The 72,089-nt window shown below is 38.5% G+C and overlaps 1 long non-coding RNA gene across 8 annotated transcripts; it reads right to left on the bottom strand.

Moving 5' to 3' along the window:
* Positions 1-24,075: 24,075 nt before the first annotated feature.
* On the bottom strand, positions 24,076-44,796 carry LOC106048988 (uncharacterized). Of its 8 annotated transcripts, XR_007159802.2 has the most exons (10): positions 42,701-44,796; positions 41,731-41,770; positions 40,001-40,098; positions 37,173-37,277; positions 36,172-36,253; positions 35,323-35,364; positions 34,861-35,036; positions 29,910-30,011; positions 27,911-28,043; positions 24,076-24,403 (listed from the first exon to the last, which is right to left on the bottom strand). It is a non-coding gene; the product is annotated as an uncharacterized lncRNA (long non-coding RNA). The 8 variants fall into 8 exon arrangements; XR_010827711.1 differs by having other exon boundaries at positions 37,173-40,098; XR_010827713.1 differs by adding an exon at positions 35,151-35,237 and having other exon boundaries at positions 35,323-35,404; positions 37,173-44,796.
* Positions 44,797-72,089: the final 27,293 nt, after the last annotated feature.

Genomic DNA, 72,089 nt, shown 5'->3' with positions numbered 1-72,089 from the left:
CCTCAATGCAGTAAACCCTCTGCCCGCCTCAATCCCATGCTCTTCTGCGGAGTGCGTCTGCCACTGAGCAGATCACCTCAGCTAGAGTCCTGCATTACTTGGCTATTCCACGAATAGAAATGTTTAGTCATTCTTCTTGCCATGGATTTAAACTTTTCAGCTTCTTCCATCTAGCTTCTTCTTCAGGATGTCTGTCTCAAAAATACACAGAAGTCCACGTGTATCCAGGTTGTAGGCCAACCACAGATTTCTTTAATGTGCGACGATCTTGGTTTGTTCTGTTCCTTTCCTAATATATCTTAGCACTAGATTTGTCTTTCTCCTTGTTACCCAAGATTGCTGAAGTTTTCATGGAGCTATCTGTCATAATCTCAAGATAATACCACTGAATGATAATGGACATCTTTTTGTGTGTGAAACGAGGTGTGTTTTCACCATCCACATTACTTTGTATTTATCCACACTGAATTACCAGCCACTTTACTACAAATCATACTGTTTCATAAGGTCTTCCTACAGTGTTTCTCACTCTGCCTTTAAATAACTCAGTATCATCAGAAAACTTTTTTCCTCACTGCTGATCTTCTTTTGCAGCTAATTTATGAAAAGATTAAAAATCTTCCAGTGTGGAACCCTGCAGAACTCAGATAGTCTCTTCCAAAAGAAATGATTGTCTCCTACACTGTGTTACTTACCATTTTAGCATTTACCTACTGCTCAGGGACCTTCTTTCTAATGCTGATGCTGCTTAATTTACCTAAAAGTCTTTGATCAGGGACTTTGTGTAAAGTCTTTTGGAAGTCCAAATAGGCTGTATCAATCAGATAATTCTCATCATCATTTCACATTCTTTTGCTTTTACATTGATTGAATATACTCTATTGCTGTTTCGAATTTCAATTTTCTTTTTCAGTTCAGTTTCTACCTGTAGAACATCTACCCATGTCTAAACTAATATCTTTTTACCTGCTCTTATTTTCAAGGCCTTCCACACTTTATTTTGTACTGATATTGATTATTGCCTACAATCTACTCTTGATAACAGATTTCAAGGCCAAAGTGAGATTGTTTGTTTGAAAATCTCCTCTTCACTTTCCTCCTAAATGTCTCTCCTGTGTACTCTAGAAACATTCAAGCTCCTTTAAATTCACCTTAAAATTCTCCTTTTTTATGACTGCTGAAACACTGACAATGGTGAGGCTGCTGCTAAGGCTCTTGCCTCTCATTTTACCAGTGTTGTCTCATTGACTTTTTGTGGTTCTCATCCTGCCTGTTTATAGCTACTTGCTACAGCTTGTGTCCTCGAATAGGCTGAAAATTTGTTGAGACAAAGTTCGCTTATCACATCCTAGTAGTGTGCCTTTACAGACCCCTAGCATACTGTGAGCTTTTGATCCTTGACAAAGCAAATAATATTCATATTAATGCCTACAGGTCTCTAAAATCTGGGCAGTGAGGCTCAGGTAGGACCCCTAGATGCAATATTCAAATGTGGTTACATAGCACAGACCTCTTTTTGTGACTTGACAGAGGTACTATGGCCAGCATATCTTACTCTGTTCAGCTCCTGTCAGAGCAAAGTAAAGGTAACATATTCAATGCAGACTGAGGTAATTCTGGAGACACTACAGATGTCTTTGGGGTGGCTCTTGAGTTCACAAAATCCACAAACTCAAAAAATCCTTGACTCACTGTGTACTCACATGTTCCACATCCATCAGACTATCTGATCTCAGGTAACTGAGGGCTGATTGTAATAATATTTTATTTTTTATGTATTTATTGTAGATCCTGTCACCTCAGAACCATAGCTGACCATCAGGAAAGACAATTTACAGTTGGAAAAGCAAACTCCTGATTATCTCCATAACACAGAAAATGAACAACTTGTAGACAAAAGCAACTTCTTCCCACACCAAGCAGTTAAAATAAATAAATAAATAAATAAATAAATAAATAAAGTGCCTTGGGTAAACAGGGATGTGCAATATTTGAGGATCCAATAGAGTCAATAAACTCTATTGGAGTTTTAAGAGAGCTAACACTCTCCTTTCTTCTGTCTTCCATTTTTAATATGTCTGAGTCCAGCTGCTGGATTTTCAATACCAACTGCTGATGGTGTGCAGTAGAGCCATACACCAAGGTGCCTTATATGTCTTCATGTGTGAGAAGTGAAGGAGTACAGCATGAGGAAGAACTAATGTGTAATAAAGGATAAAAAGAAATTTTACAACAAGTTTACTATTCTGGATTAAAGCTAGATTATTGCTGGAATTGAAGCGCTTTTTTCTCTCACCTCAGCTGAAGCTGAAAGAAAGGAATCCAGTAGACACGCTGCTCTGTCACACGGCTAATCAATCTCCCCAGCTGTGCATATCTTCCTGGTGGCTGCACCGGCACAGGTAAAACTGCTGACCTGACAAAATATATATACATCTTATAATAAATATAATCTATCAAATACACATTCACCTGTTGGATAGTCTACTACAGAGGATGAATTTTGAACATGAATTGCGTTCAAGAAAGAAGGTTTTGGTATTCAGACACGCTGTTATCTTCCAGAGCTGGAGGATGGAGAGGAGGGATACAGAGGGAATATAATTCATTCTCTAGCTTATTGAGGAAACTTACTGTGCTCACATGCTAGTAAGTAATAACATTATTACTGCTGCAATTTCATATCCTGACTAATACTGTACAGAACCTGCTTGCCATTAGCCTGTCTTTGAATCATTTCCTTCCCTTGTAAATGGCTAAAGGGTTGTTCTTGATAATATGCATTTGACAGCACAACATTAGGCATGTAAGATATTGCACCTCTGTGCCTCCTACTCATGTATTTTTTCAGACTTAGCTATCATAAGGTAATTTTTAAGATCCAGAGAGCTTTCTTCAAATATAAATAATCAAAGGGAGATTTTGCTGACTTGACTGAAAGCTTAAGGCTGTTTTTTTTTTCGTTTTTTTTTTTTTTAAAGTTTATTGAATTGTCAAATAAAATTATAAAATATTTACAACATATAAGACCTAGGCTTAGGAGTAATGAAATTCTACTCAAATGACACTTGAGCCTTAGTTGCATCAGTGTTTCTATACTTGTTCTTGGCTCACTCTGTGGAAGCTCTGGGTGTGATACAACCAAGTTTTGAACACTTCCATCTTGCATACTCCCATCTCAGACACAGGCAGAGTTCAGGCTGTACCACACATGCTGAATGACAATGTCTGTATACCAAGACTCTTCACTGGGAAGGAAAGAATTTGTTAGGCAAATTTAAGCAAAATATCATCCAATTGTATGAATTATAAATCAGCATTTTTATGGAATTATATTATTTTATTAAATAAAAAGAGTTTGCACATGTGGTCCACTGAAGAGATAACAGAAAACAAAAATAAGCGTAGACTGTTTATATTAAATGAGCCAGCAGTGTGCCCTGGTGGCCAAGAGGGCCAATGGGATCCATGGCGTGCATTAAAAGGAGTGTGGCCAACAGGTCAAGGGAGGTGATCCCCCCTCTACTCTGCACTGGTCAGGCCTCACCCGGAGTACTGTGTCCAGTTCTGGGCTCCCCGGTATAAAAAAGACAGGGATCTCCTGGAGAGTCCAGCGGAGGGCCACAAAGATGGTACGGGGCCTGGAGCATCTTCCCTATGAAGAAAGGCTGAGAGACCTGGGTCTGTTCAGCCTGGAGAAAAGAAGACTGAGAGGGGATCTCATCAATGTGTATAAATACCTGAGGTGTGGGAGACAGAGGGATTTGGCCAACCTCTTTTCAGTGGTTTGTGGGGACAGGACAAGGGGTAATGGCCACAAGATGGAGCACAGGAAGTTCCGCACCAACCTGAGAAAGAACTTCTTCTCAGTGAGTGTGATGGAGCACTGGAACAGGCTGCCCAGGGAGGTTGTGGAGTCTCCTTCTCTGGAGATATTCAAGGCCCGTCTGGACGCCTACCTGGGCAACCTGCTCTAAGGAACCTGCTTTGGCAGGGGGGGTGGACTCGGTGACCACTCGAGGTCCCTTCCAACCCCTACAATTCTGTGATTCTGTAAATAATAATAATAGTAATAACAATAACAACAACAAACTGATAACAAAATTAAATTATACAGGGTCCAATTAGACCTTGACTTGTTTTACTTGTCTCACACTAAAATCCTTAAAAGTAAGATTTCCTTTAGCAAAAATCAAAAGATAACACCATTAGGTTTCTTTAAATTTGATTGTTCTTGTTCATTTAGTAATGTTGCACTGCTAATCAACCTAGCAGAACTGTGAAAGCAGATGTTTAGAAACATCATATCTAAGATAGCCCTCGTGAAACAAACAAACAAACAAAATTAAATTGTATCTAGTTTCTCTATTTACTTGCTAAGCAGTTCTTTGAAACATTAATTAGTACATTAAAATTTAATTCTTTTTAACTATTCAAAACAGTTAGTGAAACCTATCTCAACAAGTATTATCACATTATCATGTTATCTGTTAATAGATTTCTGTTTACGTTATATATAAAAATATATAACACTTATTATATAATTATGTTAATTACTCTATGTTATTGCAATTTAATATCATTGTTTACCAAGAACATTATCATGTAACAAAACACTATGAATTTATTTCCCTTCTTTCGCCAATAAGCAACGTCATCAAAATATTTTAGGGTAATAGGACAGCTATCACTGTATCGTAGATAGTTCCTTTTTGTCAATGAAGTATTTTAAGCACAGATGTACATTCCTGTACATCTGCTAAGCTAAAATGTTTCAGTAGGGCCAGCGTGGTCCAAACAAGCTTCCTGGTATCAAAGACCCTTTTGATGCTAGACAGACCAGCAAGGCTAGTAAGAAGTTAAGGATCTCCAGCTCCATGAAAGAGAGTGGTATAACTTAAGTAACACCAATTGCAGATCCCAGCCTTGCTGGATGAGGGGAAAGACTTAACCCTAGAGAAAGGGTGGAGCTCATACCCCTAAGACAAAATTCCTTACTTCTTGTTCCTTAACACATTATAACTTCTGGAAACGCATAGCTAGACTTTCTAAAACTTAAACATTTTGGAAAGACTTGTATTAGCCTTACTTTTAACAAAAGCTCTCTTGTTCTGAGTAATGCTTTCATATAATTCTTTTTCTTTTCTTTTTTTTTTTTCCTAATATCTCATTAGCATACATATCAGATTTCCTAAATGGCTTCACTAGATTCTAGATAGAGCACTGTGGCGATGAAGTAAGTGGCTTATCACAACATTTATTTAAAATCAGTCAAATGAGACTACAACAACTGTCAGTAATACAGGAAGAATACAATCAGAATGTGATAGAAATGTGTTTTTTTTTTATATTCCTGTAGACTTAATGAAGACTAGCAAATAAATGCAATACAAATTTTTTTTGTACTGACTTTAATTCATGAACTACCAGATATTAACAAAAGTTTAATTTAGTCATGATGTCTAATGACCATTTTAACAAAAAAAGTTTTCTCTAGTTTTCTCTCAAGTGCTTTGTCCTTGCAATCCACATAAAGGACAAAAGACATGAAAAGAATCAAAACTCTCTCCTCAAAGCTGAATTCTTATAAACATCTAAGTATCACAAAATTTTCCCTTATACCTGCAGTAAAGGGTTGTAAGTACTACTTCAGTGGATGCAAATGTTTAAGAAAATCACTGTAGGAGGAATGGATAAGTTTCTCTGACTTCTCAGGAGTTCTGAAGCAGACTACCTTTAAACAAAATTGACATATGTGGGGCACTTCTTTGCAGAAGCTGGAAAAAAGAATCTTGTCCTGTTCATGATGATCCTGTCAAGGGGTTCTTTCTAATCCCTCTCCGTTTCTTTTTTTGTTTTTGAAACCATTGTACAAATGAAATGAAGAAAAAGCAGAGATCTTGTAAAGGATTACAAGCATTCAGTGTAGAAATCACTCTTAAGATCATTAAACCTAATCATCATTATAAACAGTGTCCTGATAATTCAGAAAATGAAATGTTTGTTTAATGAAATCTATGTGCATTTCTTTAAAAACTAGTGGAGGTTAATAACTTCTTTGTGGTCATTAAAACTATTGATGAATAACTGGAGCAATAATTAATGGCCATTGGTTGCTATATTTGGTATCTCTTTTGTTTTGTTTTGTTTTGCCAGGGAGAAAAAGATTTGCATTACTGCTCCCTGGAATAAGTTTGTTGTTGTTGTTGTTGTTGTTGTTGTTGTTGTTGTTGTTGTTGTTTTTCCTTCTCCTTAAAGTGTAAAAAGATGTTGATTAAAACTATAAATGTAGTATTAGAAACTATTAACTTTATCATTCAGAAAGGGTTGTATTGTGATGTTATCAACTGAGGATATTTTGAGCATTAAAGATGAACAACATAAAAAGAAGCAGCAATGAAGTACATGAGAGAAGTAATTTGAACATGATCTGAAAAACACAACTGGATATTTAATATGGTAATTGTTGAATTGCTGTGACAGACACTAACAAGCACTTCTAATTTGTCTGTTTTTCTGAAGAAAAGAAGCAAACTTGAAATTTTGGAAAGAAAGGGCAGAAATTTGACTTTCTGATTTTATGAGCAAGTGACTGAATTAAGAAACAATATATATATTTTTATATATATTAATAAAAAACCTACTTATGAAGTGTATTCTTAAGCAACTATTAGGAATTATGATCACCTCTGTGGGTAGTCACTCCTTCAAGATCATCTCCAATTGTTTCATGCATAATTTAGTTCTTATATATTCACCAGCATGTTTCAGAATGGTCTGGAGCAATACCTGCTAACAGAGGTAAGATTTACTGCAGTATTTCACTACTGGGTAGAATTTGATCCCCCCTACTCCCCACCCAGTAAGGCTGTATGTCACTTTTGTATAAGATACCTTTTTCTTACATAACACTAAAAAATATGGAGCTCAAAACTCAGATATCATATCACTGTAGTACTGCTAATAGTAACAAGCACATAGCCACAGAACACAAATTTGGAACAGTATGTATCTGATAAAATAAATGCAGTTTTAAACAACTACCAAAGTCTTTTGTCTGTGATGAACACAAATACATTCAGTCTTCATATCCCATAAAAGAAATCCACAAGTGAAAAGTGTTCCAGGGCCCTGCAAATTGACATAGTCCTGCATGGAAGTGTTTCTCTTATTGGTAATGTTGAACATTTACTTAGCATCCAGTGATGTCTGTTCTGCAGCCAAAAGGTATGCAGAAGATTTTGAGCAAGAAGAGAGAATATCAAAATGAAAACTCTAGAGGACAAATTCTACTCTGAATATTTTATGTATAGTTTGCTTACAGTTGAACTTTGAATTTTTAGAAGTACATTAAAATGTGCATATGCACTACTTTGGTTTGCAGGAAAATGGAAAAGCTTTCTCAAACTTAAAAGCTGTAAGAGAGAGGATTCCTCTTGACTCTGTACCTACCTTATATCATGCAAAAAAGAGAGAAGGATGAAAGATTCTTCTGACAAAGGCACCAGAATTTGGATACTGCTATTAATCATATAGGAGCCATATATTTCTTCCTACAAGATTCCTTCACGTCGAGACAAATGAAGACTGTTTTCAGGCTGTAAAGAACACCTTGGCAAACCCATTAGAGTATTTGAATAGCCATTTACAGGTATCATATCTAATTTTATTCTATAGGAAATTAAAACTTGAATAGCTCTCAAACCATGTCTCATATGCCACTCTAAACTGATATTCTGAGCTTAAGTTTCTGAGTCCAGGCATAAAGTACATGTATGCTAATTATCTGTAATTTGTAAATACACAATCCTTTGTATTTCATTGCTCACAATGAGGTAATATTACCACACATAGCAAGCAAGTTTTGTTTCTTTTGTTGTTTTTATGTGTTTGTGGGGTTTTGTTTGTTTGTTTGTTTGTTTTTGTTTGTTTGGGGGAGGTGAGAGGGAGGTGTACAGGATAAACTTGTCAACCCAAATTCAGAAAAAAAAATATCTTCCTTTCCGGAAGTCTTCATGATTGAAAAGAATGGAAGATCATGTCACATATTGAAGCAGAAGGAGAACGTGATTCCACACCTCATTTCTTTACAAGGTTGGCTAATATGGTATGGAGTACCCGAAAATATTTTTTAATTGTTGATCTCTCTCTAGATACTATCCAGTAGATTGGCCACAGTTTTAACCATTTAGTGATACAAACTGTATCAGCTGAATTCTTCCTGAAATGTTGGATTCCTTGGGAAATTCTGGACTACTATAAATAAATAATCCTGTCCAAAGAGGAAGCAGATGAGCAGAATAGCAATAAGACATTCAATTGGATATCAGCCTCTATAAACACGACGGCAAAAGCTACGTGAGCCTTGAACAGAATGAAAATTTTAAAAGTAATTACAAAAGGGAAATAAAACTACAATTTGTGTGTTTCTATAAAGATTTTTCAGGATCTGGTGTTCAGTTTGTTACTAGGCATTGAATTCTGTCAGCAGGTCTCCTCATTAGGATGCCTTCAGTTCAAAATTTAATGCCTCTTCAGCGACTCAGTTTACACAAATGTATGATTTCCTGGGTCCAACACAAAGAAAACCAAGTGAGATGTAATGGGCTGTGATATAAAAATGACTTAAAAATGAGGAAGTAAGCATAATATACCGTCTAGAGGAAAAGTATCATAAGTTCTGTAATTTTTTAAACACATTAATATAATTCATTTCAGTAGCGTTCTCATATTTGATTGTTCATTTTGTATAAACATTCTAACAAATACATTTCCTACTGTACTGAATAGAGACAAAAATGACAAACAGTTCATTTTAAATACACGATATTCATATGAATGCATTTCAAATCCTGTCAAGATCACTGCCTCAATAGGAATTTGATTCTAACAGTTATATTTGTCTAGTGAGTTAATGAAAACAAATGATCTCTGCTGTGAGACGGATTCTCAAATGGGTTGAGTGTTGATCTAACTTGGAAATTACATACAGAAATTAACTACAGCAGCAAGCATATTCTCACTTGAATCTTTAATCAAAAACAGCCAACGCAACTTCAATTTTTATGAACAACTGCTGATAACTACTTACAGATATTCAACAGTGCAGAGATAGTTTGTAACTATTCTACAGTACATGATTTAAAATACTCAAAAGTGATAAAACATAACTGCTTATAGATGACTAAGGGACAGAAAAATCTTAATTTAATCTTTTAAAAATTATCTTCTCAATTTAGAAGTAAGTTAACAAATTAAAAAAGGGTTATTCCAAGCAGTAGCTCTAAATACAAACCTTTGTAGAAAACACATGAAGGTTTTCCTCCTTATTCTGTAACAGGCTTATATTACCTAGTACATTCTGAGCCAGCATGGATTAGTTTGGAGGTTTCAAGTTTTTTGAAAAAAAAACTTGGTTCAGAACCAAGACATTCAAAATAATGTATTGACCCTATTCACTTTCATATCCAATTTGCCAAAATAACTGTAAGAAAATACATTCAGATCTCCCTGAATTTGGTTGTTTATTCATTTTTCATGTAACTTTTTATGGGATAAACCACACCTGTTTTTTTTCTGAGGAAATCTCATTCCTCTTTCTCTCTCTGTAAAAATTTAAAAATTCATCAATTGAAGTTAATTAATGAAATAAAAAAAAAAAAAAATTTTTTTTCAATAGGAAAAAGTTCCAGGATCTGGAACAACTACCTTCTAAGTGGTCTACAAAATGGATTTTTATTAGTTTTATTTGATTAGTAAAAAGCTATCATAATTTCGATTATTTACTTTTTTAATCTTCTTTGTAGTATAAGAATTTCAAACCATTGAAAGCACTTCATTCAGTGAATTGAAAGCTATATGAATTGTGTGATAAATATCAGCCTAAGACTCAAGGGACACCAGATTATTAAGAACCCAATTTGTTGACTTGTTTTTTGAAAATCATTAATTTAGAAAAAGATATGTATTTAATTACACTTTCAGATAGGTGTGAAAATTAATTTCAAACAAAAGAAGAAAAAGAAGTTACACTGTTTTCCCCTTTGCTTTAATTATAAGTAACAAAAGAATAGTTTTTTTTACACTTTGTGATATCTTTACCCTGGTATCAAACGTATCACTAAAGTAACATATTTGAGTTCAAGGATACTTGTCTGAAAAGAAGTCTTTCAAACTATCAACTCTTCTCTAAAAGACAGTGAAAATCTATAAAACAAAAAAATGATTCCTCCTTACATTCAGTATTTCTGAGCCTGTATATACAGAAGATGGAGACCTAAATGGGTGAGATGATTAATTACCAATTTTCAAACAGTTACTCAGAGTAATGCTCCCTCATTGCAACACTGATGCAATTATAGCAGCAGGTCTTTTAGAGGTATTAAATTACTAAAATAAATCAATTATGTTTGACAAACCAAGTCAGTGCACGGAGGGCCATAATATAATGATATGTTCTATTTATGCCATCACCTAGTTCCATGATAGTAGAACAAACATACAACGTATACAATTTCAGTAAAGTCCATTGGCACTTATAATCAAAGTGCCATGTGTGTCATGCTTGCACACTTCCTCATTTTCCATCAATTTCCTTCTACATCTACAGGGAACTCAACTAAATATAACAGTTGGATTTGGCTAAGATTGGCTGAAAATTAGGAAGACGCAAAGAAAACACTCTTGAGTCTAAAGGGAAACATACAGTGAGCAGCAAACACCTGAAAGAACAACACTATTGAAAAGTTAGGCCAGAGTATAGTAATGACAATTATGCATACTGTAGGAGCATCAAGGATACAGTTCGGAGCACTTAGATTGACAAGCGTGCCTAATGCAAGGGGAAGTCCCTATATATTCAATTAATGAAGTCATTATCTAGACCTGCACATATGTTTTCACAGTCACGGCTAAGTCTCTGCATCATGGTTGGAGTCACCTGGTGGGTCGCCTGTTTGTTTCCTGCAGTACAGGTGCTGCTACTACTTTAGTGATCTATATTTTTCTGCTTTCTGTCTTTCACTTTCCTCTCTCTCAGCTAAGACACTTACTGTTACTTGGTTGCATTTCCTTGCTGTTTTCTACACCTCACAGGGCAGTCCCACTTATTTTTAGACTACCTACCTGTGCTTCCTTTCCTCCAGTTTTGACAGATATGTGTTAGGAAATTAAAGAATGCCAAGGAACATTTATGAGTGCTCTAGCACAGAGCCAACATCACTAGGTGCCTCCCCAAAGCACTCTCATGAGCACTCTGTAGACAAAGGTCAATCTACCTGGGAGACAGTTTATATAGGGTTGGCCTGTTTTAGGAACTAAAACAATTTACTAGCAATGATGTGAACAATTCCATGACCTTTGCCCTCAGAATCAGGACATTTCTGTGGGTACTTCCAATTTACTTCCATAGACACAGCATTCTTCATGCTTTGCCTTCATCTTCCTACCAAGATCTGCCTCACCATCTCTTTTCATAAAGCAACTCTTCCATAGTTGTCTCTTGTGTATGCACACACACTCACATAAGGTATTTATCATGTTCTTTTAAATTTCTTCCCACAGAATCCCAGCTTTTTCTCTCCTTACCTTTCCATGGAGACAGACTGGAAACTGGTGATAAGATACATCCAGTTCCACTTGGATCCTCATGAGGCTGTTAATCCCCAAATAGCTGCAGGAGCCTGCTTGAGGGCTTTCGGGAATACAGACTTCCTAAATTTCACAAAATTGCAGGTTTGTACCTTTGCTCTGTATCTGGACAATCCAGGTGTGGTGACTATGGTTACCCATTAGTACCCGTTAGAGGGGAGAGGAAACAACCAGACCGGAAAACAGAACACAGAAAAGTCAACCGCTAAAGGAAGTGTTAGGCAAAGAGCAAACAGATGAGCGTTTCAGTCATGAAGGTCAGCAGCACAATTCTGAACCTGGTTTTACATGTAGCCTTACTTCCCATGATTGAGTTTTCACAGTGCATTAGTGTTACACTAAGGACATCTTCCTTTCAGATTAAAGAAACCCAAAATATGACCTCCAGGAATACACTGAAGTTGCTTCACCTGCTAATGGGCATTCAGTCCAAGAGGTAAGGCTTGGCCTTATCTAAAGAAAGGCACCTGAAACACAATGTAAACGTTGACTCCTCACACCATCTCACCCTCTCTACAGATCTACTTATATTGTGCCATGCTTATGCTATATTACAATATCAACATAGCTTATATAGTAAATCACTTCAAATGGAAAGGGAAGGGAAGGGAAGGGAAGGGAAGGGAAGGGAAGGGAAGGGAAGGGAAGGGAAGGGAAGGGAAGGGAAGGGAAGGGAAGGGAAGGGAAGGGAAGGGAAGGGAAGGGAAGGGAAGGGAAGGGAAGGGAAGGGAAGGGAAGGGAAGGGAAGGGAAGGGAAGGGAAGGGAAGGGAAGGGAAGGGAAGGGAAGGGAAGGGAAGGGAAGGGAAGGGAAGGGAAGGGAAGGGAAGGGAAGGGAAGGGAAGGGAAGGGAAGGGAAGGGAAGGGAAGGGAAGGGAAGGGAAGGGAAGGGAAGGGAAGGGAAGGGAAGGGAAGGGAAGGGAAGGGAAGGGAAGGGAAGGGAAGGGAAGGGAAGGGAAGGGAAGGGAAGGGAAGGGAAGGGAAGGGAAGGGAAGGGAAGGGAAGGGAAGGGAAGGGAAGGGAAGGGAAGGGAAGGGAAGGGAAGGGAAGGGAAGGGAAGGGAAGGGAAGGGAAGGGAAGGGAAGGGAAGGGAAGGGAAGGGAAGGGAAGGGAAGGGAAGGGAAGGGAAGGGAAGGGAAGGGAAGGGAAGGGAAGGGAAGGGAAGGGAAGGGAAGGGAAGGGAAGGGAAGGGAAGGGAAGGGAAGGGAAGGGAAGGGAAGGGAAGGGAAGGGAAGGGAAGGGAAGGGAAGGGAAGGGAAGGGAAGGGAAGGGAAGGGAAGGGAAGGGAAGAAGGGAAGGGAAGGGAAGGGAAGGGAAGGGAAGGGAAGGGAAGGGAAGGGAAGGGAAGGGAAGGGAAGGGAAGGGAAGGGAAGGGAAGGGGGAAGGGAAGGGAAGGGAAGGGAAGGGAAGGGAAGGGAAGGGAAGGGAAGGGAAGGGAAGGGAAGGGAAGGGAAGGGAAGGGAAGGGAAGGGAAGGGAAGGGAAGGGAAGGGAAGGGAAGGGAAGGGAAGGGAAGGGAAGGGAAGGGAAGGGAAGGGAAGGAAGGAAAGGAAAGGAAAGGAAAGGAAAGGAAAGGAAAGGAAAGGAAAGGAAAGGAAAGGAAAGGAAAGGAAAGGAAAGGAAAGGAAAGGAAAGGAAAGGAAAGGAAAGGAAAGGAAAGGAAAGGAAAGGAAAGGAAAGGAAAGGAAAGGAAAAAAAGATTCAGGGAGATTCAAGCAACTAGAATTTATTTTAGCGAATTCCTTAGGACTGAAATTGTACTCTTTGCCTCCAACCTCCAGAAACCAAAGAAGTAACAATAAATAGACAAACGGCAATACACTTATGAAGAATTTGAAAGATAATTTTTTGGAGAATCACAGAACTGTTGAGACTGAAAGGGATTCTGGATATCATCTAGTCCAAACTGCCTGCTCGAAGCAGTTGCAACTACTTTTTGCTCATGACATTCTCCATGTAGATTCTGAATATGTCCGAGGATGGGAACTTCACATCCTCCCTAGTCAACTTGTCAGAGTGTTCAATTGCCCTCACAGTAACAAGTTTGAATTCCAGACTGGGAACTCATCTAAGTCTATTGCTTTATTTATATATATATTTATTTATATTTATTTATTTATTATTTATTACTTATTATTTATTTATTTATTATATATATTTTTATTTATAAAGGTCTTTGTAACCACTTTCTTGAACATCAGTCTTCAAATCATGCTCCCTATTTTTCTTAAAGTTGTGCAGTAGGCCCAGAAATCTGCACATCGTCACATTCAGCACATTCACATTCATTCTACAAATACTACATTTAACTACTTCAGCACTAGTGTTTTTCATAGTTAAGTAAAAAATTTTGTGGTACTTTTACTCAACAACAACAAAAATAAGAAATTGGTCTTTAAAGTTGATTCTTTGTATTTTGCCATATTTGCTTGTGGAAATTCACATTTTAAATACCAAAGGAAAATGTGATGCACAAAGGGAAAAAGGATACTCTTACATGCCTGTAGTATTCAAGCATAGAAGGTAAATGTAACTTTTGGATCTATCCCAGACAGAACTTCTTGATTTCAGAGTGGAGAACCCAACAACCACTAGTATACGATTTCAAAGCAATAACAAGTTTGACAGTTGTCTGCTATACACCTGTGCCAATACTTCAGGAAATGTTTCCCCTTCCCTCAAAATAGTTTAAGAGAGGAATATCAGTTTCTGCTCTTCCATATCAGCAGTGCAAAATATAATAGAAAATAACCTGTTTCAGGTGGTTCCCTGCAGTTTTATTAGAGATCAAATCAAGCTCAAAACATTTACTCTTTCTTTTTCCAAGAAACAAAAAAAATCATTTTTTTAAGGCACAGGAGAGTACTCACCTCTTGCATGGTGACTGACAGAAATCCCATTCCTGAAAGCTGAGATGGCAGGTGGCCTTTCATGATCTTCATCAGTTGGATTGGTCATAATATGAAATTTGTCCTTTCATTTGACATGCTCATTGATTTCCAGATAACAAATAACTAAGAAATTCACTGAGAAACAAACAAGTGATGGGCTGGGACCTTGAGTCACGAGGACTGGAGTGCTACTTGAATTTTAATCTAATTTTCAATTATATGAAGATGTGCTGTAATAAATTCTACTTTGTGGTGTTTTTGAAATGGTTCTTTTTGATTATCCCAGATCAGAAATGCATTTAATTAAAGGTAAAACTTTACAGAATGCCAGTGCAGTCTTTCTTGTAGAGTTCAGGCTGCAGGCAGAAATTCCAGAGGCCATTTTACACAGACAAACAAGGCACATCTTGAAGGAAAAAAATGACAATGCAAAAGAACAGTTTCTTATCTGAATCATCATCTTAATTCATATGGAATAATGATGTAAACAGTTTTGCCTGAAGTAAGACTTAGAACTGTGGTTTTGTGATTTTGACAACTACGAGATCAAGAAAAAAGTATTCTAGAAGCACAGACTCCACAAAGAGTAAATTATAATACATGGATCTATTTACTTAGATAGGTACCTTTTATTTGTGCTAATTACATAATATACAGTATAAATAACAAAAAATAAAAATAAAAAAATATATAATTTATATGGTGAAAAAATAACCACTGACAAAAATGCACACACAAGGTTCCCAACGAGGACTTTTTATTTTGCTTTCTCTGTCACCCTCACATTCTACTTTATCTGATAAAATAATACCTACTGATGGGAACAATGAGGACCTGCGGTCCTTAAATACCCTGTCATATGCCAAGACATACAGCTGTGATGACTGCATGACAGGGTGTTTCTGTGCAGCATGAATCCATGACACCACTGATCTGATACTTGCCAGAGAAGATTTCAGCCTTTTAATTTAATCAATCTTTTGTTTGCCCAGAAGGCATAATACCATTTTAAAGACATTTCATAATAACCTAAGCTACTTATTTTTTCTAGAAACTTATCTCTTTATGCTTCACCTGTCTTGGGCTCATACCTCAACCACACAATGCAGTTAAGCCTCAGCTACTGTTCAAGTAGTTAAAAATGTGAAAAAGCAGAAACTACTGAAAAATAGAGCATAACTTTTTCCAGGGTGGGTGTTCTCAGAAACAATTCAGCAAATTGTAGTGTTCCTCTAAGTTTATTAGTTAATTCCCTTAAGTAACTGAGACTGCCTACCTTTCACAACCACTGATCTGTAACAAAGTGTTTAGTGTGCCCAAGTTTGCCTTTTCCTGCATTTCATCAAATGCAGGCTGACAAAGTTAATTTGTTTATTTGTTTTCTTTCTTAATTACTCAAGCATTTTCTTTCTTTTTTTTTTCTTCTTGTAAAAAAATGTGTGTAAAGTGAAGAGATCAATAATTCGATCATTCTTGAGTTCAGACCCAATTTGTGTATGGATTCTTATCAGAATTTGTTCTGGGGGTCATAAACAGAGTGCTGGTGGGCAGGAGAGGACCTTCATCTCTATGATTCAGCAACTACTTTTGTGCCAAATTTTCTAAGTTATAGATGTATACCACAGTAAACACATTCACCTTATTTCAGTGAAAGCATTCAGAATGTGTTTTTAGCATCTGTTTCTTTCTGTATACTTCTTTTTGAATACACTTATTCAAAGTGTCTTTTTGAATACAGTTACTCACTTATATTTTTCTAATTTTAGTGGGGTTTTTTTTGTGTTTTTTTCTAAAGCATGGGAAAAAAAAATCTTGCAGAACACAAGGACACCAAAACTTCTGGAAGAAGGAAGGGAGGAGGGAGGGAGGGAGGGAGGGAGGGGAGGAGGATCTTTTCCAAGGCTGAAGCAGCAAACAGGCAAAAAGTATTGGCCCTGCGCTGTAGCACATAAATTTCTGAATATATACAGAAAGTATGGTAGGAGAAGGAAAGCAATGGAAATTAATTAATTAATCATTAATAATTATAAACCTTGGGGAGGCTGCAGTATTTCCATCAGTGGAAGCCTATAAAAGTGGTTTGGAACCAACAGCAATAAAGACTGATTGACATCGGAGCAGTGGGCTGGGCTGTATCTCCTCAAAGTCACTTCCAGATCCATGATCTACTTCTAAAGAAAATGTCTTAAAAAAATAATTAATTAATTAAAAATGCTTTTAAAATGCTGCATTGTTTAAACAACACAGCTTCACTGCTAGATCCTTTCTCTCATGCTAGAGCTTATGTGAAGTCAGTGTCATTCTGGTAAATCTCTGCAAGATTTTGGATGATCTGGGATTTCTTTAAAAATTTATTTGAATCAGTCAGAGAAGACTTAATCTTGGTGTACCCTAAACAGAGAAATAGACAACCTTCTGTGACAAAATTCAGATTTTGCTCCCCAAATGGAGAAAATTTAACACAATTCCATTTTAGTGACAGCCAGGGATCATAGCATCTCCTTCTCTTTTCAGAGAGGGAGAGCAACACAATCCTCATATGCTGGAAGAACAGCATAGTTCAGAATAGTTGTACAGATAAACTGCTATATTCAAGCTTGCTGCACAACAACAGCAACAAAAATAGGATTGATCTCTTTCAGGGAGCAGTGGCAACACCTCAGTAAATACTAAAAAAATGTCCCATAGTCCTTAGAAAGAGAACTGTGCTGTGGCTGGACTTTTTGCTAGGAGCCACCTGATACGATCCTCAGCAGGAAAATTTAGCTTTATGCTGACAAGTTTAGGTGCCTCTTGAAAGACTTTTACCACGCCAACTGTTGTCATGGGTAAATCTAACATTTAGCTGCCTGCACCGGATCCGGCAGGCACGTGTTACGTTACTTCATAATGCTGACAGGGAGAATTATGTCCAAACACTGTTTTGTTATTGTAAAGGCATCAAGGTTTAATGCATCAGTTTTAGCTTTCCATTTTATGGTACGTAGTTTTTGAACCAGTTTCAAAAGAAAAAGACACAAAGCAAAGCTTAATTTTCACCTCACTGAATAAGAAGAAAGCCGTACATAGCCTTAAGTGATGTTAAATGCAAGAAAGTATGATCAACCCTGCTTAAATGATCAGTCCTATTAAAAAGAAAGAAAAAAAAAAAGGAAAAAAAAAAAAGTTTATCTATTCATGTGAGTTTACACTGTGTTAGAGGAGACCACACAGCCCCTTACAGGAACACTCAAAAGCAGCACTATTGGCTCTGCCTACCCATGGGAAAATGACTGTGAGGCTGCAGCATCACTGCAGGAGTGAAGGAAACACACGTGGTTTACCTGCGTGTGTGGAACAGGAGGTTGTATGATTAAGGGAAACCAGCTGATGTGATCTTTTTGGACTTCAGCAGGGCTTTTGACACAGTTCCCCATAGGATCCTACTGGACAAAATGTCCAGCATACAGCTTAACAAAAACATCATACGATGGGTGAGCAATTGGCTGACGGGCAGGGCTCAAAGGGTCGTGGTAAATGGGGCCACATCAGGCTGGCGGTTGGTCACCAGTGGGGTCCCTCAAGGCTCCATTTTAGGGCCAGTCCTCTTCAATGTTTTTGTAAACGAGTTGGATGTAGGACTAGAAGGTGTATTGAGCAAATTTGCCGATGACACCAAACTTGGAGGAATTGTAGACTCGGCTGAGGGTGGAAAGGCCTTGCAGAGAGATCTGGACAGATTGGAGAGTTGGGCGATCACCAACCACATGAAGTTTAACAAAAGCTAGTGCCGGGTCCTGTACCTGGGACGGGACAACCCTGGCTATACGTACAGACTGGGTGATGAGACGCTGGAGAGCAGCCCCGCAGAGAGGGATCTGGGGGTTGTGGTTGACAGCAAGTTGAATATGAGCCAGCAGTGTGCCCTGGCAGCCAGGAGGGCCAACCGTATCCTGGGGTGCATCAAGCACGGCATCGCTAGTCGGTCGAGGGAAATCATTGTCCCGCTCTACTCTGCGCTGGTGCGGCCTCACCTCGAGTACTGTGTGCAGTTGTGGGCACCACAGTGCAAAAAGGATGTAAAACTGTTGGCGAGTGTCCAGAGGAGGGCAACGAAGATGGTGAAGGGCCTAGAGGGGAAGACATATGAGGAGCGGCTGAGGTCACTGGGCCTGTTCAGCCTGGAGAAGAGGAGGCTGAGGGGGGACCTCATCGCAGTCTACAACTTCCTCGCGAGGGGGAGTGCAGAGGCAGGTGACCTGTTCTCCGTAATCACCAGTGACAGGACCCGCAGGAACGGTGTTAAGCTGAGGCAGGGGAAGTTTAGGCTGGACATCAGGAAGAGGTTCTTCACCGAGAGGGTGGTGGCACACTGGAACAGGCTCCCCAGTGAAGCAGTCGCTGCACCAAGCCTGTCTGAATTTAAGAAGCGATTGGACTGTGCACTTAGTCGCATGGTCTAAAATTTTGGGCAGACCTGTGCGGTGCCAGGAGTTGGACTTGATGATCCTTATGGGTCCCTTCCAACTCGGGATATTCTGTGATTCTATGATTCTGTGATTAGAGATCATTTGGTTATGTGTCCCACCACACAATGAAAAATACAGCTCAGGAAAAGGTTTCATTTTGTAAATCTGGCAACAGAACAGGTGCTATTCCACTCAAGATCTTGATTCTGGGTAGATTATATATGCATACATATGTTCTTTATATATGTGTATATATGTATATATATATATGAGAACATATGTGTATATGCATATATACGTATAAATCCATAAAAGTACTGTAAATACAATTGAAATCTTAAATGTCTAATTTATTGCTCCAGTTCTATTACAGAAAAATAAATTTAGATGGTTATATACACTTCTTAGTTTCTCCCATTATTCTGATGTTATGTTCACCTTTCCACCACTCCTCTGTGTCCTAACATTGGTAGTTTCATTTTCCCTCCAAGGTGTTACATCACAGCTGTCAGCTTCCTTTGTCAGAAGGAATACAATATTTGTGTCGGTGGTTTCCTTCTCCTCATTCCAGGATCCACTTGGTGTCTTCTATGTATTTCCCAACATGTTTTTATGCCTTTTTCTTTATTTATTGGTCTGCAAATTCATGTTGCATCCCAATTTGCTACACATGGTGACTTTAAGGTGTGTTAGCTACTACTGGCTTGTTGGTTTTATTACTCAAAAACTGGTCTTGAGCTCCAGATCTGCATTTCTTTAACTGACCATGGGTGCGTTGCTTATATCTGTGGGGTTTCCAGAGCCAAGCCTATGACCCATCCTTTATATTCCTATCCCTATTCCTATTTTCTTTGCAAGCTCTTTGAAAAGTGTTCAACACCAAAAGATTTTTAATGGTTGAAGTCAGAAACATAAAACAGAATGTATTATTTTAAGGCTTAGAGTCAGGACATGCAACTTTCCTACCTGCTCCTCTCCACCTTTTCTCCCCCACCTCCCCCTCCCCCACCCCCTTTTTTATTTCCTAAAGTTTCTTGCATTTATTCTTGGTCTTAAACAAACTATCAGAAATGCCCCCTAGTAACTGCTTTCTGACCTACACTGTACAGGTATGTCAGCATCTGACGTACCCATCCCATGCAGCATCTTCCTGTGAAAACCTTACGCTCTCTTTCCTACCAACAGATTTGTCTCCCTCCCACACATCTTCCCTCTCCCCTTCCCCGTTAGTAGCAAGTGAAAACAAAGTTACACATCCATTTTGAGTGGTGCCTACTTGCTCTCTCCTTCAGGTTTTTATCATCAAAACCATTATTAATACACTTCTCAACCTTGAATCGTCCCCTCATCCTCACCAACTGTTCTGTAGCCTATGGGCTACTGCATATTGTTCACGATTTTTGAGACTGGAAGGCACGAACATGTGCAGTGGAATAATTCCATCAAGAACAAATCTGATTTATCACTCACGCATAAGCTGTCTGCAGGATGTCTGATGTGCAGCCGTGCAGGGCTCATGTAATGAACTCTAGAAATGACCTGCAAAATATCAGTACCCAGGACTTCAGTATGTGCTGGCACCAAACAGGCTGCTGGATTTGTGGAAATCACAAATTCTATCAAATCAATACAGACTTGACAAAAATGCTCACATGTGCAGGGGGAAGTCAAAGGAACTTCGTGTCTGTGGACATGAAGGCATACAGGTGTCTTCTGAGTTATGTTCCTTTTCAATATCCAAGTCCCCCACACTTTTTGCCAGCTGTGCTTCTTCCACCAGGCAGCCTGAACATGCAGCTGGGTGTCCCTGGCCAACGCACACAATATGTCTCAATTCTCTACTGTTACCTATAGCATTCTCCAGACTGGTCACTGTTTTCTGCTTTACACTAAGCCTTTCTCTCTCTTTTCTCCATTCCATACTCTTTCCATCAGCCTTTCCTGTAAGGCTTGCCTCTTGTCGTGGTTCAAGCTGCAGTGAAGCTGCTGCCTCTGATGCAAAAGCAACACAAGATAGCAGAGATTCTTTAACCTAGACTCCAGGAGGTTTGCCCTGTCCCTGCTGATTTTCCTCCCAAATGTCTTCTTCTAGTATTCATTTTGCAATTAAAAAAAAAATAAAATAAAATCAGCTAGGTTGTATTCTCCAGATCCTTGAACTTTTAATGAAGTTATAAAATTCATCAGTTTTAAAGTCATTGCATTACAAACAAATAGAAATGCTCTTGAGACAAGGTAGACTGCTTCACCTTTGCTTTTAACTCAGACAATTTGTTGCTTCATTTACCCAATGATTATTACACAACACAGTAATATCCAAGCAGCTTAGATGGTCTAAGAGATCCTTTTTATTATTCACTTACAAACAACAATCTCACCCTCTGGGAATTCAACAATCTATGTTTTAAATAAAATGGAGAGTTAGTGACTAAACAGACCACAGAGAAGAGAGAAAGCAAACACATGAGAAGTGGCTAGGTTTGAATTAAGTTACTACTGCTTGCTTACACGCCTAACTAACCAGTGTGAACATGCAAATAAAGGCTTAAACATTTACAGTCATCAGATTCTACTTATTAGAGGGTTTCATCCGGCATTGCATAAACTAATCGCCCACCAGTCTATCAATTTGGACTTGTATGTTTGGCTTGGCAGTCCTATTAAGTTCAGAGGCTGCAGTTCTACATATTTACAGTACCCTCCTTCTGGTATTATTAACAGCAATGAAATGCTCAGGCACTGAAAAAGCAAGGACATGGTTAAAGCACTAGCTTTTACATAATGTAAATACATAATCGGTCACACAGACATGTCACTGTATAGTTTACTTTTCAGACTGCTTTACAGACAATTGCATCTCTTCTTTATCTTGTGTCCCCACCTGATAACCGATCTGAGCCATTAGACAGTCAGTCAAATACAAAATGCCAATAATATAAAGCAGGTTTCTGTACTGTAAGAATGAAATGAGATGAAAACCAAAATATCTTTTCTGACTGGTAATTTCAAAAAACACTGATTTATGGGTAATGATCTCTGCTGCATTTTAGTAATTGAGATTAAATATTATTAATAGTTTAATTTTTCATAGAAAAATTTTCTTTTAAACTATGCAAGATTTGGAAAAGGATGGTGGGTTTTTGCATCTTCTAATGTTGTACATTAGCACACGTACTGCTGTGAGCTGGTGAGACCACATTTCACATTCTGTGATTTTTAAACAACTAGCTAACATTCAGCAAAGTCCCCATTTGTCTAGTACTCTTGACAGACACAGAACTATAATACCTGAATGAATTAAGGAAAACTCTGAGAAAGAAAAAAAATATGCCGATCACTTATATTTGTGTTGCATTCCTTTAGCTTGTGACAAATACACAAAATGGAAGAGATCTCAAACTGTCAGCACTATTGACTATGAAAAAAAAAAAAAAACTTTAAGCTAAAAAAAGGTTATGATCTAGTACACCAGTTTAAAAACAAAAACTCTGATTTTTTTTTTTTTAACCTGGATCAGCTACTAAATGAGGGAGAAGTTCTGCAGAAAGGTGGAATGTTATCATCTGATGAATGGTCACTGGAGAGAGGTTCTTATGCAATGTCAAATTGCCATACCTGTTCCTCAACAGCAATTTTCCCAAAGAAACAAGTCCCGTTTAAAATTTCACCTCGTGTGCACAGATACTAATCCAGGTCCCAAAAGACACATAATTACTTGCACGCAGTTGTAATGTAACTAACAAGCCATAATCTTCTTATTTTTCATAGTCACAACAACAAGGTTTTGTTCCTCCTACTACATGAAAATGGATCTGATGATGAACCAAAAACGTCCTTTATTGTACAGTGTAGAGATTACTTTCCAGGAACCACTGGGATACTGGAAAATGTATAGACATTGTTAGGTCTCATGATTATATTGTATTTAAGCTAGAGGCCAAATAAACAGAGCTGGACAAAGCATTCTGCTTATAAGAATGCCATTGGCAAATATAACCTAGAAAAACTGTGGGGAACAATATGGTGATCTGATTTAACACGAATTCCTTCATTATACAAACTATTAATGCAGCATGATTAAATATTTCCGATTATAAACTATTTACTATTTATGAACTATTTACGTGTTCCACATAGTTCTGAATATAGCTGTTTGGGATTTTTATTTTTAAAACCCAGGTTTTGTCTTTTCCTTTCCACATTATGAATAATTTACAAGACTTGTATTATAATCTGACATTTAATAATTAATATTAATAATAGCAGCATTTAAAATGTTATCTTAATTAATATCTTGTAAAATACAAAAGTAGGAGAGGATGAGTATCATTTTCCCTAGATTTCCTCCGTCCCACCAGTGACACAGTGGAGTATTCTGAAGTCAAAATAAGTATTAGAAAGATTCATTGGAAGAAAAGTTAGAAAATGCATGGCCCCCCAAATATACGTTTTTAAAAGGACAACCTCTTTTTCTCTGTTTAGCTATAAAATACAGTGCTGGAAGATTCTATATTTACAAAATTAAAGTTCTTCAAGCTTTATAAAACTGTAAATGTTACTAGCTCCATGAAATGTCATGGGAATGTAATTTTGGATGGTTTTGAAAGATGAAGTGACATTTCCAAAAGCACCTAAATGACTTAATAATAAATCCGTAAATGGATGTCAAAGTTAGTTATTGCAGTGTCTGAACTGTCTGCCATTGTCTTGAATTTGTGTTATGCATCCTTCTTCTGGAAAAGCACAGATGAAAAGTTACGCTCCATCTAAACTACAGATGCTCTCTAACAGTGAGATCCACAACTGTGGGCCCCAAATCGTCCATGCTGAACAGTCTGAGAGCATGATAGCTTATGTGTGCTTCCTCTCTCTCTCCAGACTTCCCTACATTTAAGAGTTGATCACTGGCAAGCATTAAATGTCAAAGAAGCTTGTATTCAGGACATGGAGAGTTTGTATTCAGGACATGGAGAATGATGAAAAATTCTCCCAGACCTGGCAATGTTGAAAAATGACAGCCATGCAGAAGTCTATCTGAATTTCCAAAATCGAAGTGCAAAGGACAAGTCTACATGCCTTGATATTTAAGTTCCCACCGCTCCCCATTCATTAATTTTCTTCTGGGATATAAATCCCAACAAGAATATGAGTGGGTTTTTTGTTTGTTTGTTTGTTTTTCAGTTAAAACAAAACAGACTGTATTGTGGCAGTAATCAGCAAGTTAGAACATCACAACGTCACCACTTACGTTGAATAAGAAAAAGAGATTTTATGCCCTTAAACCTTCATCCTTTCCTTTGAGCTCTTCTGGGAACAATTCTTCAATCTGTTCTGTTGAAGTCTTCCTGCTGTCACAATGGGTTAAATAGTCTTCAGAGCAGGAGCTTGACCCTGGTTTCACAGATCTTAGTAGGCGACCTGAGCAGCAGAAAATTGTCACCACAGTGCAACAACTGGTGCTCAGAGCTAAGTTCACATTAAATCTGTGTCAGAATTATTAATGTAAGTATTAACATCAGAAAATTTAAAATACCACTTTAGAGTACTTGACTGTTTAGAAACTTTTGTGGTCATACAGCTCCATTTGGAGACAAAACATGAGCATTCAGACCAGGAATAGGGCCACTACATTTTGGGAAGCTGTTATTCAGTTCTTGCTGTGCATCAGAGCACTACAATGAATTCATGTTTTCCTACATCTCAGCAGACAGCCTTAATCACTGGGCTATGAGCCGTGCATATTTCTGAAATGAATCTCTCTGCTTTCTATGACTAGACGTCATGAAAGACTTTCCCAGAAAGATTCATTGAAAGCATTTACATTTTCCATAAATGTTTGGCTTCACAACTCACTGTTTCTTGCCAGTAGCAAATATCTAAAAAATTCTTGACTGGGTCTAAATTCTCTAAGTAAGCAACATACAGAAAAAAATGTGTTTTTCTAAATCATGTAGATGCATTCAGAACACTAAGTACATTGTCATAGGGACAAAGCTGCACATACATACAAGTGTATGTTAGTTACATACCAAGAAAGTTTGCTTAAGATTGCTTAAAACCACAGATCCAGCTCTGACAGTTGTTCTGGGTGAAATCAAGAATGAAGAGACCTTGAAAAGGGTTCAAATTTCTGCCAGCAACTTGCTGTCTACTTTAAGCACGCTACTTCAAATAATGAAATAAATATTCAATAATATTTGTAAAGGCTGAGATTTTCAGAGAAATCCAAGGGAGGTTTCTCCCTACGTAAATCCCAGTCAAAAATATTAATATTTAACTGAAGTTGAATGGTAAATATTATGCATTGGAGTTTTGCCATTTACCTCAGAGGGTTCAGCAGCACACCCCAAATCCACAGAAAACTACTAGCCACTGCCAGTCCCTGCATTCATATATTTATTTAGAATGAAGAGCTAAATACCCTAAACATTCTAGTATCTCCATTTCAAACAATAAGACAAACAAATATTTATAGAGTAAGGACAAAGAGAAAAAAAATACACAGCCAAACAGTTTACTATGAAAAATAGAAGCTGACCTGAAAAGAGTAAATGCACCATAAGTAGTTCAGTTTGAACACTGCAGCGACACAATCCTCATGCTCTAATTCCTTAGTGACAGTGGCTTTCCTGGCTAATATGAAATATTGAGCCCCAGGCATCTAGCATTAGATAATTCCATCATAATGTTTTAGTTTTTGTAGCCTGAGCCAGCCAAAAGCCTTGCAATGTACTTTAAATTAGTGGGGAAAAGTTTTATTTTAATTCAATGAATTGTTCCACTGCATATAGAGAGAGAGCTTGTGTACTTGCAGACATACATTAAGTACAGAGGGAAGCAGGCTGAACTTCTATGTGACATTTGTGTCTGCAGACACTATCCATCCAACCAGTTACCAATAATTTATCTCTTAATATGATGCAAAATGTTGTACAAGACGTTTTAAATAAAAGTTAAATAAACAATTCTGGCAGCTGTTGACAGCTCTCACTGAAGCAGTAGCAAAGATCTGTAAACAGAAATCACATCCCGACCAAAAACATGCATGTCTAAAAAAAAAAAAAAAATTTGCTGTATATTTTTTTTCCTAAAGAAAGCAAACAAGAGTTATACAGAGAGCGATAAGTTGAAATTGATGGTGTGTGTGCCAAAAAATATCTAGATGCCAGTCTAGCTAGAAACGATACTTTGAACATACAGAAAAGGAGCAGTTTCCTTAGCAACCAGGGCGAAAGCACTAAGAACATCTCTTGTGCTCTGCGCTGTTTCACCCTTCCCCAACTCAGTCTGCCACCTGTCACTCACCGATTTAATTTAGTTTAACATTTTATAAGGTTCAGATGGGAGAATTCCTTCTAGTGGAAGAACCACTAATGTTAAAGAAATTCAGGGAAAAAAAAATCTATCCTACAAACAAGGGTTGTTATATGGATTGTACACCAAATGGAGTGCAGATGAGGCCCCGCACACTAAAGAGTTCTCTGTAGTTTATCAAACTGATGCTGGCCTTTTCAAATACCAGATCACCTCTCCACAGAGCCCCATATTTTGAACCTCCTACTCACCTGGCTTTGTACAAGCCTTTGCAAAACAGCAGAGGAGCTCAGCTGCTGTTCCTTCCCTTTTAATACAATTCTTTCTAAAAGGTAGAGGAGATAATGGCTACATCTGCTTTTTTCAGAGGTATGGACCAATGTTAAGCCACGCACCTGATTACCAAATACTAATAAATTCTCTAATAAACTCTCCCAGAAAAATAACCACCTTGTTTCACTCTGGATAGATAGGTGAGGGGATGGAGAAAAGGTGTCAGATAAATTATCGTTAACACTTTCCCTTCTCCTTCTTCTTTTATATATATATATATACATATAATATTTTTATATCATAGTTCACATTTTCTTTGGTATGTCCAGAATTCTTAACTCTTTTTACAATTTCTCTGTGCCAGCTTTACTGTACGCATTCAGGTTACCTTATACAATTACAGAACCTTCAATTAGTGCATTTAACACCTCTGTCGGTGACATGGACAGCGGGATTGAGTGCACCTTCAGTAAGTTTGCCAGTGACAACAATCTGTGTGTGGGGACCAGAGGGACGTTGACAGGTCTGAGAGGTGGGCCTGTGTGAACATCATGGAGTTCAACAAGGCCACGTGAAAGGTCCTGCACCCATGTCAGGGCAATCCCAAGCCCAAATACAGGCTGGATGATGAGTAGATTGACAGCAGCCCAGCAGAGAAGGACTTGGGAGGGAGATGGGGGGAGCAGAAGGGGAATACAGCTGGGTGAAAAGCTCAACGTGGGCCAGCAATGTGTGCTTGCAGCCCAGAAAGCCACCCGTACCCTGGGCTGCACCAACAGCAGCGTGGGCAGCAGGGCGAGGGAGGGGATTGTCCCCCTCTGCTCTGCTCTCATGAGACCACACCTGGAGCCTGCGCTCAGCTCTGGGGTTCCTAGCACAGGAAGGAAAGGGAAGTATCAGAACAAGCCCAGAGGAGGCCACAAAGATTATCAGAGGGCTGGAGCACCTCTCCTATGAAGAGAGGCTGAGAGAGCTGGGGCTGTTCAGCCTGGAGAAGAGAAGGCTCCATGGAGAGCAGCCTTCCAGTGCCTAAAAGGGGCTACAGGAAAGCTGGGGAAGGACACTTTTTCCCTCTTTTGAGGGACATAGAAATTCTGGAGTGAGTCCAAAGGAGGGCTACTGAGATGATGAGAGGACTGGATCACCTGTCATATGAGAACAAGCTGAGAAAACTGGGCCTGTTTAGCCTGGAAAAAATGACTGACGGGAGACCTCATTAATGTATATAAATATCTGAGGGGAGGGTGTCAAGACGATGGAGTGAGGGGGCATTTCTTTACTATGAGAGTGACAGAGCACTGGAACAGATTGCCAAGAGAGGTTGTGGAGTCTCCTTACCTGGAGATATTCAAAACTCGCCTGGATGCCATCCTGTGCAGTGTGCTCTAGGTGATCCTGCTCGGCAAGGGGGTTGGACTAGCGATCTTCAGAGGCCCCTTCCAACCTCAGTCATTCTGTGATTTGTCAGGGTCTGTAGGGATAGGACAAGGGGCAACAGCTATAAACTAAAAGAGGGGAGATTTAGATTAGACTTGAGGAGGAAATTATTTACTCAGAGGGTGGTGAGGCATTGGAACAGGTTGCCCAGAGAAGCTGTGGATGCCCCATCCTTGGAAGTGCTCAAGGCCAGGCTTGATGAGGCTTTGGGCAACCTGGGCTGGTGGGAGGTGTCCCTGCCCATGGCAAAGGGGTTGGAATTAGATGGTCTTCAAGGTCCCTTCCAAGACGAGCCATTCTATGATTCTATATGCAAAGAAGGCTTTATTTTCTCCAGTGAAAACTTACTGAAAACACTCTGTATTATAAGCTATTTCACTTTAGCAGATATATGTTATTTCACTTTAACATATACATATGACATTTTGATTTGGCACTGTATAGGGTGTGACGTATAGACGATTAGTAGCACTAATATATTCAAGGATGGATTGCTATGCCAATTCAATCCCTTTTGTCAAGCAGCACAAAGAAACTGAAATTGCCAGCATGCAACCAGCAAATAATTCTTCTTCTATTCCTCCCTGCTACTGGGTATGCAAAATTTGTGTTATGAAAGTCACTTTTTAGGGATACAAAGACTTACAGTACAGGAAATTGTCTGCTTTCAAGGCCCACAGAAATTATCAGCTGCTGTGTGTACTGTCAGGAATAAACTATGAACATGAGGTGGAACTGACCTAGCTTATTCCTTTTTCACACCTGCCATGTGAAAGACATAGACAAAGAAACAAAACTCCAGAAACCTAATCTCATGGTGTGGTAACAAGTTGCAAGCCTATTGAACACTTCATTAAATTTCACATTAAAAAAAAAAAAAAAAAGAAGAAGAAGAAAACAAAAAAAAACACTCAAACTTACTTTTTTTGATTACACAATATTTCAATGTTTCTTGGTAACACATCCTAGCATTTCTGAGATATGTCAGAATGAGAAATGCATTGATTCTGCAGAAAGAGACAAGATAGGAATCCCTCTTGACTTTAAACCATCTGTGGTAATTTCTGAAAGTTGGGTAGGTGATGATATCCAAGGACACTTTAATCGCAGACATATTCTGTCATACACATTTTTGAAATATCTATTTAGAAAGACTTATCTCATCTGTTCCTAACTGCTTAATCTATGTAGTCCCTTAGACATAGTTATACTGTCTCAGTTTGGTTTTCAAAAATTAAATAACTGAAAAGTTTCTAAATCCATGTTCCAAACCGAATTTTCCCATTTGTTAAAACATGCTGCAGGATCACAATTCTCAGTCTGAGAATCTAAGCTTCCACTGTTGTAAGTTACTCAAATATAATATCAGGTAATAACAATTTATTATACTTTGCTACTTAAAACAAACAAACAAACAAAAACAACTACCTATTGATATATTTGATAGTACCAAAACAATACGTTGAAAGAAGGTTCTTTTTTCCATGTGTACTTGTAATATTACATATGCTGTTTCTCTGAAGAAATGCTTTGCTCTGTGTGAAGAAAATGCCCTGATGTCCTGCCCATGATGCCCTGATGACCCTGCAGCCAGATGACAGCATGATTCAAATAGCAAAGAAAGGGAGAGATACTTCAGAGTGTTGTTTCCTCTTCCTTTCCACAATCTACTTTATCTCCATCTTTTTCTTCCTTATACATACAACAGTGATAATGTTGAGAAAAGCATGTATAAAGAGCAAAGCTGAGTTTGTGAACCAAAAAAATTCGCATTCATTGATGTAAATGGATCAACAGAGGGGAGGAAAGGAGATGAAGTGTCCAAAAAGAAATGAAAACGGAATGAAGAATGTGATAGAATAAGGAGGGCAGTGCACATGAAGAGAAAGGGGATACTTACAGAGCAACATCTTTCCTACCCCACAGCAGTTAATGGGAATTTTGATTTTGAGAGTCAGAAACTTATCCACAGCATTTAAATATCAGTTGGCAAGCATTTAACCTGCAGATAGAAAGAAAGTGGGAAGATGAGAAAATAATGTCCCTATAGCTATTTAACAGTGAAAAGCTGTCCTTCATTTATCAGCTTTCACAAGTTAATGCTACTGTTTTTAATGTATTTTTTAGATTGTGTTTAGTCTGTTCCAAAGACAGTAACCTGATTATTAACAACAGACAGGAAAAGGAAAGGATCTGATTCAATTGACATGGCTAACCAGCTCTGCCTCATAGCCATATCTTTCAGTTCAATCACATCCATATTTGCAATTTATAGCACTGGCAGCATAAATATGAAAGCTTTGAATGACACTTTTCAATCTGGTAGACAAAAGCTTCATTACTCCCCGTATGTTGTTGAAATGTGAGAGCAGGAATCCAAAATCAAATATATGAGTCCATCAATTATGTTTGGAACTGCAGAGAAAAATATTGGAAAATGAAGTAGCTTAGTGTGGAAGGAGGAGAAGAGAACTAAATCGAGAGGAGTAGTTCAGATGATAGGAACAGCAAAAGAAATCAGTGTGCCATTAACACTGGTTATATTCTTCAGGTTAGGAAGGAGAGTTTTCCCTCTAGTTTCACTATCTTTTAGGTCCTGAACCTCTGTTAGCACTACTACCACCTATAATGTTACTGGATACCTTACAGACCTACTTAGAGAAGAAAATTAGGCACTTGGGAAATTCTTTGTTATAAAGCAGATTTATATCATAAGAAAGGGAGAGAAAAAATTGGTCATATTTTTGTGGCTCTCCATGTAAGTTCTGACCCCCATTATACAAAAAAAAAAAAAATTCTAAGACTTTGAAAAAGGTGAGGATTGTAGGTAAACCCTTTTAAACAAAATAAAAGTGAGCTGAAAGAACAATTGAACTTGCAGGAACATAGGTGCCATCAGAGGGATCAGAACACTTGATAAACCATAAATACATATAAACACAGAACTAAAATAGTAAAATAGTCCATGAGCTACCAAACAATATTTAAATTATTAGGTACAAATACTACAGCAACAGCCTTTCTGCAGTGCTGGTGTCTTTGGTTAGCCAGTCTTGCACTGCTAATAAGTCTGCCTTTACCATGGACCTGACTTCTCTCCCTAAAGCAGGCTCCCTAATGCAAGATCCTCTGGGAACAGCTTAGGGTGGTCAGCTCTAGTGGTCCTTCCAGCCTTCCCCTGCCTCTGTGCCTTCCATTCAGCTATATTTCTCTCCCCAGGACAATATAGGAGCAGAAAAGACATCCTTAGGTTCACAGAATAAGCAGAGAGGGAAAGAGAGTCAATTACTGGGACCTGTATCTCAGATCAGAGACGAAAGAATACCAGAATGCCTATTTTTTGCAGCCCTCAAGTGTGAGGTGAAACAGGCTAATGTCAGATCAGATCTCAGATACTGAATAAAGGTAAATAGAGATGAATAAAAGATCAGGAGAACGGTAGGTTCAGAGGAAAGATTTCCATGTCCTTATTCACAGTTTTCTGAAAACCTATAGATTTTTCTCCACTGGAGCCTTACTACTATTGCAATATTTTTACCAATGCCAAGTTCCTCAAACCATGTACCACAAATATTGTGATTATTGTCAATCACTAAATAATTTCCCCCCTTTTGTCCTTCTCGTTTTGGATGGATTGTTACGGCTTGTCTTTGAAAAACTAATGTAGAAATTCACTGCAGCATGTCTCAGCAAAGTATAGTTGCTACTCTATGTAAAAGAAAGCGCCCCCAGCAAGATTAAAAAGGAAAAAAAAAAAAAAAGTTAAGTCCATTAGCTTAAATCATCAGCTAAACCCAAGGGTCTGAAATAACACTGTTTCAGAATCAAGGCTTTCCAGGCATGGGCAACAGTCCTAGAGATGTAACATAAGGGCAATGGCAAAAGCCTTCTTTGATACCCCGTTTAACAAGAACATTCTTTGGACTAATCTTTAATATACCCTCTAAAAGACTTGCATAGTTCTTGTCTGCAGGTGCAACATAATGTCAAAAGAAATTGGAGAAAGAGAAAATCACAAAAGTTACAGAGCCTCTGTTCAGTCAACATAACTAACAAAAAAACCCTTCACTTTTTTCCACACCACTTGAATCTCTACGGCCATGCTTGACACTTCCTCAAGAGGTTTGCAGAGCTTCCTGCTCCAAGACAGAATGGAGTACCACCAAAATAGCCTCTTCAGTTAATCAATATTAATTAATTAAAAATATTAATATTCTTGCCTTTGCAAGAACCCTACACTCCGAGTTAAACAAATATAAAAAATAGGAGAAAAAATATATTGAACTTCTAAAGCTTGAGGAATAACACTGTAAGGTGACTCCCTTTCTACTTTCTAACTGAAATAAAGAATCATAGAATCATAGAATCATAGAATATCCTGAGTTGGAAGGGACCCTTAAGGATCATCAAGTCCAACTCTTGATACCGCACAGGTCTACCCAAAAGTTCAGACCATGTGACTAAGTGCACAGTCCAATCTCTTCTTAAATTCAGACAGGCTCGGTGCAGTGACCACTTCCCTGGGGAGCCTGTTCCAGTGTGCCACCACCCTCTCTGTGAAGAACCCCCTCCTGATGTCGAGCCTAAATTTCCCCTGCCTCAGCTTAACCCCGTTCCCGCGGGTCCTGTCACTGGTGTTAATGGAGAAAAGGTCTCCTGCCTCTCGACACCCCCTTACGAGGAAGTTGTAGACTGTGATGAGGTCTCCCCTCAGCCTCCTCTTCTCCAGGCTGAACAGGCCCAGTGACCTCAGCCGTTCCTCGTACGTCTTCCCCTCCAGGCCTTTCACCATCTTCGTAGCCCTCCTCTGTACACTCTCCAACAGTTTCATGTCCTTTTTATACTGTGGTGCCCAGAACTGCACACAGTACTCGAGGTGAGGCCGCACCAGCGCAGAATAGAGCGGGACAATCACCTCCCTTGACCTACTAGCGATGCCGTGCTTGATGCACCCCAGGACACGGTTGGCCCTCCTGGCCGCCAGGGCACACTGCTGGCTCATATTCAACTTGCTGTCAACCACGACCCCCAGATCCCTCTCTTCTAGGCTGCTCTCCAGCGTCTCATCGCCCAGTCTGTACGTGCAGCCAGGGTTTCCCCGTCCCAGGTGCAGGACCCGGCACTTGCTCTTATTGAACTTCATGCGGTTGGTGATCGCCCAACTCTCCAACCTATCCAGATCCCTCTGCAAGGCCTTTCCACCCTCATTCGAGTCCACAACTCCTCCAAGTTTGGTGTCATCAGCAAACTTGCTCAAAATACCTTCTATTCCTACATCCAGATCGTTTATAAAAATATTGAAAAGTACCGGCCCTAAAATGGAGCCTTGAGGGACCCCACTGGTGACCGCCCGCCAGCCTGACGCAGCCCCATTTACCATAACCCTTTGGGCCCTGCCCGTTAGCCAATTGCTCACCCATCGTATGATGTTTTTATTTAGCTGTATGGTGGACATTTTGTCCAGTAGGATCCTATGGGAAACCGTGTCAAAAGCCTTGCTGAAGTCCAAAAAAATCACATCAGCTGGTTTCCCTTGGTCCATCATACGGGTGATCTTATCATAAAAGGAAATCAGGTTAGTTAGGCAGGACCTGCCCTTCACAAACCCATGCTGGCTGCGACCAATGACTGCTTTGTCCCCCAGGTGCGCCTCAAGAAGTTCAAGAACCATCTTCTCCATGATTTTACCAGGCACTGACGTGAGACTGACAGGCCTGTAATTGCTAGGGTCTTCTTTCTGACCCTTCTTGTAAATCAGCACAACATTTGCCAGCTTCCAGTCTACCGGGACCTCTCCAAATTCCCAGGATCGTTGAAAAATAATTGAGAGAGGTTCCGCGATGACGTCCGCCAGCTCTTTCAGCACCCGGGGATGAATCCCATCCGGACCCATGGACTTGTAGGGATCCAGGTGGAGTAGCAAATCCCGCACACGTTCAGGGTCGGTTGGGAGTTTGTCATCCCCACCGTCCCGGTCCTCCAGCTCAGGGCACCCTGGGTCCCGAAGCCCATCATCGGCATTGAAGACAGAGGCAAAGAAGGCGTTAAGCGTCTCTGCTTTGCCTATGTCATTGTCTGTGAGGAGACCTTCCCTATCAAGGGGCGGCCCTATGTATTCTTTAGTTCTCCTTTTTCCATTCACATATCTGAAAAAGCCCTTTTTATTTTCTCTCACAGACACAGCCAGCTTCAACTCTAGGTGTGCTTTGGCCACACGAATTTTCTCCCTACAAACACGAACAGCATCCCAGAAGAGAATGTTTATTTATGTCTGGAAAGCTAAGCAGCCAAATATAATGGAATACTAGTGATTAAAGACAAAACTACAAGGGAAAATAGATCTTTCACCTAAATCTATCACATACAGTTTAAAAGGGTATATTAAATTCCAACCCCATCTCTCTTAACAGCACACAAAGTTTTGCTGCACCCATTATTTCAGTCAGTTGCATTGTTAGCTGGTATTCTCAAGCCACATTAATAATTTATACAAACTTTATTTAAGTCTTTTAATTAGACATGTAATTATAATAGCCAGTAAAGCATCATTACAAATTATCCCTCTAATAGGAGTTCTCCAATCAACTTTATCTGCTTTTATAATGCACTAAGCACAGAATAAATTGGGGGGGGGGGGGGGGGGGGGGGTGGATTATATATCCTTTTGTTTTGTTTTGTCACATTAGACACAAATCTGAAATTTTAACATTCATGTTCTTCACACTGCCACCACCAGCATTCTGCAATCACCTAAATTCACTCAGGTTCCTCCAGGAAGTGTTTCTATTTCTACTTCAGAGTATAAGCAAGATTTTCATTCATATAGGACTGAACTCTGCACTCATGCTTACTTTTTTCTGGAATTTGCAGCGTAGGACTTGCTCCTTTTGTCAGAATCTACAGAAACATCCATTAGAAATTCTCAGGCTGCACACGTGATACACTCATCACCAGGTACAGTTCCCCAGGGAAAACATAGGCTTCATCCAGTCACTTCACCAGTGAGTACAGAAGTACTCCAAGCAACCTGGAAGGACATTTATAAGAGAGACTGAGAAAGGCAGCAAACTTCTAATTATGTGAATAAGCAGAAGTAATTTTTTTTAAAAAAATGATATGAGGTGGAAACAAGAATACAGACCTATAATTTTAAAACCTAGGAAACAGTCCTAACCCTAAAATTCTGAGGAAAGGGACACATCCTTTTCTCCAAGTGAACTTCATGGACCTGAAGCCAGTAGAGAAACAACGTCTTAGTTTCTAGTGAATGTTTATAGCTAATGTTCGAATACCTCACTATGATAGCAACTTACCTCAGGTGTCTCCACGTTTGACCTGGTCTTCAATCTTCATCACTATTTATAATGAGAATAAAAATTTAGTCAGCCTGCTCAGCTAAAGAAAGAAACAGAACAGGAAAGACACTGTCAAATGCACCAGTAAAGAAAAAAGACACCATTGGTTTTATAGATGAAGAATAAGATGAAACTGAAAATATCACTCTTGTACATTGCAGTCACCTATGTAGAAGACCTGACCACCTCTGTACAAAAAGTTAGAGATCAACAACTATCCTCATCTCAGAAAGGTGTCACCTGGTCACCTTCAGCCTGATTAGGCTTCTCAGGAGGGAGGCAAACACATAATCTGTATGTATACATGCATGCACTGAAGTTTTAAAAGGGTTGTAATAACAAATATTGTCTGTTTTCTGCAACTGGTAAACTCCTAAACGATACCCTAGGTTTCCTGTATTTACTTTCAGTTGCTCAGGAAAGCAAAGATTATCTAGTGCAATTTCCAGTTATTGTCTAACTCTTCATTCCCATCCTCAGTGTTTTCAGCAGGCTTCACTGATGGACAGAGTCTAAACGTGATCAATTTCCCAAATGAAACCGTCAAGCAACAGAAAACAACAGACACACTTTCAGCATATAAACCCATCTCCACCACCAGATCTTTAATTACTTAATATTTATAGTACTTTTAATATTTATTATTTTTTGTTTATAAATTTATTTATAAATATAATTTATTTATCATACATATTTAAATATTCAAAATTTATGCAAAGTAAGGCATTCCTTCAATGAATGATCATGAATCCTCATAAATTGGTAGAAATAACAGAGTTACTAGATGATCTTTTTTACTGTACGTACCACGCTTATGCTGCATATGCTGCTCAGAAATATTACAATGTGAAATGGGGTGCTACTGCTACCACACAGCTCAGGTGACCTACTACATAAAAAAAAAAAAAAATAAAAGTTTTTTAAAAAATATAAATCAGGTACTCAAAACCTTGAAGCAAGATAATCTTAAGACATATGTACTATCTACGTGGTGCAACATCTTTCTTAATGTTCTGTCAAGATTTTAATGGATTCTTCTGCCACTTATAAAGTACTATAAAAATATAGAAGAGGTGTCTACATCCAAGCCTATTGAAATACATCATGGATTATACTCAGGCTTCTCCTATTCTCTTTAGTATTTGGAATGCAACCAACTATCTAAAACTCATCACACTCAGAGTCTCCCTTCAAATGAATGCCATTCTCAGAGTACTCCAGCATAAACTTAGATTTAAACTGTTTGCCTGAAGTTTTCTTCTTTTTTTTTTTTATATTTTATCACACTGTGAGATAGAAGAGTGCTATGTGATCAGTTTATTACAAGAGCAAAACAAGAATAATATTATTCTATTAACAGTCAAATTGTTACATCATTATCTTCACAAGTTGCATGAAAAAAAGTTAGCAATGTATTTAGGTAAGTTATTCAGAGAATTCAAATTGTATGACTGGTTGCATCTGTTTATTCTGACACCTCTTTGGAAATTCTGAACTTTTTCGGTAGGGAGAAGCTCTTGTCCATAATTTTCAGAATTGAAATTTTTCTCTGAAAACTTTAAAATGATTATAAACATCTTTCTTCTATCAATCAAATTTGTAGCTACAGTGATAATCACTGTTCTTTCATTTCTGAATAAGCATTCACAGTAAATAAATTAAATACAAAAGTGAAAATAAAATGGTTGAATAAACTTTCAACTAACAATAAGTAATCAATATACCTATTATTCTTTAAGAATTTTGCTGCTGACACCCTTAAAAGTCACTCAGAATTTATAATTTGACTTTAAAATAAAGGTTCTCACATCAGTAGTTTCACAGAATCACAGAATCATTGAGGTTGGAAACTTGGTGTCGTCTGCAGTTACTCATGGTGCACTCAATAACCAGCAGAACTGGAACTTCATAGCCTATAGAAAATTGTTCATGTAAAAGTATCAATAAAAGTTCTTTAGGCAACAAAATCACTTGAAGTTTGAGACTATCATGTCTGAGATACTTGAAAGGATGAACTGTTAAAGGTAGACCAAAAGGGTACTTTCCTTTTATTTGGTATAATAGGTACTGAAGAGGACCTTGGAAAACTACTCAGCTTCCTTTTCAGAGTAGTAAGTTTCCTTTTCAGACCGTCGTAATTGCTGAGATCAAACAAGTTAGCTCATACAGAGTGGTACTGTACACAGAATGAATATAATTATTTTCTTCAGAGTCAGTAGTAACATAAAGTAAATCATAGAATCATAGAATCATTTATGTTGGAAAAGAGCTCTCAGACCATCTAGTCTAACCTTTAACCCAGCACTGCCAAGTCCACCATTAGACCATGTCACCAAGCTCTACATCCACACATTTCTTGAAGACCTCCAGGAATGGTAATTCAACCACTTCCCTGTGCAGCCTGTTCCTACGCTGCACAACCCTTTCAGTAAATAAATTTCTCCTAATATCCAACCTAAACATCCCCTGGCACAACTTAAGGTCATTTCCTCTCGTCTTATCATTTGGTGCTTGGGAGAATAGACCAATCCCCACCTCGCTACAGCCTCCTTTAAGGTAACAGTAGAGCACAATAAGGTCTCACCGTGAGCCTCCTTTTCTCCAGGCTAAACAACTCCAGCTCCCTCAGCCACGCCTCATAGGACTTGTTCTTCATACCCTCTGCCAGCTTCGTTGCCCTTCTCTGGACTCACTCGAGCACCTTGATGTCTTTCTTGTTGTGAGGGGTGCAAAACTGAACGCAGTGTTTGAGGTGCAGTCTCACCAGAGCTGAGTACAGGGGGACAATCACTTCCCTAGTCCTTCTGGCCACACTGTTTCTTCTACAAACCAGGAAGCTGTTGGCCTTCTTGGCCACCTGAGCACACTGCTGGCTCATATTCAAACATTTGTTGACCAATGTTGACCACGTGCCTTTCTGCCAGGCAGCTTTCCAGCCACTCTTCCCCCAGCCCGTAGCATATCATGGGGTTGTTGTGCCCCAGGTGCAGGACCCGGCACTTGGCCTTGCTGAAATTCATACAGTTGACCTCAGCCCATTAGTCCAGCCTATCAAAATCCTATCCTCAAGAAGATTAACACTCCCACCCAATTTGGTGTCATCTGCAAACTTACTGAGGATGTACTGAATCCCCTTGTCCAGACCATTGATAAAGATATTGAAGAGAATGGGCCCCAACACTGAGCCCTAGGGGATATGACTAGTGACTATCCTCCAGCTGGATTTAACTCCATTCACCACTACTCTTTAGGCCCAACCACCCAGCCATTTTTAACCCAACAAAGCATACACCTGTCCAAGACAGGAACAGCCACTTTCTCCAGGAGAAAGCTGTGGAAAACACTGTCAAAAGCCTTACTGAAGTCTAGGTAAACCCCATCTACAGCCTTTCCCTCATCCACTGAGTGTGTCATCTTGTCGTGGAAGATCAGGTTCATCAACCAAGACCAGCCTTTGATAAACCCATGCTGACTGGGCCTGAGCACCTGGTTGTCCTGTAAGTGCTGCATGATGGCACTCCAGATAATCTGCCCCATGAGCTTCCCTGGCACTGAGGTCAGACTGGGAGTTTCCCAGATCCTCCTTCCAGCCCTTCTTGTAGATGGATGTCCCATTTGCTAGCCACCAGCTAACTGGGACCTCCCTTGATAGCCAGGACAGCTGATATATTATGGAAAGTGGCTTGGCGAGCATTTCCAACAGCTCCCTCAGGCTTCATTCTGCTCCCCATCTCTATCTTCCATCTTAGGAGCCTGAATACCCACAGAATAAAGTCTTGCTGCTAAAGACTGAGGCAAAGAAGGCCTTAAGTAGCTCTGCCTTTTCCTCATTTCTTGTCACTATGTTTCCCTTCTTTTTCATCTTTCAACACGTGGGGACAGCCTGCTCCTCCACCTTGAAGATTTCCTTCTTGAAGAGTGTCCAAGTTTCCTGGACTCCTCTGCCCTTCAGGATTGCCTCCCAAGGGAATCCGCCAACCAACTTCCTTAACAGGCCAAACTCTCCCCTCTGGAAATCTAGGGTGGCAGTTCTGCATGTTTCTCTGAACTATCTCTTGTTTATCAGACATACATGTCAAATATAACACCTCCTCCATCAGAAGGTACATCCAGTGAACTAATTTAAAATATTTATAAATGAAAATATTATTCATCCTTACAACAGATATCAGCACACCAAAAAATAATTAAAGACAATGAAATATTGTTATAATGTGATTAAATCTATACCCACTTCTCATCCACCTGTTTTTGCAAATTCTCCTCTACGCAAACAGGCTACACAAGTAAAAATTGTTTGCTTTTCACAGTCTGATTTCTCCGTAGGATCCCTTGCCAGCCTCTTCTTATTCCTTCATTCCCCACGATCCTATGATATTTAGGGACTCAAGTACTGTGATGAGAGAATATTCCCTTTGGGTTCTGTCCTCTCTCCTCTGGCAATACTGTGAAATCATTATCTAACAGCTTTAAACGTGACACCAGCACTGGAGTGCAGAGATTCTCCTTATTTTAGCTTTTCTTTTTCTCCCCTGTGTATTTTCTTCAATAACCAGATTGCTCCATTAATGTAAATCATCAGCAAAAGGGGCATATGATGTCCATAAAAAGTGCAACATTTCTTACCGTTTCTTACCATTTCATATGAAGAAACTCTATATTCCATTGTTTTCATCCTGAAAGATGACTCTGATTTTAAGTCCTTTCAACGAGAGCAGAGTATACTAACTGCATCTGAAGTAAATATTATTGAAGATTTTTTCACTGGTGTTATTGGACTTTAGATATGCCAATATCACTTTATTGAAAAACAATTCTGGCTACCTAAAATAAACATGTTAACTTATCTTTCAAGTAATGAGACAGTAAGCATGTGCTATATGAAATATTATGCACTTGATGCAGAAATCTTTGTGAAGTCTTTCTATTATACCCACTATCAGGAAAAAAAAAATAAATAAAATAAAATTATAAAATAAAAACATCTCTGAGGTCCACATAACCAAATATGTCTCTGACAACAGGTGTATCACAATAAAATAAACAAACAAAACAAAAAAGTGTGCCATAAGTTACTATTTATAAGGGACAGCCTTACAAGTTATATCATAGTAGAAGCTTGGTCTGACCTGTATAAGTTCAACAGAAAAACAGATCTATTACCACACAAAGTGGTGTCACTTGCTTGGCACATAGAAATTTACTGTCTTTTATTTACCTGAAGTAGCTATTTTCTGATTTGGTGCACATAAAATTTTCACTTATCAGTTTAGGCTCCTTCTCATCTTTACAATTTATTTTTACATTACTTACAGTAAAAGGACATATCAATTTATTTTTTGATTCAGCAGTTCTTAGGCATTAAATCTAACCTTTTGGAAACAAAACAGAAGTTAAACAGTCCTATTGCCATACATAATTGAAGTAAATATTAAGGAACAACTGGCCTTTGGAGGAATTCCACAGTTGTTCTGTGTTCCTTATAAGAACACGTAAGGTATTACAAAACCAAAAGATGAGGGAAAAAAATGAAGCTGCAGCAATGTACTTTATCTCAGGTATCCTGTTAAATGCAATCTTTTATGTCAAGAATAAACTGCAAGTAGCGTAGCCAAAGCCTTAGCATGGTAGGTCACTGGCCCAGCAAAGCAAGTAGTGCAGAAAGCATGATCTAATTTAAGGAACTAAAATGTATTCTCCATTCAAATTGTAACCTGAGCCAGAAATTCAGTTAATGAACTGTATCAAGAGACTACATCTAATAGACAGGGTCATAGGGTCAGACCAAGTCAACTCATCAGTCTTACACAGGGAGATTAGCAACTACCCAACTTTGGGCCCTTTCACTTTTTTAACCTTATGCAGCGTATGTAACTTATCTGTATGCTATGCAAGCTTCGTCCGAAATCCTTAGCTGAGTGGGGTCAGTAAGCAGAAACAAAAAACTTGTCTCTTGCTGACTGAAAAACACAGAAATCACTGATGAGGCTGGTACCCAAGTGCATCTGTGATTTTTGCCAAATTATCACACTAGAGGGTTCGGCTTTGGTTTGCATAGATGTACTGTAATTTTTACACAGCCTCAGTCCAGAGGTATATGCCGGTGGGAAAATCACTGTGGTTTTTGAATCTGTAGCAGTCTGATGGATGGTCTTGATGCCCACACACATTACCCTTACACTTGAATGTACTGCCCTACAAAAGCAAAGTTTCTTTTGAATTTGTTTAAATATTTCTCACATTGTGTACAAAATAAAACAAAATAAAGTAAAATTCTAGGAGACCCTCACATTTTTATTTATCAGCGCTTGTAATTTCTTCCTCATAGGGTTATTATCAGGAGGAAGCTGGTGACAAGAAACTTACCTCAGAAGAGTATTAGTAGCCACACATTAAGGACAGCATGCTGTTCAAAAAGAATGTTAATAAGAGGCTAAGTAATTTTACTATTAACAGAAAGGAAATATAAAGACTTACAAGGTCAATCCATCACTGTTTCTGTGAACATCTTTGAAATTATTCCTTCACAGTGAAAAAATGCATATATATATTTTGTGTTATTCTCATTACAGGTGAAATGACAATCCTCCCATTCCATTACTAAGTTTCCAGCAGATAATACACAATGATTTTAGAAAATTGAGTATACTAATATGGAAAATTTCAGACTTTCTCATGTATGCTATCTATGGAAATATTATTTTTGGCACACATTACCAGAAAATTGTTTGTCAAAAAAAGTTATGTAACAAATTTGTTAACAACAACATAACATGAATTTTCCTTTGCAACTTAGATTCATGATTCTGTAAAATCTAGTTTCCAAAAGAATGAAATATGGCATTTAATTCAATGTATCCAATTCAGAAAAAAAAAAAAAAAAGACAATGTATTGCTCTCATTTCTTATTCTCATCAGCCTAACATTTTAATTCTCAATAAATAAATAAATAAACAAATAAAATAAAGATTATGCACTTCTGGGATGTCAGTGTGAATCACAAGCAAAATATTCATTCATTGTTTTTCAGGTCCAGTTTTTCATCAAAGGAAAATCAAAACATGAAAGCTTTGGTGGTAAATGTAGTATTAGAAAAATAAATACAATCTGGAGACTGTGAACTTACTTCCTACGACTGTGTTTTGTTGTAGTTTATGCTTCATGCCTGATCCAAAATCTAATAAGGCAATAGTATTATTTTAATAGGTTTCAGACTCATTCCAGAATGGCCTATTTATAATGTAAATGAAGACACCAACAGTTATGAACACAGAGACAGAAAACCAAACAGTCATGGAAGCAGAAATAGCACAGTGACATAGTTTCACATGCTCACCTATTGATAGACAGTACACTGCACAGACTTTGTCTTCTGTAGTTTTTGCTAGTATCTCCAGCTTTTCATACATTATGATCCTAAATCACATAATTAGTCTCAATGGAGTGGAACTGGACAACTTTCTGAGAAACTTGGTATGTGTTTCTTAAGCGTGACAGTTCAGTCATCTCCAGAGAAGGAGCCTCCACAGCCTCTCTGGGCAACCTGTGCCAGTGCTCTGTCACCCCCACACAGTAAAGTGCTTTCTCACATTTAGCTGAAACCACCCGTGCTTCAGGTTGTGCCTGTTGCCTCTTGTCCTGTCTCTGGGCACCGCTGAAACAAGTCTGGCCCCATCTTCTTGACACCTTCCCTTCAAATATTTCTATACATTGATGAGATCCCCTCTCAGCCTTCTCTTCTCCAAACGAACCAGGCTCTGCTCTCTCAACCTCTCCTCATATGACAGATGCTCCATTAGCTCCATCTCCTTCTTGTTCTGGGGAGCCCAGAACCAGACACTGTTCCCATGACCTGCTGGCAACACTCTTGAATGCACCCCAGGATACCATCAGCCTTCCTGGACACAAGGACACTTTGCTGTCTCATGGTGAACCTGCTGTCCACAAAGACTCCCAGGTCCTTCTCCCCAGAGATGCTCTCCAGCAGGTGAGCCCCCAGCCTGTAATGGTGCTTGGGGTTATTCCTTCAGAGGTGCAGGACCCTGCACTTGTCTTTGTTGAACTTCATGACGTCCCTCTCTGCCGATGCTCCAGCCTGTCCAGGTCCCTCTGAATGGCAGCACAGCCCCCTGGCATATCAGCCACTCCTCCCAGTTTTGTGTTATCTGCAAACTTGCTGAGGGTGCTCTCTGTTCTATCATCCAGGTCATCGATGAAAAATTTGGACAACATTGGACCCAGTACTGACCCCTGGGGCACACTGGTAACTACAGGCCCCCAACTAGACTCAGCACTGCAGATCACAACCCTCTGAGCTCTGCCATCCAGACAGTTCTCAATCTACCTCACCGTCCACTCATCTAGCCTGCACTTCCAGAGCTTGCCTATGAGGATATTAGGAGAGACAGTGTCAAAAGCCTTGCTGCAGTCAAGCTAGACAACATCCACTGTTCTCCCCTCATCTACCCAGCCAGTCGTCCCATCACAGACGGTTATCAGGTTGGTCAAGCACGATTTTCCCTTGGTAAGCCCATGCTGACTACTCCTGATCACCACCTTCTCCTCCATGTGCTTTGAGATGACCTCCAGGGTGAGTAATTGCATCACCCTTCCAGGGACAGAGGTGAGGCTGACTGGTCTGTAGTTTTCTGGGTCCTTCTTGCCCTTTTTGAAGACTGGGGTGACATGGGTTTTCTTCCAGTCTTTAGGCACCTCTCCTGTTCTCCACAACCTTTCAGAGATGACAGAGAGTGGCCTAGCAAGGTCAAGAGTTCACACACCCTCCTTACGCTTCAAAAACTTTACAGAATCAGAAAATGCTACAACTGATTAACTTAATTTCTTTTGCAGCCACCTTTCTTGTTGTATTTAGCTTGCTCACCATGCCAAGGGAAATCAGCAGTACCATTGATTCTGTTAGTTGTTACTCAGCCTTTTACATTTCAGCTTCTTGCTGATTTACTGAAAAATGAAGTAAACTTTATGTTACAAAAAAAAAAAAAAGCACAAGCACACAAGTGCATGGAAAACTTCTTTAAAGTGTCAGGTTAATAAAAACCTGCCCCATTCAAAGAACTTCAAGATTATTTGTTTCTAACATCTCTAACCTTATTCACATCACCTTAGTGTGACAGTGCTCTCATTGCTTGTCAAAGCAACGTACTGATCTTAGTCTATGAAGTTAATGCAGTTTGTGATAGTGAAGGAAATAGCTTGCTGTATTGTTGCTCTTGTTAACATCCATCTCATCAGCAGGAAAAGCCTTATCCATTAAATTCCTCTTTAGCTTTCTTTTGTCCAAGACAAGGAACAAGAGTATCTCTGACAGCAAGGTAACTCAGCCTTAAACAAGTAGCATCTCTCTGACCTTAGGCTGCCTACCTCTGCAAAAGCTGGTGAAGGAAACAGGGAAGAGAAGGTTGGGAGGTGGGGGTGGCGTGGGAAGGGAGAGAAGTAACAACAGTTTCAGAGTTGTCACTGACTACGTCTAAGTGTTAACCACCAGTTTTGAATACAGACACACAAAATTAAGCATCTAGGTAAAAAGTGTGATTGCATGAATTATAAAATTAATAAAATGGGTTGGAAGTATCTATGTGAAACAGGTAAAATCCATATAATAAAAGGAAGGGTCCATATAATCCACAAAGGCAGAGAAAGACGGAAACATGAAGGAAAGAAATAACTAGACAAAAAGTAAAGACAATAGAGGTAGAATCCACTTCCTTTATGCACACAGAATTAAGAAATCTGGTACTTGACTCTGTCACTCAGTGTCACTGCATGGTTAGCACAGAGAATGTGATTTATAAACATATTTATATGGATAAGTTCAGAAAGAGAAGACTTGCACTTGTAGAGTGTTATTTTTCTCCACTAAAGAAAGTCAGGACAAGTAGATCATATGCACATATATAGACACTAAAACTACAGATTTGGAGAGAAGTATGAAAGATTTATTATTGTTTAGGACTGTACAGATACTTTGCTCTGTTTAGCAAAAGTGCTCATGGCGCTATAATTGATGCATATTGAATAAGAGAAAAGACAATCTGGAGCCTTTTCTTACTCACTAGAGTACTTCAAAAGATACACAAAACCAATATTAAGAACAGCATCTGTATTAAGATCAGCATCGGTTGTCCTTAGCTCTCAAGTTACACTCACAATTAGACTCAAGTAGCAAGGAAACCTTCCATTAACACTTTAAAAGCCCTTGGACAGTTTTGTACCTGTATGTCTTGCACTGACGATGAAGAGTCTTGCAGATCCTTCTATATGACATGTATTGTTTGCATTATGCTATTGATGTGATTAGACAGAAAAAGCAGGGATTCCTGAAAATAACCACTTGATTTAAAAGGCCTCAATTTTAGATCTTATCAGCAAGGAAGACCAAGAAAATCAAGAGCGATCTACCACACACTGATTAGTCATACTGCTTCCAGAAGAGCTTCAGTTTAGTCAGCTGGGAGAGCTGGATAAGGGGGAAATATTATGCATTTATATTACACAGCATATATGGCTCCTTTGGCTCCAGTGTAAGCAAAGCTATTTTCCACAGGTATCACGATATGTTTGACAGAATCATGATACTTACCAGAGCAGCGTGAAGATACGCACCTGGAACACAGTCCACGATCTTCCTCCCTCTGATGGTTTTACCCAGCTGGGCAGCCAAACTCCAACAAAACCGCTCTCTCACTCCCCCTCCTCAAAGGGAAAGGGGGAGAAAATACAATGCAAAGGGCTCAAGGGTTGAGATAAGGACAGGGAAATCACTCACCAATTACCATCATGGGCAAAACAGACTCAGGGCGGGCCCCCCACGGGCGGCAGCTCCCCCCAGACCCCCTGCTCCTGCGTGGGCTCCTCTCCACGGGCTGCAGCTCCGGCCCGGGGCCTGCTCCTGCGGGGGCTCTCCATGGGCCGCAGCCTCCTCCAGGCCACATCCACCTGCTCCACCGGGGGCTCCTCCACGGGCTGCAGCGTGGAGATCTGTTCCGTGTGGGACCCATGGGTGCAGGGGGACAGCCTGCTCCACCAGGGGCCTCTCCCTGCACAGGCCGCAGGGGAACTGCTGCTGCCTGCCTGGAGCACCTCCTGCCCTCCTGCTGCACTCACCTTGGGGCTGCAGGGCTGCTGCTCACTCCTCTCTCTCCCAGCTGCTGCTGACCAGCAGTTTTTGTTCCCTTTCTTAAATCTGCTCTCACAGAGGCACAACTAACATCGCTTCTTGGCTCAGCTCTGGCCAGCGGCAGGTCCCTTTGGAGCTGGCTGAAACTGGCCCTTATCTAACATGGGGCAGCTTCTGGATTCTTCTCACAGAAGTCACCCCTGCAGCCCCCCAACTACCAAAACCTTGCCACATAAACCCACTACACTCCCCACTGAATGCCAGGAGGAATTGTGAAAGTATTTTTTCTCTACTGGCTGGAAAAAAACTAAAGCATCCTACATAGTGAAGAATGCCTCCATGGCCATAGATTTCTACATCTACTCCTCTCTGTCCCCTCAGAGTTATGCAAGTATGACCTTATGGCAGCCTTCCAATCTGATCCTTGTCATTGATGCTCTTGGTTCACTGCTCTGCTCTCCCTGACGGTTATCTTTGTTAACATGCTGCATCTATTGAAAATTCCATGGTTCTTCCTGTTTTTCATATGAATTCAGCACACACATGAAGACTAATTACAAGCTTTACTGGGAGGCTTATGATAAAGAGTGTACATGGATTTATTTTTATTTTTTTTATTACTTTTCAAAATATTTCTGAAATGTTTTTTTAAGAGGGATAGTGAGAAATATCCTTCTGTAAGAACAAATCTTGCTTATTAATCAGTAGAATGGATAGTTCAAATTACCTTGTAATTTCCCTGTTGGAATCTGACATGCTACTTGTCATAATTTTTAAATGATCTGGTAAAAATTAAAACTATTATCAGCAAAAGGCTATAGTAAAGCTTATTCTGCATTGCTGAGGCTATTGATCTAAATGGAATAAAAGAAATAGGGAAAATATCAAAATAAAACAGAGTTTTAACATTTTCATCAAAACTGAACCTTTTGTTGTTGTTGTTTTTGTTTTGTTGTTGTTGTTGTTGTTGTTGTTTTGTTGTTGTTTTGTTTATATTGTGGAGGGGCCGTAAACAAGCAACTTCATTTCAGGCAAATATGTCTGCATGGTGTATTGACCCCATCCAGCAGCAGGCACCCACAGAGCTGCTCACTCGCTCCCCTCTCCTGAAGGACAGGCAGAAAATAGAGTGAGAGGAACTGTAGATTGAGATACAGACAGTTTGTTAGATGTATCAAAAGCTGCTTGCAGAAACAAAGCAAAGAAAGAATTATATTCACTACTCCCCAAGGGCTGGCAGATTTTTAGGCGCTCAGAATCATAGAATCATTTAGGGGAAAAAACTCATAAGATCATCAAGTCCAACCAACAACCTGACACTACCAAGTCGGCCTCTAAAATATGTCCCTAAGTGCCACATCCACTTCTCTTAAATATCTCCAGGGATGGTGACCCCCCACACTTCACTGGGCAGCCTGATCGAATGCCTAACCACCCTTCCCATGAAGGAATTCTTACTGAGATCCACCCCAAACCTCCCCTGGCATAACTTGAAGCTGTTGCATCACGTCCTTCATGGGCCTTAGCACGTGTAAGGGTTGCCTGTGAAGATGAGCACAAAAACTATGAATGCCCTCCCTGCTTCCCTCTCTCCCTGAGGTTTTATCACTGGGCATGAGGTTACACAGGAGGGAACATCCCTTTGGCCAGGTCCCCTCTCTGTTTCTTGCCCAACCCAAGACTAATCGCTGTCAGGGCCTTGAGACAAAGAGGAAGCCTGGGTGCTGTTCAGCAACACTGCTTTGCTGAAACTGGTGTGTTATCTGCACGTTTTTAGCCAAGAAGCCAAACATAGCACTATGTGGGCTGAAGCATGAAGAAAGTTACCTCTGTCCCAGCCAGACCCAGTACAGTCCGAAAAAGAACACAGTGATGACAGTAAAGGCTGTCCATACTTCTAGAAGTTTCCAGATATGCAGATGGTTGCAGATTGGTTTGTCTCGTGGCCTCATTTTGCAGTGAATGTCTTTGTCATTGTGAAGTTGATTCAATGGACAGAATTTTGCAAAAAACACCACTTAGGGATTTCAATACTGTGAAATGTGTGCTTTAATATATCAAATATATCAAATGATAATATATCACTTTGATATTATATGCCCCTGATATAATAATAATAATAATAATAATAATAATAATAATAATAATAAAAAAGTTATATAATATGTTACAGATGATGCTGTAAAACAGACGAAGAAAATGAAGAATAACTAGAATAACCCTGATGATCACAGGTCACAGCTTAACAATTGATCTACCAAATAACTGGAAAATACATCATGGGAGCTATAGATTCTGTGCAGCAACACAGACTGGTTGACGTTTGCAAAACAAACAAAAAAGCCTTCTAAATATAAATGATGTCCTTGTGGTTTTTTGTTGATTTTTTTTTTTTTGAAAACTCTAAGGCTGTCCAAAACAACTTTTGTTTAATACAATCATAAGGAACCTAATTTGAACTAGTCAAACAGTGAAAAAAAAAATCATTAAAACAATTTTTGCTATGACAAAAAAAGCAAAGCCCCATTTATATTAAGCATTTTCCATGCACTTTGGATTTTTTCCAAAGCTAGTCAAGTGCTATAATTATTCACTAATTATTTGTAAGAAGAAGAGCAAAATGCCTTGCAGAAATTATTCCTAATGAACAATTCAGTCAGCTCTAAACTCAGAGCAGTTTTCAAAATGGTGTGGTGCCAGTTTCTTATATGAAATCCAAAATGTTTTGTGAACAATGCAGTGAATGCAGTATTGATATTTCATGTAGGTACTCAAGCCATGTATTCGTGTGGTTACATTCTTTCACTACAGACACTGTAAACAAATCACAAAAGTGGAAAATTTGCCTAGGTGTTTACAAATAATGTGCTACATTCCTTTTGCCAACTAAAGGGCACAGGTGTAAATTTAAGCCAAAACCAACAGGGCCCTGTCTGTACTCTGTTATTATTTATAAAAAAACTAATACAATAATGATGAATTCTTCTTGTGGCCTTTAGATTATTCATTCCAACTTACACAAGTGTATATGCATTATAACACATTTAAAGGTCTTCATCAGATCAGAACGTAGTATTCAGCATTGCACAAATCTTCTGAGGGAGAGATGGAAAAGATAAGAATCATCTAGCCAAACGCACATCTTCAGAATACTTAAACCTCAAATAATCATCCTGATCTCCCGTATTCAGGAGGAAAGTATTTCTAGCATACAGTGTATTTCATCTAAAGCACACAGTCTAGAAATAGGTGAGGTGCCTTCTTCTTTTTCTGACATAGACAGCCTCAGGTAACTAACTCTTGACACAGACATCTACACTGCAGACTTCAGAAGCTAAAGGAGATGAACACCCTGCAAGGCGTTCAGAATTTTTGTTTAACTTTCCCTGCACATTCTGCAGCTACTCCAATAGAACAGTTCTAACTGCAAGCCAAAGATATATTTAGCTATAGCTAAATATGATCCACTGAAATTATTTTCATAGAAAAGTCCCCTAGTGACAAAGTGAGGTTTGTGTGGCCTTCTTTAAACTTTCTAGAAAGACCATCATACTGGACCATTTCTCTTAGTTAAAACTATATCTGGTAAATAGTCTCTAGAGCTCCCAGCTCCTCCTGTAGGCCATAAAAAAAATAAATAAAAAAAAAAACACTTGGAAAATTCCTGCTATTTTTAAATGAGGGGAAAAAAGACATGTAAAAGTTAAATATAGAATTATAACTTACCCCATGTAAATCATATAACAGTCACGATGTTGTGCTTTTGTAGCTACTTCCTCCAAAGCCTAGTAAAACATTGCTCATTTCAGGTCAAGGAAAAGCAGTACAGGTGCACTTTTGCTTTTACTCTGTGAAAGAAGAGTGAACAACTGTTTTCTCTGCTTTCTTTTCCTCTGCTTATATTCACCTTTAGTAGGGTAAAATGCCATAAAATGGAAAAATATCCTACAGCCAAGAAGTAGCATACTCTGAAAGAAATATTCTGCTTATATAAATCATTTAACACAGATCACTTACCTGATGCATATTTGCTATGCAACTGTATTTTTATGTATTTAAATAGGACAACATCTATTTAAACTATCCACTTTCTTTTTGATTTTATTTGCTTTCATTTAAAACATTTGAAGTCGTCTCAGTTTTATCAAGACTAGTATGTACTACTTATTTTCCACAATGTTTTGCATTTTTTCTTTACTTCTTCCCTGAAACATTAAATCTTCTAGCACCCAAGGGAATTCATAAAAATAAGCAGTTCAAGTTGACTCTTTACATCCTGAATTATCCATTTCTGCCTCCTTCAGATTCCGATTTACATTTCAAGCATGTTGGAGGCTGGCTGGAGTATTTTTATTTTTATTTTTTAATTTAAATGTTGTGTATTCTGTTCCAAATACAACTATTTCTAGGACAGATTCATGCATCAAAAATTCACAACAACAAGAATATAAAATTGCCTTGGGATGACTATTTCTAGGGCACATTCAAGCGTTAAATTTGTTCATTACAATGAGAAAATGAAATTGCCTTGGAACCTAGCATTTAACTATTTTTAAAGCTGTCCTGTTGAAGTGATATGCAGTAATCCCTTTTTGTCTACTAAAAAGTGAACTGCATTAATTAAGTAATTTTCAGTTCCCTAATTAGATATATTTCATGCTTGGCAACATCAAAACAGTTGTTGATTTTCCTTTTTCTTTTTTTCTTCATAGGAATATATTTAAAGTATACATCTATATATCTGTGGATTCTTGGACTTCACTAAGTCACATACATTTCTTACATGTCTTCTGAATAAATATTTCACAATCCAAAGCTCTTTATAGCCAACTGAATTTTTTCCACTCACTGTAGCAGAGCTTCAGGTTGTCTCAAACTTACTAAATTTGCCTTGGGAGCTTCCTGAGATTTGTAGGAAAGAGTACAGCAAAATGACTAGTGGAATTTTTTTCTAACCTGCACATAAAAAATGCCCCTCTTTGCAGTCATCTGCAAATTCTGATAATCATAATTCTGATAATCACACATCAGCAATTTCAACACAGAGAAATTTTAGAACTTGAGACAATATAAGTACAAGCACTCATGAAAAAAAGCATATTGTATCAAAAGGGTTAGAAAACAATAATACTGCCTGTTGCAAATTAAAAGCAAATTAAAAAGTCTGAGAAACTACAGAAAAGAATCCAAAGAAGGAATAAAGTAATGCAATATAATAAGCTTTAAATAACCGCCTTAAATAGTTTATGAGAATACTGACCAGAAGTCAAAATTTTGAAAATTCTTCAAAAAAGTTATTACCTATCAGTACAAGGAAAACAAGAAAATTCAATCTTTCCATTGCAACTGAAAGTGAGAATGAAATAATGTTAATGGTGAATGAGACCACTAAAGATTGAGAAACAAATCCCATATTTCTTTTCACTTTGTGATGAACATTCACTGCATGTTCCATATAATTTTAAGTCAAGAGTAGTTTAAAGGACTTTACTATAATGGTAATCATAGTACAGGATGCAGAGGCAAATATGGCAATGTAAATATGATTTTGAAAACAGTGACCAGAACCAGGTAATATATTGGACAATATATTGGACAATACATAGATATAGATATAGATATACTTAAAAAAAAAAAATGATAGTTTAAAAATTAGATGATTTTAAAAGCATGACAGCTGAAAAATATTCTTCTAAAAGGTGTAGGAGGCATAGCATAGCTTCAACAATAATTCAAGACTCTTAATGACTTCAGAAGTGAGTTTTGATAGTGTCGCTAGACCTGGAAATTCAGAATCTTCAAAACATGAAGTTGCTTTGGGTGTTCTTTGTGGTTTTAGTACTTGCAATACTCTGCTTTTGACTATTTAAATTTCAATATCCTTTTCTTACGTTATCACTCACAATCCATCCAAGCTCCTCTGTGGTGTTTTTAAGCAAGCTCTGAAAAAAGTAACAGAGTTAGCCTTCAAAAATACTGTCTACTAGTGCTCTACTTAACAGAAGTGTGGGAAAACACATTTCTTCGGGCTCTTTAAGAACTGCAAGTGTGCAGAACCATGCCCCAGTACCCCCTACAACTGCTTAGTGCACCATCATTTTTGGAGCTATGTGCAGCTCACATCTGTCTAATTACCTTATTCCAGGAATGTCCATAGCTTGGAACCATTAGCTACCTAGGTGTTATTTGGTAGGCCATGTTCTCAACTGTGTTGTGGATGCCATGTCAGTCTCCAGTAGCAATAAACATGAAAGAAAGATTTTTTGCGTGTCAAGACGAATCGCTTCAAGCTTTTCAGCCATCCTTGTTATTTTCTAAACTCTTCTTCGTTTCCAGATGCAGTAAAATATAATTAAGATACCTGTACACACTCTTGTACCTTAATGTTTCAACTTCAACTACTGGAATGATCTGAATCAAACAGTGTGAAATCATACAGCTCTTGGGGACTGTGATTTGCCCCTTGGGCAGCCCAAATGTCTTGTAATTCCCTAGGTCCAATGAAGTGTTACAAAAAATATAAGCCATTGACCAAGTAGAACAACTTAAGATGGTCAAGATATGGTCAACAAACTTGTTCACAAAGACAGAATTTTCATCTACTCAAAATGTAATGAAGTTTACACAGCAGTATAGCAGAGAATCAGTTCAGTTCCTCAAATGAAGATTGATGTCTAGCCCAGTGACAATCCCCAGTAGCCTCCTGTTTGCTGGTAACAAAACCCCAAAACCTTGTAACGAGATGATAAATGTCATAGTGTTACTGTTTTCTAAAATGTAGCACAGTGCAAGACTTGTAATAAATAGTTAGCGTAAGCTTCTTATCTCAGTTTATCAACATATTGTACAAAAATACAAGCTAATCAGCCATTACTCCCTTTCCCCTTGCCCTGAAGATGCTTAATGTTGTGCTAAATCTTATGTTATCCCCTTTACACAAAAACTTAATCAGAAAAATGATGATAGCAACAGGGCAACATGGTTAGAAACACAACCCTGTCTCTGGCTGGAAGTAATATTCCTGCTGATATTTCTTAATTTTCGTGGTATATAGGCACAGGCAAATATGTCATTTGCACTACCAGAAATATTCCTCTGCAGATAAGGTGAGCTGAGGAATCAGACTGGTAGCTCAGCTCCAGTTATCCCTAACAATACACAAACTGAAGAAACAGATTTCCTGTGACCCGCTGCATGTTTTCTTTGAAGGGTGAAACATGATTTTTTGGCAAAAAGAAGAGGAAATAATTATTTTCCTTCCATCAGCAAGTCTCTGACTCTTGTTGCCAAGACCATTGCTAAAATTGACTATAGTGTAAACACAAATGCTGTCAAAGAGAATTTTAAGTAGCACCTGAACCGTATAAATTACTGTCAAGAATATCAGAATTGCTGTTTCCACCTGCGTGTGAATGTTCTCAAAAGCAGACAAAGAAACAGAAGTTTAACTAGAAAAACAGGTTGTCAGGTGCCCACTGCAAATGGTGCTAAAGCCTGCTGCTAAAGAAATAGAGGCCCCAAGAAGAGTCCACAATGAGTTGCTGAGCTGTCCACTCAGCGGTATGGAAAAGATGCAAAGAGAAAAAGGGTAAGAAAAGGGGCTTCTGGAGCCACATAGGGCTGAGAGACTTGACTCACCTCAACTGGAATCTTCAAAATCCCTGCTTAACCACAGGTTGACATTGGAAACGTACAAAAGTCAACTTTTGACCTGAACATTCCCAGAAGTTGTGTTTCTGCTAATTCCCAGTGCTTCTTTCTTTATAGTACTGAGCTTTAAAGTATAGCAAGAGGATAGGCAATTATTTGTTTTTGTTCAGAAATCCAACTGCTAGAGAAATCACCCAAAGGTGATCCCACAACAAAAAATAATCCCTGAAGCACAGTTATCTTGAACAAACTTTATCACCCCATATACTCTATCTTCCTGTGCACTCCTGTGCACTCTGTCTTCCATACATGCCCAAAGTATGATTTCTGAACACTAGAGCAATTTTGACAGGACAATACTGCCTACAGAATAGACTCAGAATGAGTAATTCAGTTCTTTCTATCCCTTACCATTAACCATGGAGGTGCACCTCAGCTGGCAAAAAATGGGTGGAGTGCTTTTGTCAGAAGGGAACATAAAAAGTAGGCAACATTCTTCTGCTGGTTTTACGATATGTTTCATTTGTTTTCAAAATGGTGATGATGTTTCTCTGTTTTCAGGAGAGCAGTTACGACTCTCAGGTGGATAAAGGTGGACAAAGGAACCGTCCTGAAGCCTTGTGTGGGAATGAGAGAGATCTAACACACAGGAGAGAACACAGCCCCTCCTTCTAGCCATCATTAACGGTTTTAATTGTGCATTCATGAAGCAAACCACCTGTTTTTACTCTATTCTGATATGTGCAAAAACTCATAACAAGCATTGACACTCTTAGTACCTAACGGTGATTTTACATGCTACTTTTTATGACCTAAAAGCAGCCACTGCAGTTTTGTGTCCCGTTCTTTTCGACCTGGTTCTTTTCCCTGTCATAGAAGATGAGACAAGATGAACCTGAGGTTTCTTATGGAATGCAATTTTCATCAACAAAAATAGGACAATAAAAATAATATTATCAATTATCTGTACTCCTGCAATGATCAGCTGGTCATTGATATAAAGTCCAAACCCACAGATCCATGCCTATGGATTTTCTCAATTCATATCAGCAGAAGTGGTTCCGAAGTATGAGTACTTAAGCAATTTTATGGAAGACCATCCCCAGTCTAGTCCTTTTAGGAATGGTGCTAGAATGTTGCCTTCAAAGACATATGTGATAAAAAAGGTTAATGAAAACTCACATTAATTGTATAAGCACAATTGTCGGATCTTTACAGATTTTCATGTCTGCTGTTGGATGCACTGAGAAATACCCATTACAAATTACCATATTTTTGGTCTTACTGATTTTACATTGCAAAGAAGTTTAATTTCAAAAGCACTACATCAAAATTGTACATATTAATGTAGGAACTAGCTATACTAGAGTATCAACATTAAATTCATTTCTATACAATAGGATTGTATAGAAATTCATTTCTATACCTATAAAACTGATGTTGTTGAACATTTTTCATCTTAACCGTGATTTTCAGAAATGTAAGAACTTGTATTGATTTCCTGGTTAATTCTTTATGAAAACAGAATTGATACTAATTTGATAAATGCAGAAAAACTGACTACAATTTTCAGCAAACTAATCTTATTTACAGATAAATAAATACAGAATGTGTACCACCACTGCATGACAGCCTCTGTGTACAGTCTCCTTCCTGTTACCTTACTATCCTATAGTGAGACAAATATGAATACAAGTGTTAACGAACTAGAAAATGCAAAGTAAAAAATCCTGAGCCAACAAAAAAATCTTTTATTTCAGATGTTGTTTTTATCTCTGTTTATGAAATTCTCCCATGCCTGTGCCCAAATCATTCTGGAAAATATCTGTTCATATCTATCGTTTTCCCTATAAACAGTGATATGGATTTTCTTTTTGTAGGGTCAATTACATGAGAAGATCACATAACTGGAGGTTATCTCAAAAGGAAATTCAGTTGGGGAAGACAAGATCTGGACTTCCTGGGATAAACCTGGAAAGATGTTCATAAACAGATCAGTCATGATCTGTATTATTCAAAGATTTCTAGATAGATGCTCCTTTCTGTTCATGGTTGTGGGTGCTCATGACTCAGTCTGACCAAAATAAATAAATAAATAAACAAACAAACAAACAAACAAACACCTTTTCAGAAAAGTGGATTGTCAGGTTTTTTGGTTGGTTGGTTTGGTTCAGTTTATTTTTATTATTATTATTTGCTGTCTAGTTTTAGTGTTCCTGGAAGAAAAGCCTGTGCTGCTATGGACATGAGATACCCAAGATCAGTTTCCTCACATAGCACATTACATCCAGTGACAGGTCAAGGTCACAGAGCCACTCCATATCTTATTTCCTAGGTGCAGGAGTATTATAATTTCTTACAGAAGTCTTATTAAAATTAAAATGATAAAATTTTCTCAGGTTCTTCCAGTCTTGATAGTAATGATCACATTGACACAATAGATGAAGCACCCTCAGGACACTCTTAGGTGCCTCTCTACGGCAACTTGTCTTGGAAATGTTTTATATAACGGGTTGCAGATACTTTTCTCACCCTTCCTTCTGCTATGTGTGAGTCATAATACAGTCACGGTGTTAGGTAACAAGGTGCTCAGTGCATTCAGGGCAAGAACAGCTATGAATTTTATATCCTTTATCCTCTGAAACTTGTTCAGACAGCATAAAGCCCACGCTTGTGAGGGATTACTTGGCAATCCAACCAATTTCCAAATTTTTGCATTCATCTGTGTTTATTTCTGAAATAACACACTATGTATAAGATACCTCTGTTCTGCAAACCTTAGAAACACACAGTGGGAAAAGAGAAATGAGAAAAAATGCTTAATTATTTGTCAGCATTTAAATAACTAAGCTACTCTAAGCCTTATTAGAAATAGGACTATGGTACAGGTGATACTTTGGGTGCTTTTAGATTTTTATTTTTATTTTATATACAAATGGAATTACTTGATTGGCGTACATTAGCTCATAGTTTCAATTACTTTACAGAAGACAACATGGCTAAAGCTCAGCAGTCAAATACATACACATATATAAAAAGAAAATAGTATCTCTGTTATCTTCACTTGCTGGAATGCAAAGGGCACAGTCTGGCAGCTGCTCATTTTTCCTTAGTGTCATTGACTTCCCAGGAATTTTTAAAAGCTTACTATGGGGAATGGTTAGTACTTTGCAGTACTAGGTCCATGATGTGCATATGTGATTAATTTTCAGTGAAATTTTGAGCTAAATATTTCATACCCAGCTGAAAAAACTGCAAATGGTGTCTCTACAGAGGAACGCTGCTAATATTCACAAACACAAATGCATGCATTTTTATCTGGCTGAACCTGTTATCCATACAGACACACAGAAACAAACCATTGCCAGGGCTCACACCCAGATATGTCAACACTAAAAGATTAGACTTCAGTCATATCAGCCGAGAGGCTGATCTTCAAAATGGAATAATTAGACTGTTAGTTGCTGGGAACAGGTGCTGCAGGTGGTAGCTGAGATAACAGTTTCTGTTTTGTTTTTCAGATGAACATAAGTCTAAAGAAAATTAGACACTGACCATAAAAATGGTTTTACACAGGCTACAAAACAGCTGCCTGAAAGAAACTTGTAACCTTGCAAACTGAGCCCGATAGAAACACAGAATAAAAAAGTAAAGGTCCTTCATTTATCAATAGTACTAATGTATACAAACCTGGCCTTTAATGAAGGATGAATGAATGCTGGAAAATACAACAGTAGCGTGTAACTCACTGCTATTTTCTGCCCTATCTACATGATGAGTAATTATTTAGTTGCATTTCTTAGACAGCTACAGAAGTGCAACCATTAAATTAATTATACATTCTTCTAAAAATGAAAGTTGCAATTACATATTTTTCATTATTTTTTTTCCACTTATTCTGTGTCCTTATGCATTTTTCCATAACAATTATTCTGTGCAATCTTGTGTAAACAATATGGTATACATATGGTAAATCACATACATCTCAATGACAACTATTTGATTTTTGCAGATAAATGCATTGATTTATACAGATAAATTCAAGCATGATAGCTGCCCATATGGATTTACGTAAAATTAATGTAAATAGATGAAATAGTGCGTATAACTTTGAAAATACAGACTGTTTAAAATTGATAAGCTTTGTGATCCTAAATTACTTTTCCACAATTATCTCATCTGTAATTCAAATAGTAAGTGTTGTAAATTATTATAGACCAACACCATGGGATTTTTTAAAAAGCTATGAATCAAAGGTAATCACCTACAAATGAAGAAGAATAAATTGGTAGTAAAATATACAACGGTATAAGTCTTTTCCACAAAGCTACCCTGAGGCCATGTTTGAATGAGTAACCTTGGCCTCCTCAAAGAATTATCTCACTTGACAGAAAACAGAAACTAGAGATAAAAGAGCTAAGGAAAAGCAGCTTACATAGTAAAGTGTAGCACGACTCCTATGACCATTTTTTTTTATTTTGATTTTTCCCAATACTGCTCAAATGTCATAAAATAGAAGTTGAGGAGGTTATCCTTTTGAAATCATTACCATTGACTAATTAGGTGTAGGCTTCTTACACGGAAACTCTGAAAAGCTCCAACATAAAGACAGCTGTGTTAGATTCACAAGTCCTGAAACAGATATTTTATGCTGGCACTGAGCAGGAAATGACTTTTTGCTCTTACGACCAATAATTGAGATGAAACTCTCTGAACTGAGAAAATAATTGAATTTTCTATTTGAATTAAATTTCAGAATTCTTTTGTCCAATTTTATGGATTTTTGTGAGGGTTATAGGTTAATTTCTTGATAAATTTCAAAGTATCACACACTTAAATTCTATTTCAGATAACCCGATCAGAACTTTCACTGGGACAAGGCAAATGCAGGATCTTATATAAATAACTGTTTTCAAAAATACTTGCTGAGAAATTATCTGAAGCAAGTTCTTACTCATGAAAGGGTTGTATTTGATTAATAATGATTTTCAACAACAAAAATATACCTCACAGTACTGAGATATTTTGTTCTCTGCGAACACTACCTTTTCACTTTATGCTGATACATCTCTTAAAAAACAAACAAACAAACAAACAAACAAAAAAACTCTTCTAAATGCTGATATTTCCCAAAATTTAGCACACACTCTACAGAGTCAGGTGATATAGCCATGACTGTGCAGCAGCTCCTCCTCTAACAGCATATACTGGTCTGTCTGAACATCAGATTAGACGATCAAATTTTCTGTAATGTGGTAATTGCTTAACTGATACACAATCAAATTATATCATCACATTTAAGAGCAGACCAATATTAGTTAGGTCAGCATAGAATTTACAGAGAAATCCATCTATTTTCTTCGACTGAATTGCCAATGCAAGAAATCACACTTCTACTTCAAAGTACGATAAATGCTACAAATACATGAAATAGTGTTATGTAAGTGAAAAAGAAGGCTCTGTGTGTATAGTATAATGGTTAGGAGAAGTCAAGCAATGCTAGGAAAGCTAATAGCACTTGTGCCTGTGTTTGCATGACATTAATGCTCCAAAATCCACTCTGGAATAGCATTTTTTCAGTATGATTCATATAGTACATTTTATTTTGAAATAATGAAAATGCCTTTGTCAGAGGGCTGTGATAGGATTGTAAGCCTCTGTGTGATTAGATGAATAAAAATCACTCAGATACTCACTATTGCTCACCTCTCTTGCCCTCTTTCTTAGGAAATCAAACATGATTAAAGACTCATTTTAATTCCCTTCAGAGTTAAGATAAATGATTATAATGAAAGATCAATGTGTTTTAAAAAATAGTGATAAAGAATAATGACTCTCCAGAGTTCACAGAGAACAGTATGGCTGATTTCCCCCCTGAAGACATATTTCATTAACTAGCTTTGTAAAGTTGTTTAAGGTAATGTTGGATCTCTATGTAATTTATCAGTCATTAGCCCTATTAAAACATATGACAAAATTTATGCATAACAATCTTAAACTAAATATTTAGTTTAATACTTCTTTCACTAACATGCTGAAGCATCATTTCTTTTTGCTTTTAATAGCACTATAATATATTGTTAACAATCACCTAAAAAAATAAATAAATAAATAAAAAGCTTCTTACAAACCAGAGAGACCAGAAATATTATTCTCTTATGGTTCAGTTTAATCATTCTTAGCATTCGAGAAGTAGATCCTAATCCAAATCCAAAAATCTATACGAATTTTCTGTAAGTGTTCTCCTTTAGCATAGCTGAATGCATTAATTCCATATGCTGTAATCATTTAAACTGTCTTCTGCCGGACAGTCCACAACAAAATAAAATGAGTGCAAGTCTTTGTGGGACTAGGTCCTAAACAGCTTAAACATTATTTTCTGTAGTTCTGCTCAGTTTTCTATTTTCTAGGGATTTGAAGGTTTGAAGGACATGGCAAGAAGAGATATAACACAGAAAAGAGTAGGTAAATAAATAAATAATTTTAAAAGTAAAATTTAAATATCTTCTTTAAGAGCTCAAGTCTTCACTCAAATGTGATAATTGCCAACTTAAAAACATTACAAGAAAAAAAAAAAAATACCGGGCTTTTGTTGACAAGGTTCTGTCTATCTGGACATGGATAAAAAGCAACAGAACTTTTTGTTCACAACTGACATTACATACAGAAGAAGTCATGTCAGTGACTTTTTTTTTTCCACAATAGAAAAGAAGCATGCCTTATAAGTTTAAGCAATATTTTCTAGATAAAGTCTTAATTGGTAGTCTTCACCTAGCAGCAAATGAGAAAAGTGATCTTCCATTCCCAAAGATTTCTTGTCAGCTTGTGGTAAAGCAGACCATATCTACATAGTGTTTTCTTCTGCAGGACAGAAAGGATAGGAAGATTGAGAAGACAACGAGGAAAATTCTCTCTTCACTTTTATTCTCCTGTGCAGAATGGGGAGAAATATATTGATTTTTATAAAGGGATAATGTAAACATTCTTTTCACCATTGCAAAGCAGGAAAAGTTCTGGGAATAGCAAAATATTTCCCTTACAAAGAAAAGATAACAGATGGAAGCTTTTTGTCCTAATCGCCTTAGACAAAAATATACATGATCATGATTAAGTGCATACAGCACATATATAGTTGGGTGTTAGCACCTAATTCCAAAGGATAAGATCAATAAAAAGTTCAAATAGAAATCATATTTTAACCCAGGAATATAAGAAAAGTTTTTTGAACTCTAGTAGTGCTTCTTGGTGTGTTGTAAATGCCTTTGTATTGAAGTGTTTCGCTAGCAGTTGTTGACAGTTACTCACCTAGCTGTTGACAGAAAAAAAAATGTAGCAAGTAGAATTTCTATTTCTGGCAAATTTCATAAACATACCAGCTGTGAAGGCAGGCATGCTAGCGTTTTGGCACTGCTTCCAGTTAGCATTCTACCCACAGTGTTTGAAAGTAGTAGACACAAATAAGGTTCCACCTGAAATGCATTCTTCGTAAATCAGTATTTGGAACTGAAGATACAACTTTTAGTACGTCCTGGTGTTTTGTACTCCTCATGATTGTGACTGAGAGTATGTTGCAGTCACTCCTACAACAGTTGCTGTTAAATGCATAGCCACGCTTAACTTTGGACTAGCTATCTCTGCAAGCAGCAGAGAATACATCAGACTGCCACATACAGCTAAGAAGGTTGGCCAGACTTCCTGAACTCTCTGAGCATACAGCCATATTTGGAGCAATATCTGCACTAATTGTTTTAATTATGGCTACCCACACTTTAGTTGTAATTGACATATAATCATTTTAAGGCAGATTTTTTTTTTTTTTTTTTGCAATTGGAATATGGATACAATTCACATTCTGTGCTTCTACTCACATTTCCATACTGCACAGTGACATAAAGGGGAATAAGAACTTGCAAAGGATAAACATGAGAATTATAAGAGTCAAAACAAATGCCTTATTCCAACCACATTTCATCCTAACAAAAAGCCAGTCAAAAAGGACAAAACACCCATCCAAACTTAGGAAAATCATTAAAGTCCTGACTAACAAAAACACAAAGGGATAGAGCCATTATGAATGCCCACTTTCAGTACAGCATCAGAAAACTTGCCAGCCTCAGATGACAAGTAGTCTAAAGGTTTTCTAAATAGAGGATGAACTAAAGAAGTTTGACAGTGCCTTTGGCCCATCATCAAGACCTTCAGGTTCACTTTGTGTTCATCTGACAGTAAAACTTGTTGTGAGAGACAGAATAGTTAAAGGAAACAGATGGCATAGACCCATTCTTCTTCACCTCTGAAGGTATGGTTCTTGCAGTGATTTCCAAAATCCCCTTCCAGAAATATTGCTTTGTGCAAGCCAAGAAATTGTGCATTTTTCAGGCTACTTGGAATATACCCAAACTATATCTGCGTATTTAGTATATGTTAATTTGCTGTAAACACTATTGATTCTTCAGCTTTTTAAATGTATGTGCTTGTGAGGGAAGGGAATAAGATTTGCACAGCATGTATGAATAATTTTCACGATTAATACCATATTTGAATTCCTAATCCCATATGCTTTGGGTACTCTAAAAATGCTTAAAGTACTTACAAATAATAGTTTTGTTAGATTTTCAGAGATGCATAGATGAGCTACATTTTTAAGAAATGTATTCCACAGATACACACATTTTTCCAGAATTATTTTCTTCCAAACTACATTTATTGTGTAGAGGCTTCATGCATGTTTAGCAAGTGGTTCTTTTAGCAATGACTAGCAGTATGAACTAAAAATTCTTCATTCTAGCTAGATTTAGTTCCAACACATATGTGTTAGGGAAGGAGACTCTTCAAAGCTTGAAACAGAAAATTGTATATATATTATACTTGGACATTAAAAAAAAAAAAAAATCTAAGTAATGTACATTATAAACTTTGTGGCTATAGTTAATGGTTTTAATTTCATCAGTGAGTAGGGCTACCAGGTATTCACAATTAAAACAGTTCAATTAAGCACTAAATCAAAATGAAGGAGCAACATCATTTTTGAATATTGTATTACTGCAGTATTCCTAGCAGTGTTCAAGATATTAGATGAAGGTGTCTGATTTCTCTCTCAACAAAGTGATAGGCTTAGAGTACACCATATGATTTCGTTAATGCTTTCCAGCTTTAACATAATTATTTCTAATTATTACAGGGATTTCTTGAACTGCTAATGACTCAAGTGAGATATTGACTGACAGCTTGTTTATCTGAGTGATTTACCTCAATACAGGAGGCCTTGTTGTAATTGCTTTGTTCATTTATTACTGCACACAAAACAATGAATAGTCAGCTTTTACTTCAGAGAAAGGGGAAAAAATATGGATTTGAAGAGTGGACAATATGTTTGATAAGGAATTGGCTCAATGGATGCGCTCAGAGGGTGGTGCTCAACAGTTCTATGTCCAGGTGGAGACCAGTGACAAGTGATGTTCCTCAGGGGTCTGTCTTGAGACCGGTTCTTTTCCGTGTCTTCATCAATGACATCAAATAGACAGCAGGATCAAGTGCACCCTCAGCAAGTTTGCAGATGACTCCAAGCTGAGCAGTGCAGTTGATACCAAAGAAGGAAGAGATTTCATCCAAAGGGACATGGACGAGGTTGAGAAGTGGGCCCGTGTGAACCTAATGAAGTTCAACAAGTCCAAGTGCAAGGTGCTGAACCTGGGTTGGGACAATCCCAGGCATGAGCACAGACTGGGAGAGGAACTCATGGAGAGCAGCCCTGCAGAGAAGGACTTGGGGGGTCTGGTGGATGAAAAGCTTGACATGATCCAGCAGTGCGCGCTTGCAGCCCAAAAATGCAAACTACTTCCTGGGCTGCATCAATGGAAGCGTGGGCAGCAGGGCGAGGGAGGTGATTGCACCCCTCTGCTCTGCCTGTGTGAGGCCCCATCTGGAGCCCTGCGTCCAGGTTTGGGGCCCCCAGTACGAAAAAGTTGTGGGTCTGTTAGGGCAAATCCAGAGGAGGGCCCCAATGATCAGAGGGCTGGAGCACCTCTCTTATGAAGAAAGACTGAGAGAGCTGGGGCTGTTCAGCCTGGAGAAGAGAAGGTTCCGGGTAGACCTCACTGTTTTGGGTTTTATAATCACTGTAAATGGGTTTTATAAAAAGGATGGAGGAGGACTCTTTACTCAGGTAGATAATGATACAACAAGAGGGAATGGTCTTAAACTAAGAGAAGATAGATTTAGATTAGACTTTAGGAGGGAATTCTTCACTGTAAGGTTGCCCCAAAGAAGCTGTGGATTCACCATTCCTGGAGGTGTTCAAGGCCAGGCTGAATGGGGCCTTGGCCAACCTGATCTAGTGGGTGGCATCCCTGTCTATGGCAGGGGGGTTGGAGTTAGTTGATCTTTAAGGTCCCTTCCAACCTAAGCCATTCTATGATTTCTTCCTTTTATGAGGAGTGGAAGGGTGTTACCTCTGAAACATGCAACTGTGTATCTCCATTTTTGTACTGTCATATGACATTTGTGTATGAGACATAGCACAACAGGTAATGAATTTCATAAACTGGAAGGAACATTTCTATATATTACCCCCACAACTAGCTGAATATCATAAAGTACCATTTTGTGTACCGTGATGTGGGGTGACCCAGAAAAATTCATGATGCACAAGAAATCTGATGGTCAAAAATTGCACACCAGCAAAGTAACAAACACAAAACACAAACTTTATATAACCATAGAATATCCTGAGTTGGAAGGGACCCACAAGGTCATCGAGTCCAGCTCCTGGCTCCACACAAGATCACCCAAAAACCAAAGCACATGTCTGAGAGCAGTGCCCAGACACTTTGTGAACTCCAGCAGCCTTGCTGCCCTCACCACTTCACCGGGAGGCCTGTTTCAGTGGCCAAGACCACTGTCAGTGAAGAATCTTTTCCTCACCTCCTGCCAGACCCTCCCCTGTCCCAGCCCCATGCCGTCCCCTCGGGTCCTGTCGCTGTCCCCAGAGAGCAGAGCTCAGCGCCTGCCCCTCCGCTCCCCTCGTGAGGGAGCTGCAGGCCGCCATGAGGCCTCCCCTCGGCCTGCTCTGCTCTGGGCTGAACAAACCCAGGGACCTCAGCTGCTCCTCATCTGTCATGGATGGTGCTAATGTGTTGCACCAGCTTACTGTTTCATCTCACTGTATATTTCAATGAATATTTTATTTGTAGGAAATCAGTTTCTGGGATGATGGCATGCATACTCCTGGGCAATTACAGAGTAGGTAGTTATTAACTAGACATCTTAAGGTGTCTGAACAAGAACTGTGTGCTGAGCTCTGTGCTAAAACTATGACAGGAAAGAGAACCTTTAAAAAGGCCGGGAGGAGGGGCAGGTATGTGTGGAAGTTTGCAGACTTTGAGAGTGGACTGAACAGTCCTCAAGACGTTCCCGAGCAAACAGGACTCACCAGGAGTGACCTGTGGTCCTACTAAAGAGGACACGTATTGGATACATACCTACTGGCCTGAGCGGCCTGCAGTGAGTGACAGCTCCATAACTGTCCAAAGCCTTCTGGACAGCAGGGATGTGTTCGTTTCTTTATAGATATTACATGATTTTTTTCAGTTAGCTCTCCACACCTCTGTCAGTTCTAAGCTGAACGTTGTATACCAAGTCACCACAGGGTATGTGTCAGTGTTTGTTAAACACGCTCTGCACACTCATTAATTATACATTCCCGTGGTTTCAGTGTTGGGGAAATGCAAATGGCAGCACATGGCATTGCCCTGTGGGGAAACAAGGGAAACACTGCATATTTGAGCTATGCAGGGTTCATTTTTCCTCCCTTTATAGACTTTATTGCATTTTTTGCTGTATGGACGATTTCACTGCCACATCTTACCTGCCTAAGGCACTTGGTCTCTATAGGCAGGATTTTTTACACATGACTTATAGATCTCTGAATTTTAAAAAGAATCAAAATGTGCAGGTGAATACATTCAACAAAATTGAAATCTCTTAACATTATATATAAAAAAAATCCTTTTACCCTATGTATCCATCCATAGACTTTTAAGGAAGAATCACATGGCTTTTCAGTTCTAAAGCTTGTGTACTTTCAGCTCAGAAGGTCCATTATAGGGCCCGAGAAATGGGATTAGACTCGTATCAGATGAACCTCCTGCTTGATTTGGAAAGATAAAAGGAACCTGACTCCCACAGGCAACTGTTTCTACTGTAATGTGGGAACAAGTTGCAGCTGAGTGCTGTTGCAAATTGACGTTCCCAGAGACTAAAAGCAATGAGGGCTGGTGAAGCATCAGGTTAATGTGTCTGTAGTGTAACATTAAGGGGACAGGATGAAGTAAACCTGCTGCTCTGGTGGAGCACATTTCTAGCAATATTGGTTTGCTATAGCCATCATTTTCCTGCCCATTTCCACACTATATGTTTAAAATTCATTTACTATGCACGTGTGCACACACACACACACACACAAAATGGAGATTACAATCTTTGCCTATTTCCTTGGACATACAAGATTGCCCTAGAAGACACCTGGGACAGTTTGACTTCCACTGGATCCCTTGGTTTCAAGGCCAGTGGCTTGGCACTATTTAGAGCAAGAGAGCAAATATGCAACAGCTCACATAATCTCTCCTTCCTGATGTCAGCCAGTAACAATGGAATGTGAGAAATGTATTATGTTAAAGAAAAAGACCATATCACTATAGGGACCAGCAAAGAAACCACAAAAAGATGAAACCCCAGACAATTTGATTCCTGACTGATATGACATCTGTACCACAGCTCCTCAAGTGTCAGGATATGTACTGAGACTTTGCCACCCACCTTGTCGAGATAACAGTTTACCAAGTGCAAGGTTCAACAGGATCTGAACGAAAGAAAGGCATTAGTTAAATTCAATACTTCCATAGATTACATAAAGTGCGCTTTTCCTCTTTGTAAGCCTGGTATATTACAATTAGTCTTGCTGGCAGCAGTGAGTCCCTACATCATTGTCTTCATTTTCTCCATTTTTCTTCCTTAGAACCTTTACTTCTACCACTTCACAGCAGCTTCCACTGAGGACTAGGTATGTTCTTTATTCTAACTCACCAGTTTTCAGATCTTAAGTAACAGCTAACTTATTTTCCAGTATCCTGCAGTTTTCAAAGGTTTTTGTCAATGTTCTTTTTCTGTAACCTTCTGCTTTTCTTCTTGAAAGTTTTGAGCTTGTTATATACAGTATGTGTATCACTTCCAGATGTGAACAGAAATAGATTAGGCACACATGATATGAAGGACCATGCTTTTCATTTCACTTAAAAAAAAAAAAAAAAGAAAGAAAGAAAGAAAGAAAGAAAGAGGAAAGAAAGAGGGAAGGGAAGGGAAGGGAAGGGAAGGGAAGGGAAGGGAAGGGAAGGGAAGGGAAGGGAAGGGAAGGGAAGGGAAGGGAAGGGAAGGGAAGGGAAGGGAAGGGAAGGGAAGGGAAGGGAAGGGAAGGGAAGGGAAGGGAAGGGAAGGGAAGGGAAGGGAAGGGAAGGGAAGGGAAGGGAAGGGAAGGGAAGGGAAGGGAAGGGAAGGGAAGGGAAGGGAAGGGAAGGGAAGGGAAGGGAAGGGAAGGGAAGGGAAGGGAAGGGAAGGGAAGGGAAGGGAAGGGAAGGGAAGGGAAGGGAAGGGAAGGGAAGGGAAGGGAAGGGAAGGGAAGGGAAGGGAAGGGAAGGGAAGGGAAGGGAAGGGAAGGGAAGGGAAGGGAAGGGAAGGGACCAACTACAATTGGTACAAAAAACCGATAACAACAACAAAACACAGCAATAGGACAGAGTATCAATAATCTTTTCGGAACATGATGTGGATAAACAGAAAGATTTAACCAAATGACCAAATTTCTGTACACAGACTTAAGTTAGGAAAAAAAAAAAAAAAAACTAAACTAGGTGATCAAACAGTATGAAGACTGTGTGATTTCTGACAGCTAAGAGAAGCCAGTGCCACAGATGCCCCTTCTGGAACAGCTGAAAAGATAATATATGTTATGTACTAAAATGATTAAAAGTCAGGTTGAATGTAATTCATATATTTCCAACCATCCAGGCAAAATTTCTGCCACAAATACTTCCCTTGAGATACTACAATCTACCCCTCTAGTGAATGAACTATATTGAATAAAGAGAGAAGAAACTGTCCAGATACTACCCCTTCTTCAGGGTAGGAAGTCCAGCAGTGCTCCTCAGGCATTTCTACTGGAGGATAGTCTTGATTGTAACTCCAAGTGCAACTCATGATTTCCACACACTTTGCCCGAAGGGGCTGGTCCCTACTCCTCTCTCTCCACTGGATCCAGGCTGAGATGGATGATAATCACAGCTTTCTCCTTGCTGCTAATAAATGAAAAAAGGGCACAGTTCCCTGGTCTATACGGAGAAAGACCTCTTCTCAACTCCATATTCTATTGGATTTCCCTTGAGGTTCTGTTCGAGGTTCACAGTAATTTAAAGATCTTTTGCAACTAATTGCATAGCTACCATGAATTAATTGTGTTGATGCTAATGGAAAGCTTACATTCCACATTTCCTACCTGGATTTTCTTTATTGTCACAGTGTACTTTCGATAGATTACTACTGATAAAAAATAATTACATTTTTTACTGATTACTCAGTAACCAGTATTCTACCATGCATTATTATCCGTGCCCAACATGATATCTCCCATCTGGGAAGTAGGATAGCTGGGAAAGTATACATGTCCAACCTCTTCAAGCAAGCACTGTCTATGCCGTAGACTGTATCAGAGATCTGATTATCTATGCTCTGACTGTATCAGAGATCCAGACTAAAATTTGGATCCAGAAGACTTGTTTCTATGCAGAACAAAGTGCACTAAGTAAGAACAGTGGAGTAAACACACTCCTGACTTGCTTTACAACTGAGTGGTCCCCAAGTAGCTTATTATTCAGCACACTGCCTATTTCACCTCTCATTAGAAATGCCTAGCCCTCCCTTAGTACTCAGAGGTCCATAGGTACCAGGCACCATCAGTTACAGTTCAGAGTAATATTGGTATTGTTCAGACTAAGACATGAGCAAAAAAAAAAAAGAAAGAAAGATATCCTTCTTTTCCGCAGAAAACACAAGGTCACAAAGGAGTTCAGTAGTAGTCACAGGAACCCTTCCTCAATCCTGAAGCTGAACACCATAACCAGAAGAGATCTAGAACTAGCAGTAAAGACATGCAACTGATTTTGACCCAGAATGAATTACATCAGCAAAATGTCTCAAAGACGAGCAGCTTCACCTCCTCAGAACAGTTAACAGTTGTCTTTTCTCTTTTTAATTGAAATGATCAAAGCAGAAATTAGTTCCAGCATGACACTGTAACATTTCTTACAATACCCTTAAACAAGGTGCTCAGCTTTAGTATTACTTGGTTCTTTAATAGATTTGCGCACAGAATAAAAGTTGATAGCAAAAATGTTTTGGATGAAGTTGAAAGATATTTAATTTTAAAATAATACAATATATTATTCCCTTAATATAGTACAAAATTGTATCAAATTCACTGATATAATTTGATATCAGTGAATATCAAGTAAGATTATTTGACCTTATCATAAGATCAAATAATCCATCAGATAATCACCCCAGGATTTTCTGCCATTTCATTTTTTCATTTTTCTGCCATCTCAAAAAGAATTATGAAAAAAAAAATGTTGTGTGTGAAAATTATGTTTGTGACTTTTTCATGTTTTTAACTTTTTCACTGTTTTTTGTTTGTTTGTCTTTTTACTATAATTTTAAAAACATTCCTCTCAAAGATGATCTTAGAGGTCTTTTCCAACCTAAATGACTCTATGATTCTATGATAACAAATATATTGGACTTAAATAATCATCACTCGTTCACTCAAACAAGATCTTTTAGTCAGTGTATCTAAAGTAGAGAGCTTTTTAGAATTTCTAATAAACAAACAATAAATTAAAAATATATAATAAATACAATAAATTAAAAAAATATATATTTCAAAATTCATCAAAGTTTCCCAAGATGCAGCACTAATTTCTTTGGAATTGATGGGGACATTCCAATGTTTCAGATATTGGAGACAAATGTCTGGGAGACAAAGCCAGGACTAATTAAGTTCAAGCTTCCTCATATACTCCAATAGTAGAATATCAAAAAATTACCTCAGATAGAGTCTTTGAGTTTGCATTTCTTGGGGGGTTGTGTGACATATACATGATGAATAGCAGAAAAATGTGTGACATCAGCATACAAGAAACAGACAAAAGTCAAAGTAGCATGACAAAATCACAAGCCTTGGGCCTGGAAACAAGCATTGAGAACTGATTTTGAGATACTCTCTTCTCTTTGAGAATACACCCACTGACATATTATAAAGATCTATCAAGATAGAGTATTTATTTAGGCACTCAGCAAGTTTCCAGCTTTCACAAAGCTGTTAGAGCAGAAGTAGGGAAGACCACTGTGGATTTGTCTCACATGAGAAATTGTGTCTGTGTAGTGAGTTTAACAAGGATTCTGTCTTCTGACAGCCAAAATACTCAGTCAAGTCTTCAGCTGTCAAGAAATCTCCCAGAAAAGACTCACTGCTGATTCACAGACGAGCTGAAAGTTTTCATAATCACTGGGGGAAAAACACAGACACACACACACACACACACTTGACAGGTAATTTTTCACTGCTGTGAATTTCACCAGTTTCTTTGGGACCTCAGTCAGAAAAACTTTTGAAACACAAATGCATTATTTTCACATTTTTCAGTTTCTTCTGGCACTTCAGCAACACTTTATACTTTTGGCTGATCTTGGAAGGCTAAATCCATTTGCTGCTGGTAGATTAAGATACCTTGATTCCTTGATTGCATGTTCTACATTAAAACATGGAGGGCTTTGTTTTGTTCTCCCCCCGACTTTTTTTCTGGGGGGGGGGGGTGTTGTAGGGGGATTGGGATTGGGGAGAGTTACTTACTGTTAGGAAGTTCAATTTGAGGATTATTTCTGCAGTTTCAGTTTTCAGGGTTTTTTCATTTTATCAAATTATTTGAGTAGAGAATCCAACTTTTTTAATCCAAGTTTAATCCATTCCCATTTGAGACATATTGGAATAGACTTACTTTGTCCTTCTACAAAACACTTATTAATTGGTGATTGATTTAATTAACATTTTCCGTTCTTTGTGAAAGACACTCCAACCAGAACTGTGAGTGCAGACAGTGCTTCTTGCCTTTTAAACGTGGAGTTTGATTCATGCACATATGCCTGTATGTATGTATATAGGGAAACTTTTTCTTTTAGATCAATTTCATTTATTCCATTGGTTTTCTTGTGACATTCAGTTTAATCGCACCCTGCTTTATCTGTCTCAGTCCTAACCTATAACTCAAACCTCCTTCCCGACCATTCACTAATTGTTGGCATAATGAATGTCCCATGAGAAATTATAATTTGGAGTCTCTTTCAATCCCTCCTCTTGGTACAATTACACATTGTCAGAAAGATCAAGTGAATAAAAGGTGAGAATGGTGCTACAGACAGGTGATTAGAAGCACTTACTTGAGAGGCAGACAGCAAGGTTCTTACTATAGTAACTTCTAAGTGTTTCATTCAAAGTGAATTGTGTTTAAATGACAAAATTATAGTTTAAAATGTCTATTAAACTATAAATTGTACAGGAAAATAGCATCAGGGTCCAAATCACCCCAAGCAGAATAAGGAATTGTATAGACCTTCATGACTGCCTATGTGAGCATTATTGATTACAATATTGAATTAAAAAAAAAAAAAAGGATTGACTGATACAACAGCCTTCTTATTTTGTAAACTTTTCTCAGAGTTCATAGGAGTTACTTTGCTTTTGTTGAAAATTTGTGAAATGGAAATTAGATATTTTGTTTCAGGATAAATGAAAAGAACAGACTTGTGGAAAAAAATAATTGTTTTGAACAGAATT

The sequence above is a fragment of the Anser cygnoides genome, chromosome Z, assembly GCF_040182565.1.
Source record: "Anser cygnoides isolate HZ-2024a breed goose chromosome Z, Taihu_goose_T2T_genome, whole genome shotgun sequence".
NCBI lineage: Eukaryota > Metazoa > Chordata > Aves > Anseriformes > Anatidae > Anser > Anser cygnoides.
The sequence above is the reverse complement of the archived record's forward strand: the minus strand, read 5'-3'. Positions and strand labels throughout refer to the sequence as shown.